The sequence below is a fragment of the Leucopleurus acutus genome, assembly GCF_964270905.1.
Source record: "Leucopleurus acutus genome assembly, chromosome: 13".
Classification (NCBI taxonomy): domain Eukaryota; kingdom Metazoa; phylum Chordata; class Mammalia; order Artiodactyla; family Delphinidae; genus Leucopleurus; species Leucopleurus acutus.
The window spans coordinates 35,042,938-35,115,026 of NC_139155.1; positions in this window are offsets into that span (position 1 = coordinate 35,042,938).

Below are 72,089 nucleotides of genomic sequence, written 5' to 3' on the forward strand. Positions count from 1 at the left end.
CTTATTTAAAATAATAATATCAAAGTCCATCCATGTTGTCACAAATGGCAAGATTTCATTATTTGTTATGGCTGAATAATAATCCATTGTGTATAATCTATGTCTATATATCTATATCTATATATATCTATATATCACATCTTTTTTATCTTTTCATCCATGAATGGATAGTAAGTTTCCTTCCATATCTTGGCTACTGTAAATAAGCTGCTATGAACATTGGGCTGCATATATATTTTTGAACTAGGGTTATCATTTTCTTCAGATAAATACTATGAAGTGGAATTGTTGGATCATATGGTAATTATATTTTTAATTTTTTGAAGAAACTCCACATTGTTTGTGGCAGCTGCCCCAACAACAGTGTAGCCATCCCATCAACAATGCACAAGGGTTCACTTCTCTTCACATTTTTGCCAAAACTTGTCCTTTTGATAATAAACATTCTGACAGGTGTGAGGTGATATCTCATTGTGTTTTTGTGTTTTTTGTTTTAAAATCTTTATTGTAGTATAATTGTTTTACAATGGTGTGTTAGTTTCTGCCTTATAACAAAGGAATCAGATATACATATACATATGTTTCCAAATCTCTTCCCTCTTGCCTCTCCCTCCGTCTCACACTCCCTATCCCACCCCTCTAGGTGGTCACAAACCACCTAGCTGATCTTCCTGTGCTATGCAGCTGCTTCCCACTAGCTATCTATTTTACGTTTGGTAGTGTATACATGTCCATGCCACTCTCTCATTTTGTCACAGCTTACACTTCCCGCTCCCCATATCCTCAAGACTATGCTCTAGTAGGTCTGTCTCTTAATTCCCGTCTTACCCATAAACGGTTCTTAATGACCGTTTTTTTTTTCTTCGATTCCGTATATATGTGTTAGCATACGTATTTGTTTTTCTCCTTCTGACTTACTTCTCTCTGTATGACAGACTCTAGGTCCATCCACCTCGCTAAAAATAACTCAATTTCATTTCCATTTATGGCTGAGTAATATTCCATTGTATATATGTGCCACATCTTCTTTATCCATTCATCTGTTGATGGACACTTAGGTTGCTTCCATGTCCTGGCTATTGTAAATAGAGCTGCAATGAACATTTTAGTATGACGCTTTTGAATTATGGTTTTCTCAGGATATATTCCCAGTAGTGGGAGTGCTGGGTCATACGGTAGTTCTATTTGTAGTTTCTGAAGGAACCTCCATGCTGTTCTCCATAGTGGCTGTATCAATTTACAATCCCACCAACAGTGCAAGAGTGTTCCCTTTTCTCCACACCCTCTCCAACATTTATTGTTTCTAGATTTTTTGATGACGGCCATACTGACTGGTGTGAGATGATATCTCATTGTAGTTTTGAGTTGCATTTCTCTAATGATTAATGATGCTGAGAATTCTTTCATGTGTTTGTTGGCAATCTCTATATCTTCTTTGCAGAAATGTCTGTTTAGGTCTTCTGCCCATTTTTGGATTGGGTTGTTTGTTTTTTGTTAAGCTGCATGAGCTGTTTGTAAATTTTGGAGATTAATCCTTTGTCAGTTGCTTCATTGGAAATATTTTCTCCCATTCTGAGGGTTGTCTTCTGGTCTTGTTTATGGTTTCCTTTGCTGTGCAAAAGCTTTTAAGTTTCATTAGGTCCCATTTGTTTATTTTTGTTTTTATTTCCATTTCTCTAGGAGGCGGGTCAAAAAGGATATTGCTGTGATTTACGTCATAGAGTGTTCTGCCTATGTTTTCCTCTAAGAATTTTATGGTGTCTGACCTTACATTTAGGTCTTTAATCCATTTTGAGTTTATTTTTGTGCATGGTGTTAGGGATTGTTCTAACTTCATACTTTTACATGTACCTGTCCAGTTTTCCCAGCACCACTTATTGAAGAGGCTGTCTTTTCTCCACTGTACATTCCTGCCTCCTTTATCAAAGATAAGGTGACCATATGTGCGTGGGTTTCTCTCTGGGCTTTCTATCCTGTTCCACTGATCTATCTTTCTGTTTTTGTGCCAGTACCATACTGTCTTGATTACTGTAGCTTTGTAGTATAGTCGGAAGTCAGGGAGCCTGATTCCTGCAGCTCCAATTTTTTGCTCTCAAGATTGCTTTGGCTCTTCGGGGTCTTTTGTGTTTCCATACAAAGTCTGAAATTTTTTGTTCTACTTCTGTGAAAAATGCCAGTGGTAGTTTGGTAGAGATTGCATTGAATCTGTAGGTTGCTTTGGGTAGGAGAGTCATTATCACAATGTTGATTCTTCCAATCCAAGAACATGGTATATCTTACCATCTATTTGTATCATCTTTAATTTCTTTCATCAGTGTCTTCTAGCTTTCTGCATACAGGTCTTTTGTCTCCTTAGGTAGGTTTATTCCTAGACATTTTATTCTTTTTGTTGCAGTGGTAAATGGGAGTATTTTCTTAATTTCACTTTCAGATTTTTCATCATTATTGTATAAGAATGCCAGAGATTTCTGTGCATTAATTATGTATTCTGCTACTTTACCAAATTCATTGATTAGCTCTACTCATTTTCTGGTAGCATCTTTAGGATTCTCTATGTATAGTATGTCATCTGCAAACAGTGATAGCTTTAATTCTTCTTTTCTGATTTGGATTCCTTTTATTTCTTTTTCTTCTCTGATTGCTGTAGCTAAAACTCCCAAAACTATGTTGAATAAGAGTGGTGAGAGTGGGCAACCTTTTCTTGTTCCTGAGCTTAGTGGCAATGGTTTCAGTTTTTCACCATTGAGGATGATGTTGGCTGTTGCTTTGTCATATATGGCTTTTATTATGTTGAGGAAAGTTCCCTCTATGCCTACTTTCTGCAGGGTTTTTATCATAAATCGGTGTTGAATATTCTCAAAAGCGTTCTCTGCATCTATTGAGATGATCATATGTTTTTTCCTCCTTCAATTTTTTAATATGGTGTATCACGTTGATTGATTTGCGTATATTGAAAGATCTGCATTCCTGGAATAAACTCCACTTGATCACGGTGTATGATCCTTTTAATGTGCTGTTGGATTCTGTTTGCTAGTATTTTGTTGAGGATTTTTGCATCTATGTTCATCAGTGATATTGGCCTGTAGTTTTCTTTGTGACATCTTTGTCTGGTTTTGGTATTAGGTTGTTGGTGGCCTCGTAGAATGTGTTTGGGAGTTTTACTCCCTCTGCTATATTTTGGAAGAGTTTGAGAAGGATAGGTGTTAGCTCTTCTCTAAATGTTTCATAGAATACGCCTGTGAAGCCATCTGGTCCTGGGCTTTGTTTCTTTGAAGATTTTTTTTTTTTTTTTTTTTTGCCATATGCAGGCCTCTCACTGTTGTGGCCTCTCCTGTTGTGGAGCACAGGCTCCAGACGTGCAGGCTCAGTGGCCATGGCTCAAGGCCCAGCCACTCCGCAGCATGTGGGATCTTCCTAGACCGGGGCATGAACCCTTGTCCCCTGCATCGGCAGGCGGATTCTCAACCACTGTGCCACCTGGGAAGACCTGTTTGAAGATTTTTAATCACAGTTTCAATTTCATTGTTTGTGATTGGTCTGTTCATATTTTCTATTTCTTCCTGGTTCAGTCTCGGCAGGTTGTGCATTTCTAAGTGTTTGTCCATTTCTTCCAGGTTGTCCATTTTATTGGTATAGTGTTGCTTGTAGTAATCTCTCCTGATCCTTTGTATTTCTGCAGTGTCATTTGTTACTTCTTTTTATTTCCTAATTCTATTGATTTGAGTCTTCTCTCTTTTTTTTCTTGATGAGTCTGGCTAATGGTTTTTCCATTTTGTTTATCTTCTCAAAGAAACAGCTTTTAGTTTTATTGATCTTTGCTATCTTTTCCTTCATTTCTTTTTCATTTATTTCTGATTGATCTTTATTATTTATTTCCTTCTGCTAACTGTGGTGCCTTTTTTGTTCTTCTTTCTCTAATTGCTTTAGGTGCAAGGTTAGGTTGTTTATTTGAAATGTTTCCTGTTTCTTAAGGTAGGATTGTATGGCTATAAAGTTCCCTCTTAGAACTGCTTTTGCTGCATCCCATAGGTTTTAGGTCATCGTGTTTTTATCGTCATTTGTTTCTAGGTATATTTTGCTTTCCTCTTTGATTTCTTCAGTGATATCTGTGTTATAAAGTAGTGCGTTGTTTAGCCTCCATGTGTTTGTGTTTTTTACAGATCTTTTCCTGTAATTGATATCTAGTCTCATAGTGTTGTGGTCAGAAAAGACACTTGATACGGTTTCAATTTTCTTAAATTTACCAAGGCTTGATTTGTGACCCAAGATATGATCTATCCTGGAGAATGTTCCATGAGCACTTGAGAAAAATGTGTATTCTGTTGTTTTTGGATGGAATGGCCTATAAATATCTATCAAATCCATGTTTTTTAATGTATCATTTAAAGCTTGTGTTTCCTTATTCATTTTCATTTTGGATGATCTGTCCATTGGTGAAAGTGGGGTGTTAAAGTCCCCTCCTATGAATGTGTTACTGTTGATTTCCCCTTTTATGGCTGTTAGTGTTTGCCTTATGTATTGAGGTGCTCCTATGTTGGGCCCATAAATATTTACAACTGTTATATATTCTTCTTAGATCAATGCCTTGATCATTGTGTAGCGTCCTTCTTTGTCTGTTGTAATAGTGTTTATTTTAAAGTCTATTTTGTCTGATATGACAATTGCTACTCCAGCTTTCTTCTGATTTCCATTTGCATGGAATATCTTTTTCCATCCCCTCACTTTCAGTCTGTATGTGTCCCTAGGTCTGAAGTGGGTCTCTTGTAGACAACATATATATGGGTCTTGTTTTTGTATCCATTCAGCCAGTCTGTTTCTTTTGGTGGGGCTATTTAATCCATTTACATTAAATGTAATTATCAATATGTATGTTCCTATTCCCATTTTCTTAATTGTTTTGGGTTTGTTATTTTAGGTCTTTTCCTTCTCTTGTGTTTCTTGCCTAGAGAAGTTCTTTTAGCATTTGTTGTAAAGGTGGTTTGGTGGTGCTGAACTCTCTCAGCTTTTGCTTGTCTGTAAAGGTTTTAATTTCTCCATCAAATCTGAATGAGATCCTTGATGGGTAGAATAATCTTCATTGCAGATTTTTCTCCTTCATCACGTTAAATATGTCCTGCCACTCCCTTTTTTGGTGAGTTTGCAGAGTTTCTGCTGAAAGATCAGCTGTTAACCTTAAGGGAATTCCCTTGTGTGTTATTTGTTGTTTCTCCCTTGTTGCTTTTAATATATTTTCTTTATATTTAATTTTTGACAGTTTGATTATTATGTGTCTTGGCACATTTCTCCTTGGATTTATCCTATATGGGACTCTCTGTGCTTCCTGGACTTGATTAACTATTTCCTTTCCCATATTACAAAGTTTTCAACTATAATCTCTTCAAATATTTTCTCAGTCCCTTTCTTTTTCTCTTCTTCTTCTGGGACCACTAATCAAATGTTGGAGCATTTAATGTTGACCCAGAGGTCTCTGATACTGTCCTCAGTTCTTTTCATTCTTTTTTCTTTATTCCTCTCTGCAGTAGTTATTTCCACTATTTTATCTTGCAGGTCACTTAACCGTTCTTCTGCCTCAGTTATTCTGCTATTGATCCCTTCTAGAGTATTTTTCATTTCATTTATTGTGTTGTTCATCATTGCTTGTTTCCTCTTTAGTTCTTCTGGGTCCTTGTTAAATGTTTCTTGCATTTTCTCTACTCTATTTCCAAAATTTGGGTCATCTTTTCTATCATTATTCTGAATTCTTTTTCAGGTAGACTGCCTATTTCCTCTTTGCTTGTTAGGTCTGGTGGGTTTTTAATCTTGCTCCTTCATCTGCTGTGTGTTTTTGTGTCTTCTCATTTTGCTTATCTTACTGTGTTTGGGGTCTCCTTTTCACAGGCTGCAGGTTCATAGTACCCGTTGTTTTTGGTGTCAGTCCCCAGTGGCTAAGGTTGGTTCAGTGGGGTGTGTAGGTTTCCTGATTGAAGGGACTAGTGCCTGGGTTCTGGTGGATGAGGCTGGATCTTGTCTTTCTGTTGGGCAGCTCCATGTCTGGTGGTGTGTTTTGGGGTGTCTGTTGCCTTATTATGATTTTAGGCAGCCTCTCTGCTAATTGATGGGGTTGTGTTCCTATCTTGCTAGTTGTTTGGAATAGGGTGTCCAAACCTTTAGCTTGTTGGTCGTTGAGTGAAGCTGGGTCTTTGTGTTGAGATGGAGATCTTTGGGACATCTTTGCCATTCGATATTATGTGGAGCTGGGAGGTCTCTTGTGGACCAGTGTCCCGAAGTTCGCTCTCCAACCTCAGTGGTACACCCCTGATGCCTGGCTGGAGCACCAAGAGCCTGTCTTCCACACAGCTCAGAATAAAAGGGAGAAAAAATAGAAAGAAAGAGAGAAAGAGAATAAAATAAAGTAAGATAAAATAAAGTTATTAAAATAAAAAATAGTTATTAAGACAAAAAAAATTTAATGTTAAATAAAAACAAAACAAAGAAAACAATGGATGGATAGAACCCTAGGACAAATGGTGAAAGCAAATCTATACAGACAAAATCTCACACAGAAGCATACAAATACTCACTCACAAAAAGAGGAAAAGGGGAAAAAATAATATATCTTGCTCCCAAAGTCCACCTCCTTAATTTGGGATGATTCATTATCTATTCAGGTATTCCACAGATGAGGGGTACATCAAGTTGATTGTAGAGCTTTAATCCACTGCTCCTGAGGCTGCTGGAAGAAATTTCCCTTTCTCTTCTTTGTTCGCACAGCTCCCGGGGTTCAGCTTTGGATTTGGCCCCACCTCTGCGTGTAGGTCGCCTGAGGGCGTCTGTTCTTCACTCAGAAAAGACAGGGTTAAAGGAGCAGCTGATTTGGCAGCTCTGGCTCACTCAGGCTTTCAGGGGATGTATATGGATGCGGGGCAAGCCTGCAGCGGCAGAGGCCAGCGTGACGTTGCACCAACCTGAGGCGCGCCATGCGTTCTCCTGGGAAATTTGTCCCTGGGTCATGGGACCCTGGCAGTGGCGGTCTGCACAGGCTCCTAGGAGGAGCAGTGTGGATAGTGACCTGAACTTGCACACAGGCTTCTTGGTGGCTGCAGCAGCAGCCTTAGCATCTCATACCCGTCTCTGGGGTCCATGCTGATAGCTGTGGCTTGCGCCTGTCTCTATAGCTCCTTTAAGCAGCACTCTTAATCCCTTCTCCTCGAGTCCCAGGAAACAAAGAGGCAAGAAAAAGTCTCTTGTCTCTTCGGCAGCTCCAGGCTTTTCCTGGACTCCCTCCCGTCTAGCCGAGGAGCACTAACCCCTTCAGGCTCTGTTCTCGCCGCCAACCCCAGTCCTCTCCCTGCATCCAACCAGCCTCAGCTCCCATCCTCCGCCATCCCGGTGGGGTGAGCAGACAAGCCTCTCGGGCTGGTGAGTGTTGGTGGGCATGGATCCTCTGTGCAGGAATCTCTCCGTTTTGCCCACCACAGCCCTGTTGCTGCGCTCTCCTCTGTGGCTCTGAAGCTTCCCCCTCCTCCACCCGCAGTCTCTGCCAGCAAAGGGGCTTCCAGTGTGTGGAAACCTTTCCTCCTTCACAGCTCCCTCCTACTGGTGCAGGTCCTGTCCCTCTTCTTTTGTCTCTGTTTTTTCTTTTTCCTTTTGCCCTACCCAGGTATGTGGGGGAGTTTCTTGCCTTTTGGGAGGTCTGAGTCTTCTGCCAGCGTTCAGTGGGTGTTCTATAGGAGCAGTGCCACATATAGATGTATTTCTGATGTATCTGTGGGGTGGAAGTTGATCTCCATGTCTTACTGTTCCGTCATCTTCTCAAATCTCCGTCATAGTGGTTTTGATTGTATTTCCTTGATGATTAGTAATGTTGTGCATCTTTTCATATTCCTATTGGCCATCTGTATGTCATATTTAGAAAAATGTTTATTCAAATACTATGCCATTTTTTTAATGATTTGCAAATATTTTCTCCCATTCAATAGATTGATTTTTTAATTTTGTTGATGGTTTCCTTTGCTGTTCAGAACATTTAAATTTGATGTGGACTTATTTGTTCATTTTTGTTTTTTGTTCCCATTGCCTTTGGAGTCAGATCCTGAAAATGTTGCAAAGACCAAGTCAAGGATATTTCTGCCCACGTGTTTTCCAGGAGATTTACTGTTTCTGGTCTTACCTTCAATTCTTAAACTCAGTTTGAGTTAATTTTTGTGTATGGTGTAAGACAGTGTTCTTTTCTTCTGCTGTGACTGTCCAGTTTTCCCAACATCACTTACTGAAGAGACAGTCCTTTTCCCAGTGTATATCCTAGCCTCTTTTGTCATATATTAATTGGACATATAAGTGTGAGTTATTTCTGGGCTCTCTATTCCATTGATCTATGTTTCAGTTTTTGGTCAATACCATACTGTTTTGATTACTATAGCTTCATAATATAGTTTGAAATCTTGGAACATGATGCTTCCAGGTTTGTTCTTATTTCTCAAGATTGCTTTGGAGTTTCAGGATGTTTTGTGCTTCCATACCAATTTTAGGATTCTGTGTCCTATTTCTAAGAAAAATGTCATTGGAATTTTTATGGGAATTGCATTGAATCTGTAGATTGTTTTGGGTAATATGGGCCTTCTAACAATGTTCATTCTTCCAATTCATTATTATGGAATATTTTTTCATTTGTTTGTCTTCTTCAGTTTCTTTCATTGACATCTTCTAGTTTTCTGTATATAAGTCTTTCACTTCCTTGGTTAAATTTATTCCTAACTATTTTATTATTTTTCATGTAATTGAATATTGGACTGTTTTATTAATTTCTTTTCTAATATTTCAATGTTAGTGTATTAAACAGCAGATTTTTGTATATTGATTATGTACCCTACAAATTTACTGAATTTGTTTATTAGTTGTCATTTCAGTTAGTTTATTAGTTTGGGGGAAGAATCTTTAAGGTTTTCTCTAAAAATTATGTCATATACAAATAGTGACAATCTTACTTCTTTGTTTCCAATTTGGATGCCTTTTATTTCTTTTTCTTCTATTTGCTCTGGTTAGGTTTTCTAATGCTGTGTTGAATAAAAGTGATGAGGGTGGGCCCTCTTGTCTTGTTCCTGATTTTAGAAGAAAAGTTTCAGCTTTTCACCATTAAGTATAATGTTAACTATAGGCTAAGTCACATATGGTTTTTATTATGTTGAGGTACATTCTGTCTATACCCACTTTGTTAAGAATTTTTATCAAAAATAGGTGTTGAATGTTGTCAAATGCTTTTTCTACGTATATTGAGATGATTATATTATTTTTATCCTTCATTTTCTTACTTTGGTATATCATGTTGATTGATTTGTGAATGTTGAATGATCCCTGGAATAAATCCCACTTGATCATTGTGTATGATGTTTTTAATGTATTGTTGAATTCAGTTTGCTAATATTTTCTTTAGAATATTTTCACATGTTCATCAGAGATATGGGCCTTTAATTTTTTTTTTTTCTTTCTTGTCTGGTTTTGCTGTCCTTGTAATAAGAGTTTAGGAACATTTCCTCCTCTTCAGTTTTATGGAAGAGTTTGAGAAAGATAGATATTAAATTTTCTTTGAATATTTGATAGAATAAGCTAGTGAAACCCTCTGGTCCTAGACTTTTCTATGTTGAGAAGTTTTCAATTGCTACTTCACTCTCCCTACTCATTGTTCCAATTTTTTGTTGTGGTGAGATTTTTACATTCATATGTTTTCTTGATACTAATTAGTACCCTTTATTTTCAGCTTAAAATTTCCTTTAACATTTAATGTAAGGCCAGGGTAGTGGTGATGAATTCTTTCCATTTTTGTTTGTCTGGAAAGCTTTCTCTCTCTTTCAATTCTGAATAATAGCTTTTCTGAGTACAGTATTCTTAGTTGGAAGTATTTTTGTTTTGTTTTGTTTTTTTCTTTCATCACTTTGAATACATCATGCCAATCCTTCTGGCCTGCAGAGTTTCTGCTGAGAATATGGGGGTCCCCTTGTACATAGAAAGTTGTTTTTCTCTTCTGCTTTTAAGATTTTTTTCTTTAAATGTCATTGAAATTATAATATGTTTTAGTGTGGGTCTCTTTACATTCATCTTCTTTGGAACTCTCTGGGCTTCCTGAATCTGGATTTCTGTTTCCTTCCTTAAGTTAGAGAAGTGTTCAGTCATTATTTCTTCAAATAAATTTTCTGTTCTTTCTGTTCTTTTCTCTCTCTCTTCTCCTTCCTATAATGTGAATATTACATTTCTTTTTTTTTTTAACATCTTTATTGGGGTATAATTGCTTTACAATGGTGTGTTAGTTTCTGCTTTATAACAAAGTGAATCAGTCATACATAAACATATGTTCCCATATGTCTTCCCTGTTGCGTCTCCCTCCCTCCCACCCTCCCTATCCCACCCCTCCAGGCTGTCACAAAGCACCAAGCCAATATCCCTATGCCATGTGGCTGCTTCCCACTAGCTATCTACCTTACTACTTTTGTTAGTGTGTATATGCCCATGACTCTCTCTCGCCCTGTCACAGCTCACAGCTCACAGTTCACATGCCCATGACTCTCTCTCGCCCTGTCACAGCTTCCCCCTCCCCATAACCTCAAGTCCGTTCTCTAGGAGGTCTGCGTTTTTATTCCTGCTTTACCCCTAGGTTCTTCATGACATTTTTTTTTCTTAAATTCCATATATATGTGTTAGCATACGGTATTTGTCTTTTTCTTTCTGACTTACTTCACTCTGTATGACAGACTCTAGGTCTATCCACCTCATTACAAATAGCTCAATTTCGTTTCTTTTTATGGCTGAGTAATATTCCATTGTATATATGTGCCACATCTTCTTTATCCATTCATCCGATGACGGGCACTTAGGTTGTTTCCATCTCCGGGCTATTGTAAATAGAGCTGCAATGAACATTTTGGTACATGACTCTTTTTGAATTTTGGTTTTCTCAGGGTATATGCCCAGTAGTGGGATTGCTGGGTCATATGGTAGTTCTATTTGTAGTTTTTTAAGGAACCTCCATACTGTTCTCCACAGTGGCTGAACCAATTCACATTCCCACCAGCAGTGCAAGAGTGTTCCCTTTTCTCCACACCCTCTCCAGCATTTATTGTTTCTAGATTTTTTGATGATGGCCATTCTGACTGGTGTGAGATGATATCTCATTGTAGTTTTGATTTGCATTTCTCTAATGATTAATGATGTTGAGCATTCTTTCATGTGTTTGTTGGCAGTCTGTATATCTTCTTTGGAGAAATGTCTATTTAGGTCTTCTGCCCATTTTTGGATTGGGTTGTTTGTTTTCTTGTTATTGAGCTGCATGAGCTGCTTGTAAATTTTGGAGATTAATCCTTTGTCGGTTGCTTCATTTGCAAATATTTTCTCCCATTCTGAGGGTTGTCTTTTGGTCTTGTTTATGGTTTCCTTTGCTGTGCAAAAGCTTTGAAGTTTCATTAGGTCCCATTTGTTTATTTTTGTTTTTATTTCCATTACTCTAGGAGGTGGGTCAGAAAGGATCTTGCTGTGATTTATGTCATAGAGTGTTCTGCCTATGTTTTCCTCTAAGAGTTTGATAGTTTCTGGCCTTACATTTAGGTCTTTAATCCATTTTGAGCTTATTTTTGTGTATGGTGTTAGGGAGTGATCTAATCTCATACTTTTACATGTACCTGTCCAGTTTTCCCAGCACCACTTATTGAAGAGGCTGTCCTTTCTCCATTGTACATTACTGCCACCTTTATCAAAGATAAGGTGTCCATATGTGCATGGGTTTATCTCTGGGCTTTCTATCCTGTTCCATTGATCTATCTTTCTGTTTTTGTGCCAGTACCATACCATCTTGATAACTGTAGCTTTGTAGTATAGTCTGAAGTCAGGGAGCCTGATTCCTCCAGTTCCTTCTTTCGTTCTCAAGATTGCTTTGGCTATTCGGGGTCTTTTGTGTTTCCATACAAATTGTGAAATTTTTTGTTCTAGTTCTGTGAAAAATGCCAGTGGTAGTTTGATAGGGATTGCATTGAATCTATAGATTGCTTTGGGTAGTAGAGTCATTTTCACAATGTTGATTATTCCAATCCAAGAACATGGTATATCTCTCCATCTATTTGTATCATCTTTAATTTCTTTCATCAGTGTCTTATAATTTTCTGCATACAGGTCTTTTGTCTCCTTAGGTAGGTTTATTCCTAGATATTTTATTCTTTTTGTTGCAGTGGTAAATGGGAGTGTTTTCTTGATTTCACTTTCAGATTATTCATCATTAGTATATAGGAATGCCAGAGATTTCTGTGCATTAATTTTGTATCCTGCCACTTTACCAAATTCATTGATTAGCTCTAGTAGTTTTCTGGTAGCATCTTTAGGGTTCTCTATGTATAGGATCATGTCATCTGCAAACAGTGACAGCTTTACTTCTTCTTTTCCGATTTGGATTCCTTTTATTTCCTTTTCTTCTCTGATTGCTGTGGCTAAAACTTCCAAAACAATGTTGAATAATAGTGGTGAGAGTGGGCAACCTTGTCTTGTTCCTGATCTTAGTGGAAATGCTTTCAGTTTTTCACCATTGAGGATGATGTTTGCTGTGGGCTTGTCATATATGGCCTTTATTATGTTGAGGAAATTTCCCTCTATGCCTACTTTCTGCAGGGTTTTTATCATAAATGGGTGTTGAATTTTGTCAAAAGCTTTCTCTGCATCTATTGAGATGATCATATGGTTTTTCTCCTTCAATTTGTTAATATGGTTTATCACATTGATAGATTTGCGTATATTGAAGAATCCTTGCATTCCTGGAATAAACCCCACTTGATCATGGTGTATGATCCTTTTAATGTGCTGTTGGATTCTGTTTGCTAGTATTTTGTTGAGGATTTTTGCATCTATGTTCATCAGTGATATTGGCCTGTAGTTTTCTTTCTTTGTGACATCCTTGTCTGGTTTTGGTATCAAGGTGATGGTGGCCTCGTAGAAGGAGTTTGGGAGTGGTCCTCCCTCTGCTATATTTTGGAAGAGTTTGAGAAGGATAGGTGTTAGCTCTTCTCTAAATGTTTGATAGAATTCGCCTGTAAAGCCATCTGGTCCTGGGCTTTTCTTTGTTGGAAGGTTTTTAATCACAGTTTCAATTTCAGTGCTTGTGATTGGTCTGTTCATATTTTCTATTTCTTCCTGATTCAGTCTTGGCAGGTTGTGCCTTTCTAAGAATTTGTCCATTTCTTCCAGATTGTCCATTTTATTGGCATAGAGTTGCTTGTAGTAATCTCTCATGATCTCTTTTAACTCTGCAGTGTCAGTTGTTACCTCTCCTTTTTCATTTCTAATTCTATTGATTTGAGTCTTCTCCCTTTTTTTCTTGATGAGTCTGGCTAGTGGTTTATCTATTTTGTTTATCTTCTCAAAGAACCAGCTTTTAGTTTTATTGATCTTTGCTATTGTTTCCTTCATTTCTTTTTCATTTATTTCTGATCTGATTTTTATGATTTCTTTCCTTCTGCTAGCTTTGGGGTTTTTTTGTTCTTCTTTCTCTAATTGCTTGAGGTGCAAGGTTAGGTTGTTTATTTGAGATGTTTCCTGCTTCTTAAGGTGGGCTTGTATTGCTATAAACTTCCCCCTTAGAACTGCTTTTGCTGCATCCCACAGGTTTTGGGTCGTTGTGTCTCCATTGTCATTTGTTTCTAGGTATTTTTTGATTTCCTCTTTGATTTCTTCAGTGATATCTTCATTATTAAGTAGTGTATTGTTTAGCCTCCATGTGTTTGTATTTTTTACAGATCTTTTCCTGTAATTGATATCTAGTCTCATGGCGTTGTGGTCAGAAAAGATACTTGATACAATTTCAATTTTCTTAAATTTACCAAGGCTTGATTTGTGACCTAAGATATGATCTATCCTGGAGAATGTTCCATGAGCACTTGAGAAAAATGTGTATTCTGTTGTTTTTGGATGGAGTGTCCTATAAATATCAATTAAGTCCATCTTGTTTAATGTATCATTTAAAGCTTGTGTTTCCTTATTTATTTTCATTTTGGATGATCTGTCCATGGGTGAAAGTGGGGTGTTTAAGTCCCCTACTATGAATGTGTTACTGTCGATTTCCCCTTTTATGGCTGTTAGTATTTGCCTTATGTATTGAGGTGCTCCTATGTTGGGTGCATAAATATCTACAATTGTTATATCTTCTTCTTGGATCGATCCCTTGATCATTATGTAGTGTCCTTCTTTGTCTCTTTTAATAGTCCTTATTTTAAAGTCTATTTTGTCTGATATGAGAATTGCTACTCCAGCTTTCTTTTGGTTTCCATTTGCATGGAATATCTTTTTCCATCCCCTTACTTTCAGTCTGTATGTGTCTCTAGGTCTGAAGTGGGTCTCTTGTAGACAGCATATATAAGGGTCTTGTTTTTTGTATCCATTCAGCTAATCTGTGTCTTTTGGTGGGAGCATTTAGTCCATTTACATTTAAGGTAATTATCGATATGTATGTTCCTATTCCCATTTTCTAAATTGTTTTGGGTTAGTTATTATAGGTCTTTTCCTTCTCTTGTGTTTCTTGCCTAGAAAAGATCCTTTAGCATTTGTTGTAAAGCTGGTTTGGTGGTGCTGAACTCTCTCAGCTTTTGCTTGTCTGTAAAGGTTTTAATTTCTCCATCAAATCTGAATGAGATCCTTGCTGGGTAGAGTAGTCTTGGCTGCATGTTTTTCTCCTTCATCACTTTCAGTATGTCCTGCCACTTCCTTCTGGCTTGTAGGGTTTCTGCTGAAAGATCAGCTGTTAACCTTATGGGGATTCCCTTATGTGTTATTTGTTGTTTTTCCCTTGCTGCTTTTAATATGCTTTCTTTGTATTTAATTTTTGACAGTTTGATTAATATGTGTCTTGACGTATTTCTCCTTGTATTTATCTTGTATGGGACTCTCTGTGCTTCCTGGACTTGATTAACTATTTCCTTTCCCATGTTAGGGAAGTTTTCAACTATAATCTCTTGAAATATTTTCTCAGTCCCTTTCTTTTTCTCTTCTTCTTCTGGAACCCCTATAATTCGAATGTTGGTGCGTTTAATGTTGTCCCAGAGGTCTCTGAGACTGTCCTCAGTTCTTTTCATTCTTTTTTCTTTATTCTGCTCTGCAGTAGTTATTTCCACTATTTTATCTTCCAGGTCACTTATCCGTTCTTCTGCCTCAGTTATTCTGCTATTGATCCCATCTAGAGTACTTTTAATTTCATTTATTGTGTTGTTCATCGTTGCTTGTTTCATCTTTAGTTCTTCTAGGTCCTTGTTAACTGATTCTTGCATTTTGTCCAATCTCTTGTCCATTCTATCTCCAAGATTTCGGATCAACCTTACTATCATTATTCTGAATTCTCTTTCAGGTAGACTGCCTATTTCCTCTTCATTTGTTAGGTCTGGTGCATTTTTATCTTGCTCCTTTATCTGCTGTGTGTTTTTCTGTCTTCTCATTTTGCTTATCTTACTGTGTTTGGGGTCTCCTTTTTACAGGCTGCAGGTTCGTAGTTCCTCCTGTTTTTGATGTCTGTCTCCAGTGGCTAAGGTTGGTTCAGTGGGTTGTGTAGGCTTCCTGGTGGAGGGGACTAGTGCCTGTGTTGTGGTGGATGAGGCTGGATCTTGTCTCTCTAGTGGGCAGGTTCACGTCTGGTGGTGTGTTTGGGGGTGTCTGTGGCCTTATTATTATTTTAGGCAGCCTCTCTGCTAATGGGTGAGGTTGTGTTCCTGTTTTGCTAGTTGTTTGGCATAGGTTTTCCAGCACTGTGGCTTGCTGGTCGTTGAGTGAAGCTGGGTGCTGGTGTTAAGATGGAGGTCTCTGGGAGATTTTCGCCATTTGATATTATGTGGAGCTGGGAGGTCTCTTGTTGATCAGTGTCCTGAAGTTGGCTCTCCTACCTCAGAGGCAGAGCCCTGCCTCCTGGCTGGAGCACCAAAAGCTTTTCATCCACACGGCTCAGGATAAAAGGGAGAAAAAGTAGAGGGAATTAGTAGAAGTATGAGGAAAGAAAGAAGGAAAGGAGGGTAGGAAGGAAGGAAGAAAGAAAGAAAGAAGCAAAGAAGGAAAGAAGGCAAGAAGGAAAGAAAGGAGGGAGGGAGGGAGGGAGGAAGGAAGGAAGGAGGGAAAGAAGGAAAAAAGACAGAAAGAAAGAAGATATAGTAAAAATAAAATATAATAAAGTTATTGAATTAAAAAATTCTTATTTAGAAAAAAAAAAAAGGGACGGAAAGAACCTTAGGACAAATGTTGGCAGCAAAGCTATACAGACAAAATCTTACACAGAAGCATACACATACACCCTCACTAAAAGAGGTAGATGGGGAAAAATCCTAAATCTCGCTGTCAGAGACCACCTCCTCAATTTGGGATGATTCGTTGTCTAAAGGAGGGAAGGAAGGACGGAAAGAAAGAAAGAAAGAACGAAGGTAAAGTATAATATTGTTATTAAAATTAATTATTAAGAAAAAAAAATTAAAAAAAAACATGGACGGATAGAACCCTAGGACAAATGGTGGAAGCAAGACTATACAGACAAGATCTCACACAGAAGCACACACATACACATTCACAAAAAGAGGAAAGGGGAAAAAATCATAGATCTTGCTCCTAAAGTCCACTTCCTTAATTTGGGATGATTGGTTGTCTATTCAGGTATTCCATAGATGCAGGGTATATCAAGTTGATTGTGGAGCTTTAATCCGTTGCTTCTGAGGCTGCTGGGAGAGATTTCCCTTTCTCTTCTTTGTTCTCACAGCTCCCAGGGCTAAGCTTTGGATTTGGCCCTGCCACTGCGTGTAGATCGCTGGAGGGCGTCTGTTTTTTGCTCAGACAGGATGGGGTTAAAAGAGCCGCTGATTGGGGGCTCTGGCGCACTCAGGCCGGCGGGGACGGAGGGGCACAGAGTGCGGGGCGGGCCTGCGGTGGCAAAGGCCGGCGTGACTTTGCACCAGCCTGAGGCGCGCTGTGCGCTGTCCCGGGGAAGTTGTCCCTGGATCCCGGGAACCTGGCAGTGGCGGGCTGCACAGGTTCCGCGGAAGAGGGGTGTGGAGAGTGACCTGTGCTCGCACACAGGCCCCTCGGTGGCGGCAGCAGCAGCCTTAACGTCTCCCGCCCGCCTCTGGGGTCCGAGCTTTCAGCCGCGGCTCGCGCCCGTCTCTGGATTCCGCGCTTTCAGCCGCGGCTCGCGCCCGTCTCTGGATTCCGCGCTTTCAGCCGCGGCTCGCGCCCGTCTCTGGATTCCGCGCTTTCAGCCGCGGCTCGCGCCCGTCTCTGGATTCCGCGCTTTCAGCTGCGGCTCGCGCCCGTCTCTGGAGTTCCTTTAAGCAGCGTTCTTAAACCCCTCTCCTCACGCCCCAGGAAACAAAGAGGGAAGGAAAAGTCTCCTGCCTCTTCGGCAGGTGCAGGCTTTTTCCCCGGACTCCCTCCCGGCTAGCTGTGGTGCACTAACCCCTTCAGGCTATGTTCAAGCCGCCAACCCCAGTCCTCTCCCTGCGCTCCGGCCTCAGCTCGCAGCCCCGCCCGCCCCGGCGGGTGAGCAGACAAGCCTCTCGGGCTGGTGAGTGCCGGTCGGCACCGATCCTCTGTGCGGGAATCTCCCCGCTTTGCCCTCCGCACCCGTTGCTGTGCAGTCCTCCGCAGCTTCGAAGCTCCCCCCTCCGCCTCCTGCAGCCTCCGCCCGCAAAGGGGCTTCCTAGTGTGTGGTAACTTTTCCTTCTTCACAGCTCCCTCCCACTGGTGCAGGTGCCGTCCCTATTCTTTTGTCTCTGTTTTTTCTTTTGCCCTACCCAGGTACGTGGGGAGTTTCTTGCCTTTTGGGAGGTCTGAGGTCTTCTGCCAGCCTTCAGTAGGTGTTCTGTAGGAGTTGTTCCACGTGTATATGTATTTCTGGTGTATCTGTGGGGAGGAAGGTGATCTCCGCGTCTTACTCTTCCGCCATCTTCCGCCTTCTCCCCCCCCTACATTTCTTGATGTTACCCCATAGATCCCTTAAGCTATCTTCACTTTGTAATTTTTTTTTTTTTTTTTTGGTGCTCTGTTTAGGTTTCACTGTCCTGTCTTCCAGATCACTGATTCTTTCTGCTGCTTCATCTAGTCTGCTTTTAAACCCCTTTATTATTATTATTTTTTCAGTTATTGTATTCTTCCACACTGTGAGTTCTGTTTGATACTTTCTTATACTGTTTATCTCTTTGTTGAAGTTCTCACAGTGTTCATTCATCTCCAGGGTTTGGTGGGATCTTTATGGGCAATTACTTTGATCTTTTTATCAGGTAAATTACTTATCTACATTTTATTAAGGATTTTTTCCTAGGGTTTTACCTTGTTCTTTTGGGTGGAACATATTCTTCTGTCTCCTAATTTTGCTTCACTCTGTTTGTTTCTATGTGTCAGGCAGAACTGTTATCTCTCTCAGTCATGAATGAGTGCCCTTGTGTAGGAAATGAACTTTACTGTTTAACCTTCTACCTCTTCATTGTCACTTGAACCTTTGTGATTGTCTAAGCAGGCTGATTGATTCTTGATAGGTCCCAGTTGTTGAGGGTATGTCAAGGCCTGGGAGTTTTCCAAAGGGAGAGGTCTCAGTCAGCACCTAGCTTCAGTCTGATTAGAAGCTAGACCCTCAGGCAGCAGCTTTTAAAATATGCAAATATGTACCTATATACCATCCTGTGGGACTGCAATTGTAAAACCTGTTAGCCTCCAGACCAGGCAATCCAGGTGTCCTCTTGTTGACGTTGGAAAAATCAGGACTCCAGCTGAGTGAGTGAGTTCCTTTCTGGGAGGTACCAGCAAGCTGTAGTGAGGCCAAGGGAGAGTGTAGAGATGGCACCCCCCAGCCTACCCTGAGAGTGCTTCTGTAGGGTTTAGATGTGTGGCAAAACTGAAGCATACCCCTCAGGTTGACGCTCCAGGATGAGTAATTAGGCCTTTTTCACAGGGAGACTGGAGTTTGTTTCAGTATACTATCCGTGTGGAGCCCTGAGATTGGCAGCCTGCCAAGGACTGTCCTTTCAATTGTTTCAGAACCCTGGGATTCAGAAACAAACTACTCCTGGTCACCAAAGCCAGGTTCTCAAGGACCATTCCCTGTGTGTGCTGCACAAGTCTGCCCAGCTTTTGTGGGGCCACAGGATTGGTAAGGGGATGGGGCACACCCACTGGCACTAACAGATTAGGGAGAGAGTGAGAAATTGATGCCATGGCCTCTGGAGAGAGTGCCTCTATCCCTGTTTCTGAAGAGAGTGCCTACAGTCTCCTGCTCCTTTGGCAGATGTTTTAAGATTTACAAATGAGTCTCCTTCACATTGGTCTGGACACTTTTCAAACTGTTGCTTTTTCTCTGGCTCCTGGGGTGAGGGAGTCTACATGCAAGCTCTTTAAGAGTGGAATCTCCATTCTCTACACTGATGTGGTTCTTCTGGACATAAACCCCATTGGTTTTCAAAGCCAGACTTTTAGAGACTCATCTCTTTGGTGCAGGTCTCAAGGGTTGGGTTGCCTGCTGTATGACACGGAACCCTCATTCCTCAGGGAGAATATTTGTACTTGTGATATTGTTTCTGATTGTGGGTCGCTGAATCAGTTGTGAGATTTTGGGTGAGACCAAGTCTCTGCCTCTCCTGCTCATCTTGATGTGGCTGTTTTATCCTTTGTTGTGCAGGGACTGTTCAGCTAGTTCCCAGTTATTTTTCAGAAGGAAGCAATCAATATGTAGCTGTAGATTTGTTGTGTTAGTGGGGGGAGATGAGTGCAGGTTCTTCCTACACCACCACCTTGAACTGCCTCCTCCCACATTACCATTTTTGATGATCTCCTGTTCTTTAGCCATTTTTGATTCCCTCATATTACACATATGTATATTATGTTTTTATTTGATAATTTCAATGGCTGTCATTTTAGTTTGCAGTTCTAATTTTTCAGAGTTTTGAATATATATGATTTCTCAGTTATTCCCCATATCTTGGTAAAACTTATTTCTCAGCCATAGAGATTTGTAAATGACCCCCAGTGAATTAACCAGCACTTGTTATCACTCCAATGATAACTATTCTCTGTTTTAATTGTGGACAAAAATGTTACCTGTCATATCAGTAAACAAAGGATGGTAAAGCCATCAACCACTTCAGCCATCCACAAAGGTGCACTCTGGAGGGGATTCATAATGGAGAAAAACAGGATACTGGTCTTAGATAGTTAAGGTGCATATCAAAGGAATAATTTTTTTAATCCCAGACTCTTGCATCTTCCATACATAGCAAATTCATTAACTTGAGATGTCTGTTTTTTTCTTTAATTAGTGGTAAACTTCTGATGTTTGAATACCTTATTTTCCCCCAAAAAATCTCCTATATATACTGGCTCCTCTCCTAGCTCTTCAGAACAGTCCCTCAGAACTATTTGAGAGGCTGTCTCCTGGGTTTAAGTCCTCAGTAAGTCCAAACAAAACAAAATTCTCAATTTTATGTTGTGCATTATTTTCAGTCAACATGGTTTCAAATAATTTATTTTATTTTCCAGCAGGTTCAGGAATACAGTTAAACACATAGCTTTAAAAACTTTTTCCCCAAATTTTGGGAGTTTGTTTGAGCAAGTTTTATTCTACACCTATTTTGCCACATTGTTAACAATTGTTCATTTAAATGACATGTGTAAATTGCTTAGATCAACATTATGTAATTGATAGTTATTACTACTAACATTGATTTTAAATTAGTATATTGGATAATATCATAATCCAATAATAATGTGAGAATAAAATTTGCCAAACCATAGTAAAATGGTGTGGTGTACACAACTTGTGATTAACAAAATTCTAGGTCTCCTCTTCTTCCCAGTGTATCTTTACTTGGCTTTAGTAATGGCTTCATAATTCCTTTCATCAATGAATATGAACATTAATGACATGTGTCATTTCTGGATAAAAGTATGTCAGAGGCAGTGTGCCATTATCTATGTTTTCTTCCCTAAATCTGGAAACATATGTTAACATGAAGATTCTACAAGATTGAAACAACATAGAATGTAGACCTATCACAAGAAAGACATCTGCCTTTGAGAATTGCTTAGTCCCTCAATGAATACTGGAAGAGTAAGAAATAAACTTTTATAATTGAAAGTTACTGAGAGAGATAGAGATAGAAAGATAAATAGAAAGGTATAGATATATAGATATCTGCATAATATAGCCTAGCCTGACTGATACAGGCATTTTTTCTTTTTTTTTTTTTTTGCTATGATTTATGCTCATGATAAGTTAGTTTCTACATTTTTTAAATATTTGCTGCATTATTCTACTGATTTGTATACTCTACTTATTCCTCTCTAATTAAATAATGTATCCTTGGATCCAAGGGTTTTTTGAACACTTTTTAAAAATTGTATTTATTTTATATGAAAAAGGAAGACTTGACTTTTCTTACCATATAATTTATAAATTCTTGGGAATATTGATAATGTATTCAAATACTTTTATTTCACTAAGTCACCCAGCCCAATTTGGTATATGAAGTCTATTTTCAATAATTATTAGTAAATAAAAACATGCTTTAGGGCTTCCCTGGTGGTGCAGTGGTTGAGAGTCCACCTGCCGATGCAGGGTACACGAGTTCGTGCCCCAGTCCAGGAAGATCCCACATGCCACAGAGCGGCTAGGTCCATGAGCCATGGCCACTGAGCCTGCGTGTCCGGAGCCTGTGCTCCACAACGGGAGAGGCCACAACAGTGAGAGGCCCGCGTACCGCAAAAAAACAAACAAACAAAACAAAACAAAAAAATGCTTTATAATGAAAGGATAAATGTTGTCACTTCTTTATACCATCTCCAAGAATGAGTTCAACAAGTGAAATGCTAGAAACATTAGAGTATAATGCATATATTTTTTTCTATTCCATAGAATATTAAAAACATATGTTGAACAACAATGGTAATGTATTTGTGAAAGGTTCAATTTACAGGAGAAAAATAACTTATTTGGATTAAAATGGTCCTTTCAAATAAAAATAATATTACTAAAACAGGTTGTGCTCATTTTTTGGCCATTCATTCTCTCACTTCAAAATAATACTGACTGGTTTCAGTACATACCCCAAAGCTACAGCACATGTTTTATAACAGATGTTTTATTGCTTAGCACTTTGCAAAACTCATCCATCCAAAATGCTATAATGTGCCCCCAACCCCAACCACTACTGAAAATAAAACAGCAAGAATTGTAAAGTAACTGAAAAACAAACCCAGAAAAACTCATTTTGGAGCTTAGGAACTCTTTTGTTCTTAAGTTTCTCCAGATGATGTGCTTTCTCTTTCTTCATTGAACTTTGGTCTTAAAAACTGAGTACTGTGAAGTTTTGTTATTCTGCTTTTCCTTTGCACCAATGTATCCTACTCATCAGAAATCATGACTCTGGATAATATTACTTGAACAGTATCATTATTTTGACCTTTGTAAATCATTTGGTTAAGAATTATCCAAAAAGCTTTTCTAGAATTTTTAACATAATGGCAGAAGATGGACACCAGAGAGGAAAATGTATTCTTACTTTATTATATGCTTTTGTAAAGATTAATTCCGACTCCTATCTACCTGCCTTATAGTGTTAATCCATGGTTTTTAAGTACAAATGCTTCAAGTGTACAGACGGACAAAGTAGCCAGTCAATGGAAAAGAGAATGGTGGTACAATCATACAGGAATACAGTAATAATGGAGAGGATAACAAATAGAGAATATCAAATAAAGCACACTCAAATTAAACTGCTTTGTTACAAGAAAACTCAAGCTTTGGTCTGCTATTTGACATACTCTATTTAATACCTAGTTTAACTGCATATTGCTTGTATCTAATTTATATAAAGATTCATATGGGGAAGAATTGTTTTCAGTGAAATCTTTTGGTTTGTGGTACTTCTATGCATGTAATGGAATGCCCTGAAATATACCAGCACTTAATCCCAAGGTCTGTCTGTTGTTGCATCTATTCCTTCATGTCTGTTGCTTCAACCATATTTCATATCTAATGGACCCACAAACATTTTATTTCTATTTCCTTTTTCCCACTTCTCTCACTACCTCCTCTAAACATTAGCCTCCAAACAAAGGGAAAGACTCTCATCCTACATCCCAAGGACATTACTGTCATCTAAAAACAAACAAGACATTCTATGGAGAACAATTGATTGCAAAGTTCTTTTAGGACAGGTTAAAGCCAGTCAATTTTATCATTATTTTGGAAGAGGTCAGAAGAGGCCAAACTATTTTTTTTTTAAATAATGACTGAATATTTTCTTCCTGACACTTGCTCCACTTTTGAAAGCAAGTGATTAGAAAAGAAGAGAGAAGGAAACACAGTAGCCACTGTTTTGTTTTGTCATGAAGTCATGGGGATATAACAGTTTTGTTCTCAAAACTAAGAGATTTGATCTTTATTCTAAAGTTGTGGATACTATGTTCTGGGAGTAAAGAGTCTCACAAGAAATGTTCAAATAATGCCTATTAGCCTGAAGACTGTTCCCATAAATTAGTGATCCTTAGAGTATTTGAATTTTTCCCTGTCTAAATGTGTGGTTTACGTTCACCCTGTAACTCCTTATGAGAGCTTCTGGCATAATACATTATCTTCAATCAGTAACAATGTCCTCAAGGTTAACCTACATTAGGAACCCTGATAATTCTTTGTTTGTTCCTATGTTATTAAATAGAACCTACGTACTTTATCATACCAGATAATTGAGATAGATCCTCCTTGCTTTGGTATATATGAGAGTTGCTAAACTACAGTAGATGGTAGAAGCCCTCTGGAAAGTTAGTTCCTCGTCAATACCTGCGAGTCACCTGAGCAGGCTATAGCTGAAGGGTGGGGAGGAAGACTGATCATAAAGTACACAATTTCCTTTGAAGAGGACATTTAACATTAGAGGAACTGGGTTTCTCACACTATATATAATGAGTGATCATCCACAAAGCACTCCTGTAAAAGACTTGGAGTAGAAAATAGAAAATATAATTCTTTCTTTGGGGCCTTTTGTGAATCTGGAAATTTCCCCAAATGGTCTAATGGGATAAGATCATAAAAGTTCTCCAATATGCATTTGATTTCATGGGTGAGTTAAGATTTAAGAAGTATCCATAGGAAATAAGAGACTATAAGAAATCCCTCGTTAATCATATTCATTTAATTTTGTTTCACATACAATAATGAGGTCCTGAAAGTTAGAATCTTCCTCCTTTCTCCTACCTTATTCTTCCTCAGCTCCCCCAAATTGGGTCTATTTACATTCTCCATATTTGAATGAAATCATGTTAGAATACAGAGCATGAAACTATGGTCTAACCAGTCACTGAGTTCCTTGTGCTCCCAAAGACCATGGCTGGCAACCTGGCCTAGCTTTCATTGCACCAGAACTACACCCCAAGCCCGTGTAGCCACAAAAACCAGCACTCCTACATTTCCTCTACTTCAATTCACTAATATTTTTACCAGATCTAGTTCTAAAAGAGAAGATGATTCACTGGAGGTGCCAGACTCCAGCTTATTTATCTTCCCTCATTGACAACGGGACCACAATAAAGCTGTTATTTCAAAAGCTATGCTGTGGTGTTGCCTGGTGAGAGGCCAGGAAAGCATTGTTTGTTTTGGGAGGTGTAGACACAAATAAATGAAAATGAGATTTGAGGCTGTTGGGAGCTGCATGACTGAGACAGAGACTGTGTGAGAGAATTATTGTTTATTATGTTTGTTAATTATGAGATGACCCACTTGTGCAAAGTCCAAGGTTAAATGGGGATCTAGATAGAGGCTGGATTGAGGGCAAGGTTGGTGAACATACAGTCAATCCTAATTATTTATGGATTCTGTATTTGAAGATTCTGTGTTCATGAATTCACCTACTCACTAAAATTTGTTTCTAACCCCCAAACCAGTACTTACTGAATGTTTGTGGTCATTTGTGGGCATGCACAGAGTGACAAAAAATGTGGGTCATTCATCAGTACATCCCCAGGTGAGGGTGAACAAAGCAACGCTTTGCTTTCTTTTTCAGCTCTCATGTTTTAAACAAGAGTCTTTTTCACGGTGTATTTAGTGCCACATTTTGATTTTTTACATTTTTGTATCTTTTGTTTGTGATTTCTCTGTTTAAAACAGCACCTAAGTGTAGAACTGAAGTGTTGTCTAGAGTTCTAAAGTGCGAGAAGGTTGTGATGTGCCTGCCTTACAGAGAAAATATATGTGTCAGATAAGCTTCATTTAGGCATGAGTTTTAGTGCAGTTGTCTGTGAATTCAATGTTAATGAATTAACAATATTTATTAAATAAAGTATCTCTACACACACAAAACAAACTTATGTTTTGATTTATTGATGAAAATGTTGTGACCAGAGGCTCACAGGAGCCTAATCACATATAGTTTAGTATTTGCTAATTCATTGTTTGCAGTACCTTTATGGGACAAAAGTACCATGAATAATGAAAATCAACTGTAAGTTTTTGTTTAACTTCTGTGTTCAGCATTTTTGTGCTCAGCTTAGAAATGAATATCTCTGTGGTACATTAAGCCAGTGAGAATTTTCCTTTAAGCAGAATATCAGGGTTCTGGTCATGCTCTTAAATGCTTCATTCAACCCCCTTGATTGTGACTTGTATCCCATCATACCCTTCTCCTTTGTGAAAAATGATTCTGGATTTTGAACTGATGAAAATTTGTAGCAGGTACCTGACACATTTACTTCAGTGGTGGACAAATCTGCCCTTCCAGTTCTAGAGATATACTTAATACTGCAGGGGTGAAGTCCAGCTCAAAACTCAAGATGATCCTTTTTTTTTTTTTTTTTGTCCTTTAAGGCAGAGTCAAGAAACTCTCAAGATGATCAGGTTCTTGTTGTTTCTAAATATACCCTAAGCTAGGGGGATAACCACTCTAGTCACAGATGTCTTTACGTGATCATTTCCTTTTTTTTCCTGGAAATTATAGGGCTTCATGTGAAAAGAACCAAAATTTCACCATAATTTTTGCTGACTTCAAACTTGGTCTGCTTTTAGGAGTGAGAGAAATTTGGAGTTAGTAGTGAGCTCGATAAAGACAGGTTTGCAAATCTATCTATATAAATACCATTTCTTCTAGAGGCCTGGGCTAGCCAGAATTCTGACACAAAGCCTTGTAATAAAGCTGCAAAATATCCACTTGGAATCTTGGAGTAACTAATTCATTGTAATAACATGATTCTCATAAAATTATGTAAAAAACTCGTTTTATGGTTGTCAGGGGAAATAACTACCCAGATAAATAGGCATGAAAGTACCATAACTACAGCATAGAAAGCCAATTCAAAATTGGACCCCATCCCCAATCTCCTAATTGGCATTATTATAGTGTCATAGGAATGAAAAGTTCTGTTAGCTATAGTTTTAGGTTTGGCTGACTGTTCTGTAAGTTAGTACCCTATATGCATTATTGCTTAGAGATTGTGCTGTATTTTGCTGTAGTAGAAAACATTTTTGCATTGATTCGTATGTAAATTTGATGTACTTAGGCAAATATTTAGGCAAGATTTCTGTTATTTAATTCTCATAAGTCTTTCTAGCACTTATTTCATGGAAGAAAGTTTTTTTTATTAATTAAGTGTCATGTTTTACAGTATTTTTAAATGTAAGTTTTCCCTTTGTCAGGGCTTCTTATCATGTGATACTATATTCTCAAATAAATGGAAATAAGATATAACACTTTGTTTATAATTCTTTTCTAAAAAGACAGTAACAGCATTTACAGATTCTCAGAGTCTGAAAAGTGTGTGAGTGTATGTAAGTAATTACTTCAAACCCTTAGGATACAAATTATTTTTATTAAAAAATATGTATTTTAATAAACATCTTCATGTGTATATGAGATTATATACAAATATATGAAAAAAACTGAAATGTAATGTTGAAGTTAGAACAAAGAAAAATTTTTATATATATTGCTGTGCATATATACACACACCAGTGAACACAATTAAATAGTGGGGACTCTAACATAATCCTCTAAACCAGGGTTCCATCAGTGAATAACCCTCACAACTACTTTCTTTAAAACAGAATTATATATCCCCTCTTTTCCAGGAATACCCAAACATGGAAAGAATGTTCCACAAGAAGTACACAGAACAAACCTGCCAGTAAAAGTTTCATTGTCAGGGCTTCCCTGGTGGCACAGTGGTTGAGAGTCTGCCTGTCGATGCAGGGTACACGGGTTCGTGCCCCGGTCCAGGAAGATCCCACATGCTGCAGAGCGGCTAGGCCCGTGAGCCATGGCCGCTGAGCCTGTGCGTCCAGAGCCTGTGTTCTGCAACAGGAGAGGCCACAACAGTGAGAGGCCCGCGTACAGCAAAACAAACAAACAAACAAAAGTTTCATTGTCCTAGGGACATGGTGAAGATAATTCAAAATTTGGCAGAAAATTGATGAATCCCTTTGTCTATTTGCCATTATAACCTGATTGACAGTGAAAGAGGCATAATTCGAATGCAGCTGGTGGGATGAGGAATTGTGTTTTACCTTATGTAGGTGTGGGAGATATTCCTAATCCAAGAAAACCTGCGTGATGATGATGGAATGTCTTTCTGTTGACAAGTGTATGGGTGCTATATGTATATGTCTTTCAGCTTATCCTGATCATATCCAATCTGGAAAATGAGAAAAATGTAGTGCACATCATTAACATATTCAAGTATTTAATATTATACTGAACTCCCAGCATCTACCAAGCACTGTATATAATGCATATTGTCTGCCTTGTTTTCTCAGTGGAAACTTGATTAGGGAGTGAGGTGTGGGGGGAGCTGGTAGAACCACAACTCAGCTTAGGACAATAGACACAGCTGGAGCCTTTATTTATTTATTTCAATTACTTTTCTCTTCCTCCTATTAAATGCCTCCCCCTTTGTTCTTAATTCGAAAGCATCCTCATCCCCATTTAATTACTGTGCTTTTGATTGACAAGAGCAGAGGACAGGAAAAAGAGAAAGCTGTCTCCTTCATGTCTTATTTGACACAATATAATGAATGTGTGATGGCTAGTTTATTTTTTCCTTGACAACTTAAATATTTGAAGATGAAATGTGGAATTTAAGAGCATAATGACAGAGAGCAGAGAGAGAGAAAGAAAAAAAAAAGAAAGGAAGTTAATTGGACTAGGAACCAAATATAATACTCATTTGTGCATTTGTCTAATAGTTTAATAACTGCCAATTTGGTGCAGGGATTCTGTGTAATTGTAATAAGAATTTCATCTTGAGCTCTTCCCAGGGAAGGAAGAGTTAGCAAATAGATTGTGTCCACTGGATGCCCTGGTCTTGTGTTTTATTATGTTTACTTTATAATCCCATCATCCTCATGCCACCAGCATGTTTGAGGGGTAGTGAAGGCAGAAGCGGCTGCTCCCTCTTGGCCCCCTGTCTTTCAGAGCTACCCTAAGGTACTTAAGAATGACAGTATAAAGAATATCTGTGCAGATGAGCCTGTAGATTTGGGGAATTGGCTGCTTATAGACAGGGATTCTTTTGGTAGACTTAATTCCTTTAGCAAGGGTGAAGTACCATCTGTGGGGATTCCTGTCATGTATAAGGAAGTTAGTCATGCTCTCTGTGGAGTTGAGTTTCTTGAATTTTAATGAAACCCATGTCAATCTGTCTCCTCTATACACTAGTGTTAAAATCAGTGGTCAGCTACTCAACAATCACAACAGTAAATCACAGCAGATAAACCAACCAGGACAGCTCTGAAGAATTTAAAGCTGTGTTCCCCCTTCAGCCCCCCTTCACAACTAGGATGCTGAAAGAATACATAATGAACTGGTGGCATTTCTATTTTAAAGGGACAGCCTTGTGTTCAAATCAGGAATCTAGATTTTTTTTAAAAAATATCCTTCTTCATTGGGAAGTTTTTCTTCTCTGTTATTGTTTGTGTTCCTTTTCATAGATCTGTCATGGATTCTGGGGCTTTTGTATAGGTTTGTGTGGTAAAGCTGTACTTATACAAAATGCTTGGAGAGAAATGCTGATTCTAACCAAAGAAAATGAACTGTTATGCAGAAATTAAGAGAAAATGATGTGTGTGCCACCTGAATATAAATTAACTGTGAATGATGTAACTGAGGGAAGCAGGTGGCAGTTCTATATGAGATATTTACAATTAGCTGTATGCATCACTCTGAGAGCACAGGGTAGGAAATATCTTACCCAGATTGGATTGGCTCCCAGTGGGTTATAATAGCATTACAGACCTCAATGCAACTTTTTAATTCTGCAATGTGTCACTACCATCTCAAAGACAAGGTCTCTGGAAAGTAACTTTCATTGTCACTTGGTTTGCATGTATAAGCCAAAATTGTTTCTATGGGGAGGACTGACAGAGCAAGTAGGAACTGAAAGTTCTTTTTGGCAGAACTGTTCTGGCACAAAATGGAACTCTAACTGGTTTCTTAATGGGAAAGCTAAAACCTCCCCTCCATTTTTCTTCTTGTTTGAGCTAGTAATTGGAATTATTGGATGGCTGTTTTCACAGATCTATTGTCTCCATTCAGGGTCATGTTTCTCTTTGTTTCATTCTTCTTCTTGTTGGTAAAGGTATATGCCATGATAGCAGGCTGGCAATTTTATATTTTGCATCAAAATTGGTACCCTCTATTTAAATTATAGTGTATTTTCTTCTGGACTTCTTATTTAGGGTAAGGGCGTTAAGGGCATTAATGTGTAGGTATATGTGCTAACCCACATTAAATCTCCATTTAAAACATTGTCTAGCTTGCTTTCAAATTAACATGTGGATGTGTGTTAAGTTTTCTTTGTATTTTTCATGGCTTCATCCATTTACTATTATTTGACATTTAAATGTGACAGAAATTAAATTGATGCAAATGTCTTAATATATAGAAAAAACAGTATTGAAAGAAACATACACATTTTTGAGAAGCAAAAAGAGACACCTCTGTATTTTGTTGTTGTTATTGTTGCCTTTTTGGGTTTGTTTTGCTTTGTTTTTAAAAGTATCTTGGATTTACCTCTTAGCATTTGCTGCCTGATCTTGTCTTACACCTTCTTAACTTATTCAGTGGAGGGTCTATATTAGTTACTTAACAAAGGAATTTGATTCATAATTATATGGTGTATTAGCTATTACATAAAAACTCAATTCTTTATTTTGATTATAAACTCAGTTTTATGGAAATCCTCATTTCCACCTTGGAAGCCAGCAGCCTGCAAATACTATATTGTCAGTAGTCATTTGTTTATTAATTAATTTAGTTATTTATTTCAATAAATATTTAGTAAGCATACACTATGTGACAATTAGAGCTCTAAGCTCTGGCAGGATAATGGAGAACAAGACAGTTACGTCTTTCCTCTCTCAAAGTGTTACAATCTAGAAAATACCATCTATAAATGACCCAAATGGATCGATGTCCTTAATGCAGATTTCAGTATTCCATCCACATTTTAGCCAGATCTCCCCTTCAGCACTGCTGCACTTATTCCTCCAGTTGCTAGAACTGTTAGCAGCTGATTACTCAAATTTAGATTCTTTCCAGAACACTCCATCAAAGCAAGCTTCCTTCAATTTTACCTTGCCTCTGTGGGACAGCCCTCATCCACTGAATGGTGAATGTAAGATTCAAAGACCTGGACTTCTTTCCCCAAGGTGGGACTTTTCTGAAGGGCCCACAATCAACAGGGCTCCAATGAGGTGAGCTGAGGCCTTTGTTGCAAGGTCATCACATTTCAATTTCTCCCTCTGCCTAATCCTACCTCTCTCACTCTCATGAAAGAGAAGTACCTGTATAGTCGTCCTCAGTAAAGTTTGTGGATGCAAATGGCCACCTTAAATTCTGTTTCTTGTGGAAGCCAACTTAAGTTAAGGCCTTGGTAGCTACCAGTGATAAAGCATAGTATATGAATTCCTAAGGGTAACCTGATCTTGGACCAGGAGTATGGAGAACAAAGCAAACCGAGTGGCATTTGAAATATGAAGAAATACATGAAAGTCCAAAGTTGGGTCCCCTCTCATTTTCTATTAATCCTGAAACAAATAGAATAAAATAAGAAGGAATTTACCTCAGTTTTTCCCTCTAAGAAGTTTTTACTTAAATATCCACACTAAAGAATTAGCAGGAATTCTACACTGGCTTTCAAAGAATGTCTCCTCAACGTCTATTGCTTATCAGAATATTTCCTATTCCATAGCAATTTCAACTATCATGAAAGTCACAAAATATCTATACTCTCTGCCAAACAATTAACTTTTTATTTTATATTCTATCTTAGTTTGTGTTTTTATTGTATATACAGGTGCTTGTCTTTTCTTCCAGTTTATATTTTTTGCAACCTCTCTGAGGACAGGTGCCATATTTTTCAACTCCTATCTCCTCCACACTGCCCATCACTCCCAGCATTTGGTAGGGTGTAGAATATATAATAATATCTGAACCTTGAGAGTTATTAAAGAAGAGAAACTAAGTCAATGCATTTCTTTTTAGAAGCTTTGACAATTATTTGGAGAATCAAAACCAGTCCATTAAAGCTTGAACATTATCTCTTCCCTCTGTTCTTGCTTGCATTTGGCTGATAAACTTTCAGAATGCAGTCATGCAATTATAAGTTATGAAATTGAGTTATAATATTGTCTACTAATAACTACATAGAAATATTAAAAATAAACAACAGAGAATAAAAAATGAATCAAAGCCATTGAAGAACAAGGTACCTAATTTATTACTATCGATATAATATAGTAGAAATTAGGGGCTTCCCTGGTGGCGCAGTGGTTGAGAGTCCGTCTGCCGATGCAGGGAACACGGGTTTATGCCCCGGTCTGGGAAGATCCCACATGCCGCGGAGCGGCTGGGCCCGTGAGCCATGGCCGCTGAGCCTGTGCGTCCGGAGCCTGTGCTGCACAACGGGAGAGGCCACAACAGTGAGAGGCCCGTGTACCACAAAATAAATAAATAAATAATAATAATAATAATAATATAATAGAAATTAAAATTACCTATAAAACAAAAAATCCAAATATATTGTTCCCTTCATAAAACATGACTGTGCCATCTACTTGAAGTTAATAATAACCTCTAAAATAATATTTCTTGTAGTTTCCTGTAGGATTTTTTTTTCACTACAGCTTCTAGTTTTTCAAAATGTTGTTACCTGTGCCTTGCCATCTCCATACAGACTTTTATTTTTTTGTAGTTGTTATTGCTGTTTTAACTGTTGCTGTGATTTTTTCACTACTTTTTTTTTTTTTTTTTTTTTTTTTTTGCTAGTAGTGTAAAGAGGCTGGACTTCTGCAATTCCTGAGAGGCTTGAATACTCCTCATTTTCAGGAAGGAAATTCATTTCACACAAAGAACCTATTTCTCGAGTTGGCTGGAGTGTCATCTGATCAGCTGGATACAGTCAAATATCATCAAGATCCCTTTTCCCTCTCTGATATAATAAAGGGGGTGATTTCTTATTTTATTTTGGAAATCTCAGTAAAAATTAATCAAGCATGTTTTACTAAACTCCAGTTGTTAAGCCCCGCAATTGATATACTCATTGCCTCTACTTAAAATGGTGAGTTGGATAGGGCACAAGGAATATGCATCCTTTTTATGAATGCACATAGATAGATTGTAAGAATTTCAATTACAGCACTTGCATCCGTGACTTTATTTTTAAGATTGAATTTGGCACTCCATGATTGCTTATTTATTATTCATAAAGTATATGTTACTTTGATTTTATACGTTAATGGTCTTCTCAGCAGCAATGATATCACATCCAAGCCACTTTCTCTATTACTAACATACAAGAGAGACTACTTTAAGATGTTTTAGTTTTTAACATTTTCAAAATATTGTAGTGTCAATCTAAAAGAATAGAAATATTATTTTATTAAAAATATAGGAAAAATCCATTTTACCCCATTGATTAAAATATTTAAATATGAAATATTAGAAAGTATAGAAATACACTATACTTAGAAAAACACAAAACAAAACTGGTGACATATATCAAAATGTATTTGGGCATTTTAGTATAGCAATTTACATGGTCAACCATACATATATTATATATATATTATATATATATATATATATATATATACTCTGCTCTCTCTGTATATACTGTATATTATATGTATATTTTAAGTTCTAAATAATGGCTTTATAACTTTTCCACCAAGACTCAAATAAAGTCTTCATTTTTATGGATCTAGTTCAAATTAAAAACCATCATTATTTCCTCAGGGTGGACAATTGAACTCAATTTTCTATTTTGTTTACATCTTCAGGATCTACTATAGTACTCAGCCCACAGAAGGCATTCTGTAAATCCATGTTATTAATAAATTAATAATGCAAATATTAAATGGTATTATGATATCATAAACAAAAAAATATAAGTTAATCCTTCTCAACCTTCTCTTGTTTTCCTCCAGCCTTCCCACTTTTTTCTTCCTAGTTCCAGTTTTCAATTCAATCCCTAGAGTAACAAAGAGAAACCAATATGTCTTGTCATATCCATGATGTGAATTGAGTATTGTGTAGAACCAGAATTACAATAAATATTCAGTGAAAAGTCCCATCTCAACCAAAACTAAGTACTGAATGAGCCAAAGTAATTGCTGTTGTGGTAGAATACAGAAATGAGAAGTCAAGATTTCTGATTCCAAGGGTTTGTCATGTCAAAAGGAGATAGATAGACATCCTTCTATCTCTAATATGTGCTAAAATTTAGATATCAAGTTTTATATGCTATTGCCTAAAAAATGAGCACTTAAATTTTATTTCAGAAGAATAAACATCTCTTTGGAATTTACAATCCAGGATAGAAGATTGCTTACATAAAATATCCTGCATATCTGTCATATGTTATATAATGTAAAGTGAAGGTTTTCTGTCTTAATTATTTTCCTTACCTAATGAGCAGTATAAGGTCAACAGTTCACGGAACACTTCTTCCTGATGTGAAATTCAAGTGGGACCTTGAAGATGTAAACTTACTTTCTTGCACTAAAAATCATATTCAAGTCAGCCAACCCATGTAAAACAAATAAACAATTAGTCTTGAGGATCTTCTCTCCTTCAGTATATCTCAGAAGGAAAATAGAAAGTAATGTGCCACCTGACATGTCAACCTTCTTCTTCTAATACTTCCTGTACAGAGTGGGTGTCTCTCCTGCTCAAGGATGGTGCTCTCTGCAGGCTCAGTCCAATCACACAGTCTCACACTCACAGCTCAGCTTTTGACTGCAACATAGTAGATAAAAGATTCCACTTTCACTCCCAGAGTTTATACTAGGGGTGAATTTGGGGTAATTTCTTTTCAACTTCATTTCTCTTTTAAAACTTCTCTTCACTCTTTTCTCAACAACAACAAAAATATACTTAAAGCCTCAGGTTAGACTACTGAACACAATTTTCTATTTTGTTTAAATCCCCTTCAGGATCTACAGTGCTAGACCTATAGAAAATGCTCTATGAATCCTAGGTAGATGTAACTGGATTAATAATCACCCAGTAGTTAATTTATCTGAAATGAAAATGGGGAGGCGAATGTCAGAAAGGTAAGCAGTTAATGAAGATTTGGTGTCACTAAATTCCATCCACAAAGTCCAGCATGGCTGAAATTTAATAACTCTCAATACCAATGTTACCTTCTTTACCTTTTTGTCGAAGAGGTCAGTGACCTTGTTTTTCTTTATTATCAGCACCTCCCTAAATTTTTGATTGTCTTAATTTCAATTTCAAAAGAAGCTCACAAGCTAAAATTCCTCCTTGGCCATCAGAGAAAGTTAAAAACAAGCCAAGTAAAGCTACCAAAAACAAAACAAACCATAAAGTGCCAGAGAGCAATGTTTATAAGTTTTCAAATAGAAGCTGAAAAACACCAATAAAGTTTGGATTTAGCTCAAATGTACCATCAACCTCAGGAAGCTCCCACCCGCCCCTACCCCTTTCTAATGGTCCATTTGTCTTGTCCCCCTGGAAGATCTATAGAGAAAATTACCAGGGCAGAATGTAGATCCAATCGCACATCCTGCTACAGGAGAAACGATTCCTGTTCTCATCACTGGGATCAATAATTTGCTAACACAATATTAGCAAGAGCAACAAGTCCACCAGGTTAAAGGCGTTTTACACTGAATAATGACGGCCTAGGAAAGGGAAAAGCCGAGCGAGTAAATCCTGGCAGCCTTTTACTATTGAGAGAGCACATGCCAGTGAATCAATAGTGGCTCTGGTGAGCCTGGGCTGTAAAGATGTTTTATTGTTCTGCCTAAGTACATTGGCAGAGATGCTCCTCTTAATATCTGTACACTGGGAGCACTGGGGTTCAGGCCTGCCCTATTAACAAAAGAATTTCCTCCTCCAAAGAATGGATGTCCCTTCTAAGGGAGGGCTGGGGATGAGAAGAATGATAAGAGAAGCCCTAGAGAAAGACTGGAAAGAGACCCAGAGCTAGAAAATGACACTTTACATCAACTGATTTTAAAAAAAATAATCAAGACACCTTCCACCTAGATGTCTTACTGAGTCATTAGTTACATCTGTATTGCTAGAGACAGAGACTGTTAAAATCGATGTGTTTCTTGGTTGTCCTCTAGGACAAATAAGTCATTTCTTGATAAGAAAATGAAATTTTGGAACAGTGACTTGATTTGTCCAAAATCATCAAATGTGGAAGAGCAGAGGCAGGGATAGAATCCCCAGTGTTGTTCACTAGGCTGGAGTGGTCTTCCCACTGCTGCCGGTGGTAATCTACAACTTATGTCCCTTTGGATAGTCTTGTAGTTAAGGAAGGAATCTGTTCATCTAATGTCTGTCTCTGTGCTTTTTAGGCACACAGAGAAATTGTACTTTCTGTCCCCATTGTGGTCAGACAGGCCATGGGACAATTTCTGTTAATGAATTGTGAGAAGATGTCCTTCTTATCCTGGAGCAGTTACTTGTTGACTAAATACTTGACCTGAAAACACAGCTAAAAGAAAAGAGACAGAAGAGGTATCTCTCCCATGGAAAGCTGACAGACTCACAGGAACCCACAATTAATTAAGGGAAAATCAGGCATATAGCTGAGAATATAGGGAAAAAAAATCTTAAAATATGCCTAGGGAAAAACAAGCTATGGGTGTGGTCACATGAAGTTTACTGCAGTTAAATAGATGAGAAAACAACTCAGTTTCTCAGAGAGTTGTATTTACAAAAGAACCATGAGGTTGGACTGAAAACCCCATCAACTGCTTAAGATTTATAGCAACTCTCAGGCTCTCAACCTCTGAGTAATGTAGAATTTCATGGGCCCACTTCAGGTGCTGTGTGTGAATGAAGGAGAAGGGAGGACCTCCCTAGTGGAGCTGAGGGCCGTGGAGAACAGTGGTGTGAGTGCTCTTCCAGGGGCTAATCAACAAACACAAAGTAGAGCCTGCGATACATCTGCCAGGAAGATTTGAGAATTGCTGCAGAACAGAGACAGCTTTGTGGGTTTGTGGATCATTTCTGTGATTACTTCCTCCCTTTTTCATTAAAAGTTGTGAGGCAGTAGAAGCAATTAACTAGGCTTTCAAACACAGAGATTTCCTAATCAAGAGGGCTTCAGGTAGACCTGATTAAGGACTTCCAATATGTAACACCCTGATGTACCATTAATGTCATGTTCCTTAAGTTCCTTAAATGAGACCTTTTGGGTGGTCTCCCTTAAGGAAATAATAAATATATTTTGTTTGAGGACAGAGTGTGATCTTCTATTTTGTGAACAGAAGGGTAAACTTTGATTATTATTAATACTGTTTATCAAGTATTTCCATCTCTCTGCCATTTGAGCATATGTTTAAATTATATTTCCTGGATTCTTTGAAGTTGGGTAAGGCCATGTTCCTAGTCAATGAGCTTTGAGCAGCTGTGATGTTTGTTACTTCTGAGCAAGGCCATTTAATTGATAATTCCAAAAGCTCCAGAGCTCTCTTTCCCTTGGCTGTCTTAGAAGTGGTGGCTGCTTAATAGATGGGACACCAAAATGAGGAACTGTAAGGCAGGACCTAGTCAATACATAATAGACCTGTGGATAAGAAAGAATAAACATGCATTGGTAAAAGCCTTTACAATATGAGGATTTTAGCTACATCAGTATAATCTAGCCTATTCTGACTGGTAGAGAATCTCTGTCATCACTTTCTCTTGCATATCTAGTACATGTAAACCAGTGCTGTGCTTGAAGTAGGTGGTTATCATAAAAAGAATAAATAAACACATAAATAAAAGTATAAAATAAAAATATTTTAAAGGGATTATTATTTTACCTACTTCTCCTTCTAATATTTTTTCTCAACTTTATGTCCTGAGACTGAAAACCTGAATAATTATAGAGACTTGTGCAAACCCTGACATTTTGCAATTAAAAGTGCATAGTTATTCCAATGTTCCTATAATAGTTCATAATTTTCAGAAGATTTTACGATGACCTCGTCAAATGACTCCAGAAGTAGATATTTTCAACCAGCAACCAAAATGGTTTCTATTACTTGCACTGGGTTTTAAAGGGCACTATTAGCTGGAAATATTCCCTCACAGCTCATTATGTCATTTGAATAGTATCCTTAAAAATTATTTCTTCAGGTTGTCTTTTCTAATTTTAGACCAAGCTTATAAAATGGCATCCAGACATTGGTCACTTGATAGGTTTTAGAAATTTAGGGATTCAATTCTTCCCTCACCTTTGGAATTGGATTTACAGGGTCTTCATTTTATGTACATTTTTAGAGTTTATTTAATAACTAAAGGACAGTGCTTGAGGATCTACTGTCAGCTTTGAATCCTATGAGCTGGCACTTCCTGGAAAGAGGAACTACAGTTATAAAGGTAATGAGCCTTCATATTGGTAGCCAGAGAAGATTTATGTAAAGTCCTTCTCCTATTTGTTCTTCTAATGTGCCTACATTATGCCATTGCCTGAGAAAAGTGGTTATTTAAAACAGTATTTTCCAAAGTAATCTACTTTCATCAGAGCACACCACCTGCACATTTCAGAAATAGGGAAATTTTAACTATATTCAATAGTACATGGTTTTTCAGAGTCCAGCCAAATGAAATAAGAGTCTGGCAAAAACAACTCTCTTCTCAAATGAATCTCATTGGCAGCATCCAACTCTCAAGTTAATTAATATTGGAGAAGACTTCATGGGGAAATGTTTTCTCTTATCAATCTCTTGTTCTTTATCTGTGGGAATAACTTACTATAAGTGGAGTTGCAAAATGCTACAAACTGTTCTTTAAGTCCACCTAAAAAGGCAGGAACTGATTATTATCATGTGCTAACAAATGGAACAGAGTGAATTTCCCAAGCAAAGATACATCCAATCTTACAGAATAAAAGAAGTTTAGAGATGGAGGGAGTTTCAAATACCATCCCATCATTTTGCAGCAAAGGAAACTGAGGTCGAGGTATGCAAAGTACTCAATTTCATAGAGATATTATTATCAGATGAGGCACCATTAGTACCAAAAGTTACTGACTCCCTTTCTAATACTTCACTCATCAGAAAGTCCAAGTCACTGACATTCACATGTCTAAAGCAATCAGTAAAAATCATATCATGCTATAACTTTTCTCATCAGCTCTTCCTGCAATAAGTAAGCAAAATGCTAAAATAAATAAATCTAAAGTCATATCTTTATACATATCAACTAAATCACAGCTATTTCTTCTTTTTCTATAATTTATTTATTTAATTTATTTATTTTTGGCTGCATTGGGCCTTCATTGCTGCACACGGGCTTTCTCTAGTTGTGGTAAGCAGGGGCTACTCTTTGTTGCAGTGCATGGGCTTCTTACTGCAGTGGCTTCTCTTGTTGTGGAGCACAGACTCTAGGCACTCGGGTTTCAGTAGTTGTGGCACATGGGCTCAGTAGTACCGGCTCGCGAGCTCTAGAGCGCAGGCTCAGTAGTTGTGACGCATGGGCTTACTTGCTCCGTGACATGTGGGATCTTCCCGGACCAGGGCTCAAACCCATGTCCCCTGCATTGGCAGGCAGATTATTAACCACTGCTCCACCGGGAAAGCCCAATCACAGATCCTTCAATGCCTTCGCTCAATGGTTTTTCAGATGGGTCATTATGCTCCAAGGTTCCTCTAAGGTACCTCATCAATAAGATGGCCATATAATTTATTGCATGAAGTGGTTCACTTTTGAGAGTGAAATAGGTCACTGTGTACAACTTCTCCTGACCATAGGCATCTGGACAAATCGGTTTATAAAGCCACATTATGCATTGTCTGCCAGAGTAAAGGAGGCTGACTCTGAGCACAGAGGGAACAGTTGGGGGATAGTGTATCTCCATTCTCTGACTCAGGGGAGATCTGCTTTTCCAGCTTATGGAGCTGCAATGCATAATTTCATTCAAAAAATACATTTTCTGTCATAATAACAAAAAAATTTGAAAACCTCTGCTTTGAATGAAGCACCATCATTTGGGTACCCAACACATTCATAAAATTAACAAGCACCCATCCATTAGTTTTTCATAAAACAAGTCTTCCTTGAATGACATAATGGTCAGAAAATTAGTGATTTACTGGTATCAGTCCACTCTCTTCAGGACTTGTCCTTTTCTTACTCCAAGATTGATAGTACCTCAGACCTACACATTTTGGCTTATCTGGGATGCAAAGTGAGAGCTCAGGACAAAGAGAAGGTCAACCTCCTCCTTACTTCCTTCTTAGTCACATTTAAATCAACAAAAAATATCATCAAAGTAAGAGAAGGATAAGGGGGCAAAAATGGAGTAAGAGTAGTAGGTTTCCAATCTTTAATCATGTAAGCTATTCTTTAAAAAAAATGCTAGAAAGAGCAGGTTATGTTTTGTACCCAGAATGACTTCCTCAAGTGTCTTACTTTCTTTGTGAACTCAGGAGTAGCCTCCATTTTTCTGAAGGAATTGGAAAGAAGAAGAAACATATTATTAAATTTTATTTCCCAGTCTCCCAGGTGAAGGTCAAGAACATAGTGTAAGGTGCTGAAGGACTGGGGATGAGTTTATATTTTGTATTTTAATAAACATCAACACTTTTGAGGGGGAGAATGAGTGTGTTCTCTGAACTTCTGTTAGCATGTTTTTCCATCCTTGAAACATTATTTCCTTGCTTCAGTGTACCTTTGATAACCACATGTTCTGAATTCTTCTGAACAATTCTGAGCTTTGTACTTTGGACCCAAAGTACTCTCCAGTTCCATATATCTGTGACTAGCCATCTGAGATTAAATGGGTATCATTTTTTTTCCATTTTTGCTACTCATGTTCATAATTCTAGTCCCTGGAGGTCTTCAGAATAAGTCAAAGTGAAGTGCTTTATAAAACAAGCCAACATATTTTAATGATGTAAACAACCTGAAAATGCTACTTAAAGACCCCCAAATCTAACTTATTCAATAAGCTTTGTTTTTATCATTTAGAATGTTTCCTCAACTATTTATTCTTCCTTAAACATCCATTAGACAATATAAACAAAATATTTAACTTCCATGCGCCTAGAACTATCCACTTACTGAGGTACAAAAAACAGGTGTGATGCCTAATCTCTAGAAATTAACAAACAAATAATGGAGACTAAATAAACTCAGTAATTATGCCTTGCAATATCCAATTAATTCATGAAATATAAGGTAAACAAATGATTGTCTCAGGAGTTATCAAGAGGGAATCAATGAAGGCAGCAATAAATTGGGAAACCTTTATCTTTGAGGTTATATACCGAAGCTGAACTTCAAAGTTTAACAAAGTTCAGATAAAGAGAGGTTAAGATATGGCAAATACTGCTGGGTATCAACTTAATTATTACTCTCCCCTTCCTTCAAAACAGAATGCAAACTGCCATTTTCAGCATTATTTCCAGAAAAATAAGCCATAGTTTCCAGTCTTCCTTAATTTTGATGATGGGAACGAAGGGCATGTGACATAAATGTAACCAACAAGATGTAAATGGAAAATCTATTGGATAGTTTTGTCTTCCCTGGTATAAATTCTATTGGCTTTTTTATGGCTTTCTTATTCTTGCCTGAAATGCCTAGATGACACTAGAGGTGGAACAGCTAATTTATGATTAGAAGGAGACTACTCAGATAAAAGCTATATTCTTCAGATGGCAGAGAAGGAAATTGAAGTAGCTACATTATGGATCTATTCAAACAACTGTACTAGCCTTAACTTGCACACTTCCAAGGTTCTAGTTGAAGGAGTAAAATAAAACTTCTATTTCATTAAGTCACAGTGTTTGTGTTTGTGTCCCATGCAGCCAAACATGATATTTCACTGCTAACAAGGGGATTAGAATGTTCCAAATGATAATAGAATTGAGCTTTGATATATGGAATATAGAGAAAGGAACTGACCAGAATGAAGCCAAACATTCCTGTGAGGGTCATGTCTGTGGACAGAAAACTATGACATCAATTTTGTTCAAAGAAAGTACTACAGCTGGAACTACCACTCTCCATTTTCAAATGTGTGCTTCGGTCGTATTAATGTCTATGATTTACTTCTGCTGAAATAATCTATCCCATGTAAAATCCCAAAGGAGAAAAAATGCACTTCAAAAAATGGTTATTCTTTTCCTTTTCTTGATTTTAACATGTTTATCATGAAAGTCAAAATCCCCCCTTTCCCCCCAAAATCTTTATTTTTCTTTTCTGTGAGTTTATTTCTGGGCTCTCTATTTTTAATTCTGTTTTTAATTCCAATATCATATTGTTTTCATTACTACAGCATTGTAATATAGTTTGAAATAAGGGTGCATGATGCCTCTAGCTTTATTCTTCTTTCTCAAGATTGCTTTGGCTATTCAGAGCTTTTGTGGTTCCATACAAATTTTTGGATTATTTGTTCTACTTCTGTGAAAAATGTCATTGAAATTTTGATAAGGATTTCATTGAATCTATTGCCTGTGTTAGGTAGTATGGACATTTTAACAATATTAATCCTTCCAATCCATAAGCACAGAATATCTTTATATTTATTTATGTCTTCTTCAATTTCTTTCATTAGGGTCTCATTGTTTTCAATATACAGATTTTTTAAATTCTTGGTGAAATTTATTCCTAGATATTCTATTCTTTTTGATACAATTGTCAATTGGATTGTTTTCTTAATTCCTTTTTCTGACAGTTCATTATTAGTGTAGAGAAATGCAAAAGACTTTTTTGTATTGATTTTATATCCTATAACTTTACTGAATTCAGTTATTAGTTTTAACAGGCTTTCAGAGATTCTTTAGAATTTCTATATTTAATATTGTCATCTGAAAATAGTGACAATTTTACTTTTTCCTTTCAAATTTGGATGCCCTTTATTTATTTTTTTCTGCCTAATTCTCTGGTTAGGACTCACAATGGTATGTTGAATAAAAGTGGTGGGCGTGGGCATCCTGGTTCCTGATTTTAGAGGAATAACTCTCAGCTTTTCACCATTGAGTATAATGTTAGCTGTGGGCTTGTCATATATGGCCTTTATTATGTTGAGGTATGTTCTAACTATACCCACTTTGCTTAGATTTTTTTTTTTTATCATAAATGGATGTTGAATTTTGTCAAATGATTTTTCTGCATCTGTTGGGATGATCATATGATTTTTATCTTTCATTTTGCTGTGATAGTACCTCACATTGACTGGCTTGTGGTGGCTGAACCATTCTTGCACTTCTGGGATAAATTACACTTGGTCATGGTATATAATCCTTGTAATATGTTGTTGAATTTGTTTTGCTAATATTTTGTTGAGGATTTTGCATTTATGTTCATCAGGGATATTAGCTTGTAATGTTCTTTCCTTGTAGAATCTTTGTCTGGTTTTTGTATTAGGGTAATGCTGGCTTCGTAAAATGAGTTTGGAAGAGTTTCATCCTCTTTTATTTTTTTAGACAAATCTGAGAAGGAATGCTATTAAATTTTCTTTGAATGTTTGATAGAATTTGTCAGTGAAGCAGTCAGTTCATAGGCTTTAATTTTTATAGTAATGCAAAATATGTCTATTTCCAAACAAACAAAAAAGAGAGGAACACAGATTAAAAATGAAAATCCTTCTCACACCTTTCCCATCTGTCCCTGCCCCTTGAAACAGGTCTCTTCTTTGAATAGGAAAGCAGTATTGTAAATTAGTTGCTTGTGCTTCTGGATATTTTTATTTTACATATACAGGAACATATATAGATATGTTCAAATAAATAGATATTATTGCAAAATGTATTTTTGTTAATTTTTTGTATGTTTGCCTATTTAATATTAATAGAATCAATTTACTCGTATACTTTTTTTAATGTTTTAAACTTAATTTACCTTGGAAATCTCCATTTTAGTTTGCATATCTACCTGTCTCTTTTTAGTGACTGAATCATATTTCATAGTCTATTAGTTAGGACAGGCCTGGTTATGCTATATTAACAAACAGTCTTAGTGACTTAGAATAGCAGAGCTCTATTTCATAGCCATGATACATTACCATCTTCACTGAGTGATCTGCTCCATGATACCCTTGCTCTGAGACTGAGGCTAAAAGAGGAAATGCTATCTGGAATGTTTCATGTCATTGTGACATGGGAAGAGAACATGGATATTCACACATTGTTTCTTGAAATCTTCCACTCAGAAGTGACAGATTGCTACCACTTATATTTACTTAGTCAATGCAGACACATGACCATGCTTAACTTCAAGGGGGTGGAGAAATTTCCACATTTCTACTATGTGTCCAGAGGAAAGTAAACTGAAAATATTTATTCATTCTTTGACTGCTACAGCTTTTCTCTTACTTGTAAAACACAGTGGATTTTACATCCCCAGAAACTACTTTCAATTCAGTGTTCAGTAACCCCTGAAAGCTCTGGGAATTTCTCTTTTCCTCAGTTCAGAGTTATCCTGGTCAATGGTCATAGGTCTCTTAAGGGAAAGCTAAGGAATAGTTTTATGGTTGTGGCAGAATTTTCTCAAGGAGACTATCTATCTCCTCATTTAAAGGTTTCTAGATCAGCAAATAAACTTAGGACTTGACATTGAATAAGAGGCTGTAAGTCTATTATGGAAAGATGATGTTATTCATGACCTAGGGATGCTCACTTATGTAGATAAAATATGAATTCAAAGGGCTGTCCTTTTATTTTGGTCCTAGAAACACCACAATCTAGTAATCTCATTGAAAGATATCTGTGTTTTACCCATTTTGAGTTCTATTCTAGCCCTACTTTTCATTACAGGAGCAGAACCCACCTTGTCTCTGCAACTTTTCTGCTGCCACTGGACTCTGAATTTCAGAGTTTAGGAAATCAGGAAGTTTGTTTCAGTGGTGACATCTCTATCTAACAGCTGTGACTTTCAGAGGCCAGCCTCTGAAGAGCTATTTAGAGGTGCTTGTGTCCTCCTCACCAATGTGTTTTTCAATGTTGTGATAAAAGGTATGTGCTCTGGGTCTTTCCCAGGTATGTATTTAAAGGATAAATAAGCACAGCACTTGTAATGAATCCAATCCAACACTCCTCTCCATGAACATTTAAGTTCCTTTACTACAGTATAAAAAGGAAGTTCGGGCATCTCAACAGTACTTAATTTAGAGATTATGAGTCCAGGTTTTAGAAAACCAATTAAGCAAAATGTTTGAAAACCTCACATTACTTAGGCTAAGTTACTGAATCCAGAATCTCTGGTTAGTGCACCCATATTGATACATTCAATCCAATCCATTTTGGAGTTTCATCATCCTTGGTCTTACACACTTAGGGTCAATCCCCACACATATTTAGCAAGGTTCTAACAATATAAATAAATCTTTCAATGCTTTCCATGTGAACGGTGCTTCTTTCTGGGTCAGACTTTATATGTATTTTAAAACAATGAGTTAGAGGTTTACTCAACTGTTGAAAGAGCTGGGTGATTGAGCATCAGGGAGGCTGGTGTAAATAGTACTAGTTTTCAGCACTACAGTGGTGGTTATAAGTTTGTCGGGAAAACATAATCATGTCTAGTGGGCTCTACCAGGGACTGAGTCAAGTTAGCAGCATGATAGCATAAGATCTAATAGGTCTTGATAAGAATTGACACATCATTGCAAGGTTATTTCCTTAGCTCTGAATACTAAATATCTTCAGAAAAAAAAAAGTGGGGAACCCACCTCAGACAGGAAAGAGCAAGCTGCTTTGCTGGCAAAATATGCAACCCTGTGGAATTTTGGGTTTCTAAGTACTCATACTCACTGGAATCTCTCCAAATGTCCCAATTCCAATTCTCAGGACTCTGTACTTTATCACTGCTGTACTTTTGACTTAAGAGGTATGGTATAGCTTTGACTTCAACATATGCTGTAACTCAGCCATCAGTAGAAGAACTTTGAGTGTGATGTTCAGAAACATTAATCTTGAAGTTGTAAGAAACAAGAGAACATTTCAGATCAAAGAAAGAATTTCTCTGCTTTTCTGACCATGCCTTGGCCTGATAATTCAAATCCCCACGTTTGTCACGTTCTTTCTGCAAACTTTCCAATGCAGTCTGTTCCACAGTCTTCTTGATCATATGTAGTCATATTTCCATTAAAATGTTCTATTCCAGTAGCAACTTGGTACCCAATGTCTTGCCCTATAGACACTTGACTCCAGACAGCTATCCACAATAATGGAAATTGATTCATCATTGTCTTCAATTGACCACCAGGGTCACATTTTACACAGGCAAATAGGCATCACTGATTTATATCTAATCTGATCAAAGCATCTATTACTGAGTTTCATCTTTGAGATTCTGTTTCCAAGAAAACAGTTTCCCATATTACATACTGTGTAAGTCAGAAGCCATTTAGTTCTTGCAATTATTATTCTTTTGATGCAGATAACTGGAGTTTCACACAACCTTTGGATGAGTTGGGGGATTGAATGTCAAGGAAGTTGTTGCCAATAATATAAATTTGCAACATCAAAATGATGATTCCCAAGGATTTACTGGGAAGACATAGGTACATATAAAAACTCTAGGAAGCCTCTGCTTAGTTACACACATTGGGCCAGATTTTGCTCATTTGAAATTACATAAGATATTACCAGTTTTCACTTCACAAATGATTTTCCAATGTATATTCTCCCAATAACCATATGAGTTTCTATTTTCTTACAATTTTACCAAAAAATATATTATTTTTATATATGTGCCCGTATCATAGGAGTAAAATAGTATCTCAGTTTTAAAAACCCACTTTCCAACCATTTGAATAAATTTCTATTTTCTAACCAAGAAAAATCTGTAGTGTTAGTTGCATTTTTCTATCTATTTAGACACTTTTAGAATCCTTCATAACAGCCATTGCTGTGGATAACTTTCTCGTGGGTTTAGGATCTAATCTTAGACAGCATCTGAGAAAGCAGATAGAAAATGGAGAGAGACATATGCATTTTCATTTTTGATGATTGATTTGGTGCCAGCTCCATGAGTTGAACACCATCCACCGTCACCATTGCCAGTTACATACATAAAATATCATGTAGGCAATGGATTTGAAAGGACCTGCCAAGTACAATGCTGAAAACCCTAGAGATATTGATTTTACAGTTTCTGCAGTGATTCTACATCATGCTCCTTTACTTTCTGGCAATCTTTATAACTTTTACACTGACATAAATTGCCATAAAATAAGCATCCAGTACACCCCTCCCCTTCCTCCTCTAGAAATGGTTAAGGACACTCCATTATTCTATTAACATGTTTGACCATTAATTCAGCTGATCTCCCTGGGAATGACTAGGTGACTTTAAACTTGGAGGGCAATTTGTACTGCCCAGCAGATTTATTATTATCCTCTCTAGTGGAGAGCACATGAATTCATCTAAACATTTATATTCCTTAGTGTGCTGCTATTTTTCTTTTTATGTTTTTTAAAGTAGATTTAGTGGCAGAATATTAGCAGCTGAGGATACCAGAGTGGTTGTCTACACAGTGAGGCAGGCAGTTCAGCTCTCTGAATGTGGCCTCAGACCCTGAGACTTTCCCTTGGCTGTAGTGAGGGAAAGTCATATGGAAAATGGGGAAGGCAGTACAGTGTTCCCTAATTGATCAGAAATTAGCCAGTCTTTAGATGAATGAAAGGGCTGTAGGCCATAAAGATGATTACACAGATTAACTGTTGCTACCTTAAAATACTGCTGCATTAGTTTTCTGTTCCTTCTCTAACACATTACCACAAACTTCATGTCTTAAAACAGCACACATTTATAATCTACAGTTCTGTAAGTGAGAGTTCCTGTATAGGTTTCACTGGGTTAAAATCAAAGTGTCAACAGAATTGTGATTCATTCTGGAAACTCTAGGGGAGAATCCAATTCCTTGCCTTTCCTTCTGGAGCCATCTGCATTACTTGGCTTGTGGCTTGCTTCCTACATTTTCAAAGTCACTAATAGTGACTTGAGTCTTTTTCACATTGTATTTCTCTGATTCTTTTTTCTGCATCTTCATCTTTCACTTTAAAGACTCGTGATTAGATTGTGCCCACTAGTTTAATCCAGGATAATCTCCCCTTATCAAGGTGAGCAACCTTAATTGTATCTACAACTTTAATTCCCTTTCATGTAAGATAAGATATTCACAGGTTCTGAGGATTAGAATGTGGACATCTTTGGGACCATCATTCTGCCTACCATATCTGGTAAAATGATATTGGTCTTTAACTGATTACAAATAACAATATAAGACTGGGTACTTTACTGATCCTTATGAGTCACCCTAGAGTTCACAAAACTAAAGGAAATAGAACATGCTAAATTAGAATTTTTTCACACTAAGTAGGCAAAATGTCAATCGGTTTTTGCAATGAGGCCAAAAAAATTCAATGGGGCAAGAATAAGTCTTTTCAGCAAGTGGTACTAGGACGACTGGACATCCACATGCAAAAGAAGTTGAACCCTTTCCTTAGACCAAACACACACACACACACACATTCAAAACAGGTCATAGACTTAAATATAAGAACTAAAGCTATAAAGGTATCATAAGAAAACATAGGAATAAATCAATTAAGTAATGAATTAAGTAATTTATTCTTGCATATAATACCAAAATCATAAGCAACAATAGAAAAAGTAGATAAATCATATTATACCAAAATTACAATCTTTGTGCTACAAATAACACCATCAATAAATTGAAATGACAACTCACAGAATCGGAAAATGCATTTGCAAAATATATCTAATAAGTGACATATCAAGAATACATTAAAAAAAAACTCTTACAACTCAATAATAAAAAGATAAATATCCAATTTAAAAATGGCCTAAGTATCTAAATAGAAATCTCTCCAAAGAAGATATAAAAATGCCCAATAAACACAGGAAAACATGTCCAACATCATTGGACTTCAGGAAAATTAAAATTACAAGATACAATTTCACCCTAACTCGGGTGGCAATAATGGGTAAAAATGGGCAATAACAAGTGTTGATGAGAATGCAGAGATATTGGAGCTCTTGTGTATTGCTGATGAGACTGAAAAAATAGTGCATCTGTTTTAGAAAACAGTTTGGCAGTTCCTCAAAACATTAAACATAGAATTAACATATGACCAAGAAATTCCACACTTACTTATACAGCCAAGACAGATGAGAATATGTCTACACAAAAACTTGTACACAGACACTCATAGCAGCTTTATTCATAATAGCCAAATATTAGAAACAACCTAAAAAATGTCCATGAAATGATAAATGGGAAGATAAAATGTGATATATACATACAACAGAATATCATTTTCCAATAAAATGGAATGAAGTGCCCATACAATAGATTGACCTTGAAAACATTATGGTAAATGAAAGAAGTCAATCACGAAGTCAATATATGATTCTATTTATATGAAATGTATGATTGTATGAGCTATATGAAATGTCCAGAATAGGTAAAGAAAGAATATGAGTGGTTGCTAGAGTGGAGACAGCAGGGACGGGAGGAACGAGATGTGACTTTTAACGGGTATGGAGTTTCTTTTTGGGGTGATGAAACTGTTCTGGAATTAGATTCTGTTGATAGTTGTACAACTCTGTGAGGATACCAAGGACCATGGAGCCCTACATCTTAAATGGGTGAAGTATATGGTATATGAATTATATTTCTATAAAGCTGTTCAAAAAAAGGGGTGGTGCAGCTAGTATGTCATTGTGTCAGGTAGATCTCTGAGGGGCCATCATGGCTTTGCTTTGATGACCGTTTAAAGGTGATTCCTGACAGTCAAATAATGAGCAGAAATTCCTTTAGAATACATTAACAGCCATCTGCTAATGTGAATGCTTGTTGTAAAAAATTAACTTCACTCTCACACTTATTTGATGATCATTAGAAGAATCTGGCTTTAACATCATTTTGATACGTCAGACGAAGTGTGGTTGTCCATGAATAACAGGACTGATACACTTATGAGCGTTCCCATATTTAAAATGCGGGTAATGACTTTCAATGGTTGTTGTAAGTTGAGAGATGCTGCAGTGCAAGTTCTTTGCACAGTGCTTGGCACCTTGTGGTTGCTCAATAACCCAGAAGACATCATAAAGCAGGGGTTAGGCCCTGAACTTGCTGCTGGCTGAAAACCCTTACATCATCTGCTTTTTGGACAGTTCACCTAGTTATACTGAGTGGAACTCAAACTCAACGTGTTACAACCACACCTCTTTTTCCCCAAGGCCACACTTCTGTTATCCCAAGTCCTTCCTCCTTCCCCCCATCCCCACCCCTACCTCCAACTCAGCCTCAGCTTAATCAGCCACTGAGTTATAGTGATTCTGCTTCCTAAGTTGCTCTTGGTTCTCTGGTTTAGGCCCTCATCATCTTTCACCTCCATAACTGCTACAACTTTCTGATTGATCTTCCTTTTTTAATCTCACCTGTATTCCACATTTCAAGCCTCTGTAAATTGATCCATCTATTTCTCCTATGGAAACATGCTGCAGTAATTTCTCAGGCAGGAGGTTTTGCTTTTTTGTTTTTGTTTTTTAATTTGGATTTAGCTATTTGAGTAGCAATACATGTAAATTGTTCAAACATGAAAACATATATATATATATTAAAAAAATATATAGGGAACTTCCATTTCTCCCACCCTAGTTTTCCTACTGCCCAGTCATTGCCCATTTCCACAAATAGGAAAAGACTATTATTAGTTTGTTCCTTCTAGAGAGTATTTATACAAATAAAACATTAATGCAAATATATGTATATATTCATATATAAAATATATCAGTGTGTAAAATATATGTTTGTATTAGTATTTATGTATTATAAATGTATTTGTTTGTGCATATATATGTAAAATATTATTTTTTTGTTTTTACACAAATGATATCACATCTTACACACTAGTTAGCACCTTCTTATTTTCAATTAACCTATCTTAGATATGGTTCCCCAGTAGAATCTCCTTATTCTTTTTTTTTCTTTCCTTTTTTAAAAAATAACTTCATGCTATTTCATTGTAGGGATAAGCCATAGATTATCTCACCAGTCCACTATTGATGGTCATTCAGATTTTTTCAAGTCTTTTGGCAAGATTTTTTATCCTAAGGTACAGAGATAAACTTTGGGGAAAATGAAAACTTCCCGAAATGTTGAAAAAGCTATGTTTATGGCTATATATTTTCCATATATGGGGGAATTATTCTATAGTTTACATGACATTCTCAACAATGTCTCTCAATTAAAAAAAGTTTAAAAGCCTTTGACTCTCACAGTAATTATTTTAATTAACTGAAAAGATTTTTTTCTGAAATGGCTAAGATAAAATTATGAACAATAAAATGCACAAATCTTAAGTAAGCAGTTCAATGACTGTTCATGAATGTATGTATCCATGTAATTAACACCCAAATCAAGATATGGAATAATTCCATCAATCAGATAAGCCTTTAAAAAATAAATCCTCCCATGTCTCACCCTTGGAAATCCAAATTCAGTAGAATTTAGTCCTGGGATTGTGGAGACAGATATTTGAAATCAGAAGTAGAGTCAGAAAACAATTACAGCAAAACAAGCATGTGGAGATGAGAAAGTGAACTGGTGTCCATGGGAATTTCAAAAAATAAATGTATATGAAGAAAACTGTCAGCACTTTGTAAATTGAAGATAATAAGCAGATGAGAGAACAGAAGTCCACAGGAAACCACAGGACACATTTCCTGTTACAAAAGTTTCTTAAGGGGGCTCCCTTGGTGGCACAGTGGTTGAGAGTCCGCCTGCCGATGCAGGGGATGTGAGTTCGTGCCCCGGTCTGGGAAGATCCCACATGCCACGGAGCAGCTGGGCCCATGAGCCATGGCCGCTAAGCCTGCGCGTCCGGAGCCTGTGCTCCGCAACGGGAGAGGCCACAACAGTGAAAGGCCTGTGTAATGAAAAAAAAAAAAAAGTTTCTTAAGGACAGGCTCTGTATATTTCTTCTTTGTATTTCCAGAGCCTAGCACAGTACCTGGCATTTGCCAAAATAGTAAGTTCCAAAATGTTTGAGACTGACCAAATAAATGATTGAAAGTCAGTGTGCACAGTTCCTGTTTGTTCTAATGCTTTGATTATCCCTTAAACATGTCTGGTACTCAGACCCAAAATAATATCACTACATTGACCAAAAAGATGAATAAAATCTCCAGAGTTATATGAGTGTGGTTTTAAAAGAAAGAACAAAGGGCTTCAAATGATTTACCAACAGTTTTGACCCCAAACTGACCTTGATAAGGAAAAGTATTCCTCTGGAGACTTCAAACTGAACAGACAATTGATACAAACTCAATGGAGGCCAAAAACAAAGAAGCTTCACAAGCTTCAACAAAATCCATAGACCATTTAATTAAAGGCAGACTTAGTGGGAACACTCCTGGCACAACGAGATCCCTCTTCTTGGATAAATGAAATTGTGCTGCTGAGGGAATTGTCCAGTTAGGCCCAAAGCACTTGTCTAGTATCTGGCACTGCAGTAATTAATATTTAGGAATAAGGTAACCCTGAACATTACCTCAAAAATAAAACTTTCCCAGGGCAACATCCAATGAGAATGAGGGTATGGCATGGAGAAATGGGGCTTCTGAGAGGACCTCAGCTTAAGAAAGACCACCAGCTGTTTAGAACATGAGGGAACTTTGAGACACTGAAAATTGAGACCAGAATCTGGTTTTAGTTTGGTCTCTGCCATTACCTGCCATGTTATCTTAAGTGAATCATTCAAATAATAAGAACCTCAGTTTCCCTCTCGGCAGAATATGTTTATGGCTGAAGATAATTTTTGAGATTCCTTTGTATTTTATAATTCCATGAAGTCAACTAGAAAATTAATATGCCCTTCATCCATGTGGCCACATTTATGATTGTATTTATGTATGATTCTGAATAAAGAAAGGCTAAAATTACCATTAAAGCAATGACTCAAACACAAGGAAAACACCAAAAACCAAAGGTCTTTCATGAAGATGAAAATTATTTACAAAACAACAGACTTTTTCTTTTTAAACTACCCAATATAAGAATCTGTACAGATTTAAAAAAAGGAGGGGGAGGACAATTATGTTCTGATTAATTCTTTTCACAACCACTCACATAACTTAGTAAGAGTTTGTTACCTAATGAATAATTTTAATAAACAAATATACTCCTGGTTTACATGGTAAACTGTTTTACATGTCCTGGTTTACATGGTAACTGTTTTCATTACAGACTTACCCAAAAATTGTGTCTGAATTTTTTTGTATTATATAAATTTATAAGAATTAAAAATATATGTATAATCCTATGATTCTAGATACTCATTTTCTTTTTACTTTTTCTACTAGTGACTAGAATAATTAAAAATAAAAATTAACTCTTGAATATAAGAAGCACTACAATATTACTCCATATAATGGAACTACATGCTTGGGATCAGGAGGTGAAAAATAGAGGGCATGTGTTCAACAACAATCATGCCAGATAAAGAGAAATCATTAATCAAATATTGAGAGAGGAAGTCATGTGAATTGTGTTTTATTTCCAGGTCTTGAGAGATGTTAAATCTTGGTATAGAGAAAATAGACTCATTCTGCACCTAATTTTTCGTTCATTTTTCAGTTAGTCAAACAACAAACATGGAGTAAGTATCTCTTTTGTGGAAGTGATTGTCATGTTCATCACTATTTCACAGCTGTAGTTCCTTGCACAGAGGAAAGAATAAGTGCCCTGTTGGTATATACCAGGGCTTATTTCTCCATGGTGACAGCAGGAGTTTGTAAAGTAGAGGGTGGGGGTGAAAACATTCTAGGCAGAGAGAATCACCATAGGAAATTGTATTTAGTATAAATGAAGTATAGAACTGCTGGCAGAATGGTATGACTTCAATCAGACTGAGGATTAGAACAGTAGCTTGGTATGCTGAGATGGGATGTGAGAGTACACAACCAGGCTACACTAAAATGTTGAGTTGTCTTATCTGCCAATACCCAGCATGTCTCCATGCTGTGCAAGCAAAGCTGAGCATGATAATTCATGTATGAGGGTGTTTGGTACCAATGATGCTTCCTTTCTCAATCACTTCCTCTTCTAAGTCCCTCCAATATCACTGCCTGCATTCTGCATTTATCGCAGCAGTAACACAGGGAAGCCAGGCACATCTTCAGGCCTAGTTAGTTTCAGCAGTTGACAGGAATTGAAATGCTAATAATCTCTTTTTTCCCCTGATTTCTTATAAAGATACAAATGAATCACACAGCTGCAAATCATCTGATGGCAGGAAGAATCTCTGACAGCTTCATTTGAAGTTCCAAAGTTCCTTCTTTACGGCTTGGTTAATGTTTGGTAAAAAATAGGCTGTTTAAATTAGAGAACTTATGGTAGAATATATAGTCTCATGGTGAGTGACAAGTTTTTCAAAAAAAAAAATTGAACAGAGAAGAAAATACACAACTTTGCAATCTTGTGAAAAGCAAAATAGTCTTTCCTTTTCTGTGTCTTTTTGCTTTTGTTTTTGTTTAACTGTTTGCAGAGTATGCAGTATTGTAAAAAAACAAATATTTTCCTCAACTTGGTCCATTAGTTCAGGGCTCTGTCCAGCTCTACTCAAAACTGTCTTCTGTATATGTAAATCAAACCACAGCCAAGATTAGACAAATATTCATATAGTTGAAGAAAATAGAAAGTAAATCAGGATAATCCTCAAATTTACACTGAGAGAATAATTGGTATGGACAGTCCATGGTGATTCCTTAATGCTGGCTTAAGGTCTGTTGGGTAAAGTACACATGGAATGCTGAGTCTTGTAGTCAGTATGATTTTATCCCTATGTTCCATAAACCCCTTTTCTGGGTTAGAGCTCTAAGTTCACCACTGAAGATTGGTGAGTCCATGGGCAAGTTGATTGTTGACTTTGAATCTCTGTTTTTTCATTTAGAGAGTCACAAAACTGCTCCATAGTTCTGAGACAGTTAGACATGTGACTATGACTTGGTGGTAGGCAAAACATTTTATTTTACAGATGAAGAAATTGAGATTTAATGAAGATATGTCACAAGGTCTTAGAACAATGACTCTCAATTCTCAACTAGGAGCTTTTTTATTACCCCCTCTCAAGGACATCTGGCAATGTCTGGAGACATTTTTGGTTGTCACAACTAGGTGGCAGGATGGTAGTGGATAGAGGCCAAGTATGCTATTAAACACACTGCAATGCCCAACAAAGCATCATCCAGCCCAACATGTCAATGGTACTGAGACTGAGAAGACCTGTCTTAGAGCCACAGAACCAGGTTTAGAAACCAGGTCTATGCAATTCCAAAGTCTGAAATCAAGCATGGTACTAATTTGCTTATCAACAGTAATAGTTTAATTTCTATTCCTCCAGGGACCTCCAAAACAGTGAAATGTACCATGACAGACAGATATGGGAAGATATTAGTTGTCTGTCATGTACTTGACAGCACACTTCAATTTATCCTGGAAAAGAGTGGAGAACTTCACCTATCTGCCGTGGCAGTTTTGTAATTAGAAATTTGTCTTATTCTTTGATTATAAAAGTTTGTTTTTACATTTGCTGTGTAACCCACTCCTACCTTCAAGGGTTGCTTTCAAATGACTCCACATTCCCTTTATGTCTATACCTATCCTTTATCTTTTACCTTGATTGATACAAGTCAGCCTGCACTCCCTAATGTTTTAATTTCCCAGAAATCTGCAGATGAATTGAGCTTAATCAGGACACCAATAAGATAAAAGCTCTGAAGGAAGTAGCCTTATCACATAAAGGTCTCATTTGATATTGTCTGAATCCTAAAGTCTAGGTTCCGGAGCCTTAGTAATGTAAAGGGTCCCCAAATAAGCAGGACTGTCAGAGAGAATTATCTACGCTGTATTTGTTATCCAGGGTTTTGTAATTGCTGAAGAAGTTAATGGAATTGACAGATTATTGATAAAAGTGGATCCTGAAGAAGAAGAGGTAGATTTCCTGAGCAGCTTCCCTCTGCCTTCACAATGCAATATGCTTGCTATCCCAGTCCTGACACCCTGCTGTTCCAACCTTTTCTAACATGTCTGACTTACCAAAGAGAAAATGGTCAGTTTTCCCTATAATTGCTTTCAAACTTGTGTCTGTGATAAGTGCTTTTATTTAGCTTGTTCTACAAATCGCCCCTTTAAGGCTCATTCTAAATATGCTTCTTGGAGTATATACAGTGATTAGATTGAATGTGCTGCTTTAGTTGAGGTCTAACAAAACACTGCATGTCTTTTTAAAACAATAATCGAGGGCTTCCCTGGTGGCGCAGTGGTTGAGAGTCCGCCTGCCGATGCTAGGGGACACGGGTTCGTGCCCCGGTCTGAGAAGATCCCACATGCCGTGGAGCCGCTGAGCCTGCGCGTCCGGAGCCTGCGCGTCCGGAGCCTGTGCTCCGCAATGGGAGAGGCCACAACAGTGAGAGGCCCGCGTACCGCAAAATAAAATAAAAATAAAATAAAATAATAATGGAGGTGAATAATCTTTAATATAGTTTTTTTATTAAAATAACTCATATCACTCCCCAGGTCAATATGCTATAGTACCTTCCCATTAAGGAGATATTATGTCCTTTTATTACATGCTACAGGACTCATTATTCTGTATTTATCTGCATTGAATTTTCTATCTATTAGCCAGGTATTTAAGTGAGCTAATTCTTTTCCTACTTGAGGATTGTTTTTCAAGGATGACCTTTCCCCCCAATTTAACATCATCTGCAAACCAGAACATCATAGTATAAGTATTGTGCTTGGAGTCAAGTTATTTAAGATCTTTAATAACAGGATATCCAGTATCACTTTGGACCAAGGTAACTCTGTCCTGAGTAGCTTAGCTGTGATTATATTCTTTATCTATTTCATTATATAGAAGGTTTGATTGGAAGAGGAGCAAGAAAAATCATCTTGATTAAAACAAAACATCATTTTAAGTAGAAGTTTCTTCAGCTTGATATTTTTGTAATGCAACATCCTCCAAGATGAATCTGAAGAGCACCTCTCCCATCTTGGCAGCTAACTATTCACTTTACAACACTGGGTCACCAAGATAGACATCACTTAAACCCAGAAAATTGGTGCAATTAATTCCAATCTTCTACTTCAGAAGTCCCTGAACTGGTAACTGTGGGTCAGTAACTCAAGGACAGAGGTGGGTCAGGGAAGGAAACAGGGAGATGTGCCTACAAACAAACACCACGTAGAGAGAAACCACCCATTTGTGAAACTTTTCACCTTCACGTCTGCATTTAGGATCATCTGATTTTCCTGAATAAAATGATGGAGACAGCATGGCTCTTTCAGAGTGAATCCTTCCTGCTCTAAAAGTTGTCTTGGATCCACACACTCCTGATTGAGAAGGCCAATATTTGTGGGATCTTGGAATGTTACACAATTTTAGAGTTAAAAAAAAAAGTTAGCAACATAGTTGTGTATAAATGCAAATTGTCCAGGTAAACAGTATGGTTTTTGCTCCAAAGCTTAAAGATAATGAGAGCACTCCACTTTTTTAGAAGCTGAATTAATTATCTGTTGCTGATGGAACAAATTACCAGATGTTTAAGAGCTTAAAACAATGTAAGTGTATTATCTCACAATTCTGTGGGTCAAAAGTCTGGTACAGGTCTCACTAAGCTAAAATCAAGGTGATGACACTGTTGTGTTCCTTCCAGAAAGCTTTAGGGGCAAATCCATTTCCTGCTCATTCAGACCATTGGCAGAATTCAGTTCCTTGCAACTTTAGGACTGAAGTCCCATGTCCTTGTTAGGAGTCAGCTTAGGGATCGTCCCAGTTTCTGGAGACCTCCACATCCTCTGGCTTGCAGCCCCCTTTCCATTTTCAATGCCAACAATGGTGTGTCAAGTACTCCCATGCTTGCTTGGAATCTCTCCTGTCTCTTCCTTCATCTCATCTCTCTGACCATAGCAAGGAAAAGTTCTCTGCTTTTAAGAGCTCATGTGATTGAAATGAACCTACTGGATCATCCAGAAAAATCTCATCTCAAGATCTATAACCTTAATTACATCTGCAATGAGCCTTTTGCCACGTAATATAATGTATTCACAGATTGCGGGAATTAGGACATAGTCATCACTGGGCCCTTGATATAGCTTACCGTAGGACCTTTTTTGTATTTGATTAGCACTGGGCTTACCATTTTAAAAGTTTTAATCTTATCATTGTCTTATGAGTTAGTCTTGGCTGATTAGTCCATTTTGGTGACCATGTTTTAGCTTGACATGCTGAATTTCTAATTATAGCCATAAATAGCCTTACAGGTGGCCACCATGTGGACTCCAAATGTTTGTTGCTGTGTTAGTAATGTTATCCCTGTATACACAGGGTAATGCATCTTAAGAATTTATTAATTTATATACATTCATTGATTACATCACTGGCACCATTATTAGCATCACTGCCAACTCATCTACTTTAGTCACTTTGATCTGGTCAGTCAAAACTTACAGATATGTTTCATATTTGAAATATATACCTTTTTACCTGTGCAGCTCTGGAACAGAGAGCTAGAGACCTAATTTCAATGGTTAGTGTCTATGTTATGGACTGAGGTGATGGAACCAGGAGTGAAAAGTTCTAATCTTCTCAGGAACAATGTTTTAGGAAAGTTCTGGATAAGAATAATCCCTCTCCCTCATCACTCCCCCAATTCAAGTCCTCAGTGTTTGTAATGATTACAGATAATGCAGTAATTTCTTCAGAGTCTCAGTGTCACTGCGTATAAGATCATCCCATAGCTGTTTGCAGGTTTCTGTGACACCCTGGGCATGACTGTGATAATTTTGTTTTCTATGGAGAGACTAGGGATTTTTCTTGTTGTCTGGATACTCTGGGTATAGGCTATGTGGTAGGCAGAATAATGCTGCCCCATGATGTCCACATCCTAAGCTTCACAACCTGTGAATATGTTATATTATATGACAAAAGGGAATTAAGGTTGCAGATGGAACTGACATTACTAATCAGTTCACCTTGAGATTGCGAGATAATCCTGGATTATCCACATGGTCCCAGTGTCATCACAAGGGTCTTCATAAGTGAAATAGGGCAGCAGCCTTGTCAATGTCAGAGTGATGAGATGTGAAAAACATTCAACTAGCCATTGCTGGCTTTGAAGATCAACAGGGTTTACTAGCCAAGGAATGCAATCAGCCTCTAGAATCTGGAAAAGGGAAGGAAATGAATTCTACCCTAGGGCCTTGAAAAGGAACACAGCTCTGCCAACACCTTGATTTTAGCCCATTGAGACTCATGTCAGACTTCTGATCCCAAGTACTATAAGATAAATTTGTGATGTTTTAAGTCTACAAGTTCGTGGCAATTTGTTATAGCAGCCATGAGAAACTGATACAAGCTGCTAAAAGAAGATAAAAATCTGCCTTTAAAACCAGATGTGGATGTACCTAGAGCCTGTCATACAGAGTGAAATAAGTCAGAAAGAGAAAAAAATATATTATATATTAACACATATATGTGGAATCTAGAAAAATGGTACAAATGTACTGGTTTGCAAAGCAGAAATAGAGACACAGATGTAGAGAACAAAAGTATGGACACCACGGGGGAAGAGTGGTGGGGAGATGAATTGGGATAATGGGGTTGACACAAAATAGATAACTAAAAATAACCTGCTATATAGCACAGGGAACTCTACTTCACTTCGCTGTACGTTAGAAACTAACACAATGTTGTAAAACAATTATACCCCAATAAAAATAAATAAATAAATAAAACATGCCTTATAAAATCTATTTTAAACAATCATAAGACATTTTCAGAATACTTAATCCTGGGCATAATTCTACCTTAAATAGTCTCAGATATGCATAACCATTATTTAGACTCTTAAAAATTATTTAACGAACAAGTGAAAAAGATATGAAAGTGTTAGGAAAGGCAGTCTGATGCATGCCATCTTTGGATCCCTGCTTGATCCCATAAGAATGGGCCTTGGGCTCAGAACACTTTGTTACCAAGAGATAAAGAGTCTTAACAGCCTGCACTGGGTTGATTGCCTTGTGTGGGAATGTCTTTCCCTGTTTCAGACTTAGTGTGTACTCCTTTGTTCTTCTTAAGCACATGTGTCAATGGCCCTCAGGCAAGGCCCCAGCTTTCTGTATGTCAGATCCCAAGGGGGAGGGGTCATGATTCCTCTATTGCAGCAAGAAATGGGATGTATACAGCCAAATCTCTTTTGTCAGAAGGGGAGTGGATAACCTAGCCATGGGAAACCAACATCATGAGGGTCTGGATCTTGTGTACTCTTTCTCTCTTCTTGCTGTAAGTAAACTCTATACCATTCAAGCCTAATGTGTGTGTTGTCTTTCTCTATGACCTTGCCTGGGTGTTGCTTACCTGCTATTTTTTGCTTTTTAACATTGGCTACATAGCCTGGGCACCCTGTGAAACAGAAAGGTTAATTAACAATATAAGACATAGGGGAGATTGGTTCAAGATGGTGGAGTAGAAGGACATGCTCTCACTCCCTCTTACAAGAACACCAGAATCACAACTACCTGCTGAACAATCATCGACAGGAAGACACTGAAACTCACTGAAAAAGATACCCCACATCCAAGACAAAGGAGAAGCCACAATGAGATGGTAGGAGGGGTGCAATCACAATAAAAACAAAGCCCATAACTGCTCACTGGTTGACTCACAAACTGAAGAACACTTATACCACAGAAGTCCACTGGAGTGAAGGTTCTGAGCCCCACATCAGGCTTCCCAACCTGGGGGTCTGGAAATGGGAGGAGGAATTGCTAGAGAATCAGACTTTGAAGGCTAGAGGTAATTGATGCAGGACTTTGAGAGGACTGGGGGAAACAGAGACTCCACACTTGGAGGGCACACACAAAGTACTGTGCTCATTGGGACCCAGGGGAAGGAGAAGTGGCCCCATAGGAGACTGAACCAGACATGCCTGCTAGTGTTGGAGGGTCTCCTGCAGAGGTGGGGGTGGCTGTGTATCACCGTGAGGACAAGGACACTGGCATCAGAAGTTCTGGGAAGTACTCCTTGGCATGAGCCCTCCCACAGTCTTCCATTAGCCCCACCAAAGAACCTGGGTAGGCTCCAGTGTTGGGGCACCTCAGGCCAAACAACCAACATGGAGGGAACACAGCCCCACCCATCAGCAGACAAGCAGATTAAAATTTTACTGAGCTCTGCCCACAAGAGCAACAGCCAGCTCTACCCATCAGCAGTCCCTCCCATCTGGAAACTTGCACAAGCCTCTTAGATAGCCTTATCAACCAGACAGCAGAGAGCAGAAGCAAGAAGAACTACAATCCTGCAGCTTGTGGAACAAAAAAAAAAAAACATGCACAGAAAGATAGACAAGATGAAAAGGCAGAGGGCTATGTATCAGATTAAGGAACAAGATAAAACCCCAGAAAAACAACTAAAAGAAGTGTAGATAGGCAAACTTGCAGAAAAAGAATTCAGAATAATGACAGTGAAGATGATCCAGGACCTCAGAAAAAGAAAGGATGCAAAGATCGAGAAGATACAAGAAATGATTAACAAAGACCTAGAAGAATTAAAGAACAAACAGAGATGAACAATACAATAAGAGAAATGAAAACTGCACTAGAAGGAATCAATAGCAGAATAACTGACACAGAAGAACAGAAAAGTGACCTGGAAGACAGAAGGGTGGAATTCACTGCTGAAGAACAGAATAAAGAAAAAAGAATGAAAAGAAATGAAGACAGCCTAAGAGACCACTGGGACAACATTAAACACAGCAACATTTGCATTGTAGGGGTCCCAGAAGGAAAAGAGAGAGAGAAACGTCCTGAGACAATATTAGAAGAGATTATAGTTGAAAACTTCCCTAACATGGGAAAGGAAATAGCCACTGAGTCCAGGAAGCACAGAGAGTCCCATAAAGGATAAACCCAAGGAGAACCAGGCCGAGACACATAGTAATCAAACTGGCAAAAATTAAACACAAAGAAAAATTACTGAGAGCAGCAAGGGAAAAATGGCAAATAACATACAAGGGAACTCCCATAAAGTTAAGAGCTGATTTCTCGGCAGAAACTCTACGAGCCAGAAGGGAGTGACATGATATACTGAAAGTGATGAAAGGGAAGAGCCTACAACCAAGATTACTCTACCCAGCAAGGATCTTTTTCAGATTCGATGGAAAAATCAAAAGCTTTACAGACAAGCAAAAGGTAAGAGTATTCAGCATCACCAAACCAGCTCTACAACAAATGCTACAGGAACTTCTCTAAGTGGGAAAAACAAGAGAAGAAAAGGACCTACAAAACAACACTAAAACAATTAAGAAAATGGTCATAGGATCATACATATAGATAATTACCTTAAATGTGAATGGATTAAATGCTCCAACCAAAAGACACAGGCTTGCTGAATGGATACCAAATCAAGACACATATATATGCTGTCTACAGGAGACCCACTTCAGATCTAGGGACACATTCAAACTGAAAATGAGGGAATGGAAAAAGATATTCCATGCAAATGGAAATCAAAAGAAAGCTAGAGTAGCAATACTCATATCAGATAAAATAGACTATAAAATAAAGAATTTTACAAGAGACAAGGAAGGACACTACATAATGATCAAGGGATCAATCCAAGAAGAAGATATAACAATTATAAATATATATGCACCCAACATAGGAGCACCTTAATACATAAGGCAACTGTTAACAGCTATAAAAGAGGAATTTGACAGTAACACAAAATAGTGGGGGACTTTTACACCTCACTTACATCAATGGAAAGATCATCCAAAATGAAAATAAATAAGGAAACAGAAGCTTTAAATGACAAAAAAGACCAGAGAGATTTAATTGCTATTTATAGAACACTCCATCCAAAAAGAGCAGATTACACTTTCTTTTCAAGTGCACATGGAACATTCTCCAGGATAGATCACATCTGGGGTCACAAATCAAGCTTCAGTAAATTTAAGAAAATTGAAATCATATCAAGCATCTATTCCAACCACAACACTATGAGATTAAAAAATAAATTACAGGGAAAAAATTGTAAAAAACCACAAACACACGGAGGCAAAACAATATGTTACTAAATAACCAAGAGATCACTGATGAAATCAAAGAGGAAATGAAAAAATACCTAGAAACAAATGACAAGGAAAACATGATGATCTGAAAAACTATGGGTTGCAGCAAAAGCATATTTAAGATGGAATTTTATAGCTATACAAGCCTACCTCAAGAAACAAGAAAAATCTCAAAGAAACAATCTAACATTACACCTAAAGGAACAAGAGAAAGAAGAAAAAACAAAACCGAAAGTTAGCAGAGGGAAATAAATAATAAAGATCAGAGCAGAAATAAATGAAATAGAAACAAAGAAAACAATAGCAAAGATCAATAAAACTAAAAGCTGGTTCTTTGAGAAAATACACAAAATTGATAAACCATTAGCCAGACTCATCAAGAAAAAGAGGGAGAGGACTCAATTCAATAAAATTAGAAATGAAAATGGAGGAATCACAACTGACACTGCAAAAATACAAAAGATTATAAGGGATTACTACAAACAACTATATGCCAATAAAATGGACAACCTGGAAGAAATGGACAAATTCTTAGAAAGGTATAACCTTCCAAGACTGAACCAGGAAGAAATAGAAAATATGAACAGACCAATCACAAGTAATGAAATTGAAACTGTGATTAAAAATATTCCAACAAACAAAATGTCCAGGAGCAGATGACTTCACAGGTGAATTCTATCAAACATTTAGAGAAGAGATAACGACATTCCTTCTCTTGCAAAAAAACTCTTGCAAAAAAACTCTTGCAAAAAATTGCAGAGAAAGGAACACTCCCAAACCCATTCTATGAGGCCACTATCACCCTGTTACCAAAACCAGACAAAGATACTACAAAAATGAAAATTGCAGACCAACATCACTGATGAATATAGATGCAAAAATCCTCAACAAAATACTAGCAAACAGAATCTAACAACACATTTAAAGGATCATACACAATGATCAAGTGGGATTTATCCCAGGGATGCAAGGATTCTTCAATATATGCAAATCAGTCAATGTGATACACTATATTAACAAACTGAAGAAGAAAAACCATATGATCCTCTCAATAGACGCAGAAAAAGTTTTGACAAAAGTCAACACCAATTTATGATAAAAAAACTTTCCAGAAAGTGGGCATAGAGGGAACCTACCTCAACGTAATAAAAGCCATATACGACAAACCCACAGCAAACATCATTCTCAATGGTGAAAAACTGAAAGCATTTCCTCTAAGATCAGGAACAAGACAAGGATGTCCACTCTCACCACTATTATTCAACATAGTTCTGGAAGTCCTAGCCATGACAATCAGAGAAGAAAAAGAAATAAAACAAATACAAATTGGAAGAGAAGAAGTAAAACTCTCACTGTTTGCCTATGACATGACACCATACATAGAGAATCCTAAAGATGCCACCAGAAAACTACTAGAGCGAATCAATGAATTTGATAAAGTTGCAGGATGCAAAATTAATGCACAGAAATCTCTAGCATTCCTATACACTAATGATTAAAAAAATCTGAAAGAGAACTTAAAGAAACACTCCCCCTTACCATTGCAAAAAAAGAATAATATACCTAGCAATAAACCTACCTGGGAGACAAAGATCTGCATGCAGAAAACTATAAGACACTGATGAAAGAAACTAAAGATGATACCAACAGATGGAGAGGTATACCATGTTCTTGGATTGGAAGAATCAATATTGTGAAAATGACTATACTACCCAAAGCAATCTAAAGATTCAGTGCAATCCCTATCAAATTACCAATGGCATTTTTTTTATGGAACCAGAACAAAAAGTCTTAAAATTTGTATGGAAACACAAAAGACCCCTAATAGCCAAAACAGTCTTGAGGGGAAAAAACGGAGCTGGAGGAATCAGACTCTCTGACTTCAAACTATACCAGAAAGCTACAGTAATCAAGACAGTATGGTACTGGCACAAAACAGAACTATAGATCAATGGAACAGGATAGAAAGCCCAGAGATAAACCCACACACCTATGGTCAACTAATCTATGACAAAGGAGGCAAGGATATACAATGGAGAAAAGACAGTCTCTTCAATAAGTGGTGCTGGGAAAACTGGACAACTACATGTAAAAGAATGAAATTAGAACACTCCCTAACACCATACACAAAAATAAATTCAAAATGGATTATAGACCTAAATGTAAGACTGGACAGTATAAAACTCTTAGAGGAAAACATAGGAAGAACATTCTTTGGCATAAATCACAGCAAGGTCTTTTTTGTTCCACCTCCTAGAGTAATGGAAATAAAAACAATAATAAACAAATGGGACCTAATGAAACGTAAAAGCTTTTGCAAAGCAAAGGGAACTCCAAATAAGATGAAAATACAACCCTCAGAATGGGAAAATAATATTTCAAATGAATCAATGGACAAAAGATTAATTTCCAAATATATAAACAGCTCATACAGCTCAATATTTAAAAAAAAAGAAAAAAAATCAGAAAATGGGCAGAAGACCTAAATAGACATTTCTCCAAAGACATATAGATGGCCAAGAAGCACATGAAAAGCTACTCAACATCATTAATTATTAGAGAAATGCAAATCAAAACTACAATGAGGTATCATCTCATACCAATTAGAATGGGCTTCATCAGAAAATCTACAAACAACAAATACTGGAGAGGGTGTGGAGAAAAGGGAACCCTCTTGCACTGTTGGTGGGAATGTAAATTAATACAGCTACTATGGAGAACAGTATGGTGGTTCCTTAAAAAAAAACTAAAAATAAAATTACAACATGAACAGCAATCCCACTACTGGGCATATACCCAGAGAAAACCATAATTCAAAAAGACACATGCATCCCAATGTTCATTGCTGTGCTATTTACAATAGCCAGGTCATGGAAGCAACCTAAATGCCCATGGACGGATGAATGGATAAAGAAATTGTGGTACATATACACAATGGAATATTAGTGAGTCATAAAAGGGAATGAAATTGGGTCAATTGTAGAGACATGGATGAATCTAGAGACTGTTATACAGAGTGAAGTAAGTCAGAAAGAGAAAAACAAATATCATATATTAACGCATATATGTGGAACCTAGAAAAATGGTACAGATGAACTGGTTTTCAGGGCAGAAATAGAGACAGAGATGTAGAGAACATAAGTATGGACACCAAGGGGGGAAAGTAGCAGGGGGTCGGGGGGGTTGTGTGATGAACTGGGAGATTGGGATTGACATGTATACACTGATGTGTATAAAATGGATGACTAATAAGAACCTGCTGTATAAAAAAAAATAAATAAAATTCTAAAACAAACAAAGAAACAATATAACACATAGGTACATTTACTGCTTTATTATTCTGTGTCCCTCAGTTTATTTGTTTATAAAGTTAAGAGGATCAGATTATATGTTCTCTGGAATTTCACAGAGCTGTTAATCAAGTTCTAGGATGATGCAGTATTGCTATAATATAGCTCTTATTTCTCGTTCCTCAAACACAGCAAATCATTGCTTGTTTTTTATATTATTTCCAAAACAATATTCCTAAACTTTGGTGTGTTATTTTAGTGATCAGTTTAACATAAGTTAAAATATGCTATGTCCTAAAAGTAGTTCTTAAATCATCCAGACAGATAGATGCCTATAGCTGAGATGAACTATATCTTTTTCATCTCTGTATTGTTTACAGTTAGATGGTACATACTGCCTAGAGGATGGGCTATGGACTCAAGTCAGGCTGCCTACATTGAAGTCCTTTTTCCATAACTAATCAGCAGAGATTTAATCTAATGAAAAAATATTCCTCTATTTCAACATTGGTGTACAAACTCAATAAAACAAAGTAAAACATTTAGAACAGTTCCTGGCACATCATATGTATGCAATCAGTATTTGCTTCTAAAACTTTGCAATCTTTATGGTCAGTGCATTTTTTTTGTGACATGTTCAGTATTTTGTCATTCTCGCTCTTGAGGTCTTTTAGGTGGATTGCATAATATTAAAGTAGGCAATTAATACATGGACCACAGGTACACCTTTACCCTGTTGACCATGTTAAATTGTTAGGGATATTATACAAACTGAAAACTAAAACCAATTTCCTCAGTTTCTGACTATATGCTTAATTCTTCACAATAGCAAGAAGCTCATATATCTGTTCGCTTCTCAACACAACATTTTTCAATGGAACACAAAACATACTTTTGTAATGATAAATTTTAGCTATTATTGTAATTCTCAGGTGGCCTGAGATCTCTGTTAAGAAATGTTGCCACATTCTTCACCCTCTCCAGGCATCCATGTCTGAAGAGCCAGAATATTTTCCTTGTCTCTCAACGATGAGAATGGGAACAAGTGAGGTCACTGGTTGCTCTTTGTTCCACACTTGGGAAGCAACTGAATGAACGTAGAAAAAAATGCTGCAATTTCACTGAATCCTCCCAGTAACCCTACAATAAACATCCACTTTAACCTATTTTATAGATGAGAAGACCAGGACCCACACAAGATTAAATAACCTACCAAGATCTCTTGGCAAGAAGAAGAAAGAGCTAGGATTGGGATTTAGGTGTCTCCCTTTCTCCAAAGCCAAGGATCTTAATAGACACCTAGTTTCTTTGGTATAGTATACATGATATGGAGTTGAATATGGGTGACAATTTTTCAGGTCTGATTCTGCATGTTAGAATGCCATGTAGAATTTTGAGCTGGCATATTATTATATATGGTATTTTTTTTTAAATCCCTTAGATATTCTGAGGCTCAGTTTCCTCTCCTATAAAATAGGAATACTTTTCTATTACACTAACAGGGTCTAAGCAGCAGATAAATATCACATAAAAACTTGTGTATATGTTTTTAAGACTCTAGTTTATGCAGTTTACCTAGCACCCAAAGATTCATAAAGATCTTGTTCCTTCTTAACTTCTTTATTAAGAACATATACATTCCCCTGCTTCAGGAGCAAACTCTGGGATGAGTCTATGACTCCCTAAAAAGTTGATGACTGAAGCACCTCTAAATAAATTACAACCTGAATGTCTCCACCAGAAAAACAATGGATACTCTTTGAGTTAGACTTTTATGTGCCAGTGCAATGTCTGCAATGTAAGATTGGCTTCTTGCTAAATATTCACCACGACTCACTCAGAAGCGTTTGCCTTAAATCCCTGGCTATCATTAAGGAAGGACCTCATGCAGCTCATCCCATTAATGGTAGGGCCCGATGTCATTGTCTTTATGTCAGCATGAGGGGAGGGTACATCCCACTCAGGACTTACTAAGACTTGCTATAGAGGCATCAGTCCTTCCCCAGCAGGGAAAGCTAAAATTCAGTTTCTTTGAGGATATGCAGTCTGTTGAAATGACACTTGCCCACCATACCTCACTGTTGTCAACATGGTTAGATAGCTGAGAAAATGTCATGTTTAACTCTGCTCTTTGAGGAAAGAGCCTCCCCTCCCTTCTCTTCTGAGTCTAAGGAGGATGGGAGATGGGTGTTGTGCTGTTGTGTCATTCTGTTCACGTTGTGATGCTGTGTCTCTGTAAAAAGCCCACCTGTTTTGGAACTTAAGAATTTGTTTCCCTAACCTCCACTGAAATCATGTTGTTAGACTACAAAGATCAATATAGCTCCATAGGGGTTAGATGGCTTCAGTCTCTTCTGTGTCATAGACAAATGGCCACCCTCAGACCTGAGGAGCCACAAAAAGCAAAAATCTGTTGTACTGGATGTAAAAACAACCACTTGCTTCCTACTGGTGCTGAGGCTAGAGAGTAAACTCTGCTCACTAATTTTATGTGGGGTACTCTTTGTGCTTCTTCACACTTAACTTTTTTTTTAATAGTCTACTGTAGTCACTCTCTTTTTAGAGTTGTGTTAAACTTCAGAATTTGGAGAAGTTGTGGCAATCCTTTTCCCATGATTCTAAAAAGTATGCTTGGCAATCCTAACCCCCTGAAAGCTATATCAATCTTTATTGATGTCCCAGAAAAAAAAAGCTACAACCCGATGTTATTTGGCATTGCAAAGACGAGATAAATTTAAGGCATAAAGATTGTTTACAATTTGCTTGACTTTGCAATATCTGCCTATAATATGTCATCATGGCACTTATAACCAGATGAATGCAGCAAAACAAATAAATAGAAAAGAAATACACAATGCAGAATAACCTTAGTTACCTGAATCTAGCATTAAAGATTGAAAGTAATATTTAAAGGTAGAAAAATAAAGGATAAGAGAAAGGAGTAAATAAAATCATTTGCAGATACTTCTTGTCTAAAAGCAGAAGATGAGTAAAATCTCTTTCTAGGGTCTTAAATAATTTAAATTCTATCAAACACATATTTCCCCTGTAACAGGTTCACACTATTTTCACAACACTGTAGCTTGTTACTTTCTTTGGCTTTTGCTTTTCTGCACTCCCTGAGGATGTTCTCCAATGATTATTTCTTTCTATCTTTATTTTGTTCCTTTTTATTTATTTTTTTTTTCAGCACCCTCCTGTTCCCTGAGGAACTAGGTAGCCATAATGCTAAAGCACTGCTAAATGCAATAAGGCAAAAATCATCACGGCTTGATGGCACCAGAGTGCCAGTGCTTTGGATAAAGAATTATGCCACTAACGCAGCATGAACAAGCCAAAAGGAAAAAAGAAGAAAAAAATCCACAAACTCATGGTGTATTTATTTTTTATGATCCTTAAAACCTTTATTTAAAAAAGATAAAATGGGAATCATTGGATAAATATATTTGAAGGCGGGAATCTCACAGGCAATTTGGATCAGCTGCAGTTTTGTGTGCTGGTTCTTGGCATTGGGTTTTCTGAGTTGGGAGACAAATATACATTGTCCACCAATTTCAACCTGAAATTTAAAAAGTCCCCTCTTTGATTTTTTCTTTGTAACAAAAATCTATGCTTTAAAATTGAGGTTTCTCTAATTAGAAATTTAAAAGAAATTAAATAAGTTGAATAAATTCTAGGTTTAAGGTATAAAGAAAAACATGTTTTCCCTTAAAATCTCAATAACCTGTTATTACAAATATTGAATTAAATATATTTTATATGTTATATACATATATAAAAACCCATGGCTTTTCTTAGTGAGTGTGCTCATTAGCTAGGAACTTTCCTTGTTACCAACTTGTTACTCTTACCTTCCCCCAAAGCACAAACGTTATGCTGGACTTTAATTCAGTCTCTCTCCTCTCAGTCTCTCTCTGTCTCTGTCCCTGTCTCTCTCTTTTTCTCTCTCTCTCTCTCTCTCTCTCTCTCTCCTTCTTTTCCTCCCCTCCTCCCTCTCTCCCTCCCTCCCTCTTTCTCCCTCTCCCTTCCTCCCTCTCTGTGCTCAAACTCAGATGTATGATTTCATCATTATGGACTTAAGTGATGACTGTTATGACATGAATAAATGCACTAGGGGAATCCAGATTAATTTAGTTTGGACATAATTAAGATTTTCCTTACTTTCATTATCCAAATCCAAATTGCTGCTTCAGGTTTTAGGTAGCCAACAAATCTTCTTTTGAAATTGTTGTATGTTTCTGTATACAGATGAAGATTTGTTGATTTATTCTGATGTCATCTCCATTCTGGTTTTCTTATTTAATATATTTCTCAACTTTATTTATATAGTCAGCAGGCAAAATAACAGCTATTGTCATAGACAAGCTGTGGGCACCATTGTTAGTTTAGACATTTCTGCAGCAAGATTTCAAATTGCACACCAAATTCCAATATTGAGTACTATATTTCACAGCAAATTGATAAGAATTCTACACATATAAAAGACCCTTTATGATTATTTTACTTCTGAATGCTTTGTTTAGCTACTAATAGGATTTTAATGATCATACTACTATGATAGGCAACATGCCTGCAAAGCAGCCCTGTTAGGGATTTCACTTTTTTTGTCTTATTGCACTGCAATCTGGATTGCTTTTTTCAATATTTCTAATATTTTTCATTTTCTTCTTTTAAAATCCCAGTTAAGATGATGCTGTTTGCAAGATGGAATTGCTGAAGGAAAATTAGTAATTAAAACAATAATTTCTTAAGGGATCTTTAAAATTCAGTCTTCCTTAGTCATAGAATTCTAAAGATAAAGGGAGGCCTTAGAGGACCTTTATTCTGTGTATTGTTTTTCCACAATTATGTTGCAAGTTAATGGGAGGAAAAGACTAGAAACCAAGTTGTTATTTACCATGCTTGTCATTTGACATTTATTTTCTAAGCCACAAATTCCCAAGCAGTACTTTTGTGGATCATTTTCTATCAACAGTTTTATGACCCATCAGTGGCATGGCAATGGAATTATCACCATAGCTCCATTTGTTCCTTGTAACAGACACTGTCATGGCCTTTGCCTCATGGATGAGACCCCCATCCTGAGCTCTGAGATTATGTGAGTTGGGAGGGAAGGAGCATTTTAGAATGGAAGTTTGTAATATATCTGTGTGTGTGTGTGTTCAAATATATGAAAACTGACATGCCAGCAAAGGTACTTACAAGTTATGTGAACTGGAATAAATAATTTTTACTTTACTAAATTTAATTTCTTCTATTTTTTTATGTATTAGTCAGTTAGGCTTATTGTTATAACAAACAACACCAAACTCAGTCATTAGAAACAAAACAAAACAAACAAACAAAAAATAAATTTATTGCTTACTTATGTTACTTTCTGATGTGTATTTCTGCTCAGGTGGCCATTTTGGTGGTCACCCTCCTTCAAGAATCTATCCAGGGACTGAAACCCCAATATTTCACGAGAGACTTGGGATCCATCACTGGATTCTCTGTATTTGGAAGCAAGTAAAGGTTGAGAAAAAAAGAGAGCCTGGAGTATTGTGAAAGAGGTAATTTAGAGGCCAGTCCTGGAAATAGCGTAAATCAGATCGTATTGTTTTGACTGCCATTCAGTCCAGTGGCAGGAGTGGCCTAAGGCTAGCTGGAACATTAGGTCTAGTTGCATGTCTGGGGTGGGGTGGGGGTGGTATGTACAGGATTTAGAGAACACATACCCTTATCTCTACCAAATAGGGAAAATCATAGTGCTTATCTCTCAAATCACTTGTGAGTATAAAAAAAGTGCATATAAAATAAAGTCTGATGCTTGATAAACACTCAGTTATTGTGGGGTGAAGCAAATAAAACAAAATTTAAATATATAAATAACCATACTTTACAGGGCTAAAATGATAAATCCCACAAGAGAAGTACAGGCAGATTACTATGAGAATCCAGAGGCACAGAAACCAGTTTTTGCTGGTCAATTTGACCACCTTAAAGTGGGATACTTGAGCTCTGTCCTCAGTAATTTACTCTTCACTCCCTATTTTTCCTTTGGTGATCTCATCTCTACCCACAGCTTCTGTTACCACATATTTATGCCAGTTAGTATTGAATCAGTACCCGCCTCTTGGATTTCTCTCCATATGTGTATTTAAATGCTTAATGGAGCACTTCACATTTTATAAGGCCCCAACTGAGTTCATCACTCCTTCCTTGTCTACACTCATGTGCACACTTAT